The sequence below is a fragment of the Ammospiza nelsoni genome, unplaced genomic scaffold (assembly GCF_027579445.1).
Source record: "Ammospiza nelsoni isolate bAmmNel1 unplaced genomic scaffold, bAmmNel1.pri scaffold_55, whole genome shotgun sequence".
NCBI lineage: Eukaryota > Metazoa > Chordata > Aves > Passeriformes > Passerellidae > Ammospiza > Ammospiza nelsoni.
In genome coordinates this window covers 522,155-593,375 of record NW_026683193.1, presented here as the reverse complement: position 1 = coordinate 593,375, position 71,221 = coordinate 522,155, and the positions used below count along the sequence as shown (strand labels likewise).

Below are 71,221 nucleotides of genomic sequence, written 5' to 3'. Positions count from 1 at the left end.
TACAAAGGATGTGCTGCACAGCTCTTTTTTTTTTGTTTTCTGTGGAACAACAGAGCTTTCCCTCCTGACCATCATGTGCTCCGACCGCTACGTGTTCATCTGCAAACCCCTGCACTATGGGACCCTCCTGGGCAGCAGAGCTTGTGCCCACATGGCAGCAGCTGCCTGGGCCAGTACCTTTCTCAATGCTCTCATTCACACAGCCGATACATTTTCCTGCCTCTTGCCATGGCAATGCCCTGGGCCAGTTCTTCTGTGAAATCCCACAGATCCGCAAGCTCTCCTGCTCCAAATCCTACCTGAGGGAATTGGGGCCCATTGCAGTTAGTGCCTGTTTGATATTTGGCTGTTTTGTGTTTATTGTTTTCTCCTACGTGCAGATTTTCAGGGTCGTGCTGAGAATCCCCTCGGAGAATGGACGGCACAAAGCCTTTTCCACCTACTTCTCTCACCTGGCTGAAGTCTCCCTGTTCCTCCGCACTGCAGTGTTTGCTCACCTGAAGCCTCCCTACATGTCCTCCCCATGCCTGGATCTGGCCCTGTCAGTTCTGTATACAGTGGTGCCTCCAGCCCTGAACCCCCTCATCTATAGCCTGAGGAGCCAGGAGCTCAAGACTGCAGTGTGGAGGCTGATGACTAGATGCTTTCAGAAAAATTAAACTTCTGGATAATTTCTGCCAATCACTAGCAATTAAAATAATTTTTTATGCTTCTTGTTGGTTTAGTTGTTATTTTTTCCTTTTAATTTTTTTTTTTTAATCTTGTCCACAGAGAAATGTCGTTGTTTGTGCCATTCGTCATTTTGTTTCTCTCCAACTAACCTGTGGCCACACACTTTATCAATGAGGGGCTGCACTCTTGGGGGCTTTAAAAGAACTAAAGGATCTCCCAGCAAAGTTTTAGGCAGAGATGCCCTTTTGTTCCTTCTCTGGAGCTGCAGCAGCAATGTCTGTGTGCAGAGCTGGGGGCAGATCAGTGCTGGCCCAGCAGCTGTGCCCAGCAGCAGCAGCACTTGGTGTTGCCAGTGCTGCTGCCGTGGCCCTGCCCCACTGCCCTGGTGGCCCTAGTGTTGCTGTAGGGCCTGAGTGCTCTCGGGGCCGGGCACAGCCCTGGGCTGCAACATCCTACAAGTGTTGCAGCAGGGACAGGCCATGGGCACTGCTGGGGCAGCGCTAACGCCTCAGGCCAGGGCCTGGGGTCTCCAGGCTCCTTGCCCAGGCTCTCTAAAGAACACACCCAGGCCAATGCTCAGCACAGAAAAGCCCCTGTGAGCAGCCTCAGGCTGGCCGTGGGCAGGCTGGGGGCAAACAGCATGGCTGGGGCTCTACAAGGGCCCTGGGGGAGACAGGAAGGAGCAGCTGAGCAGGGGCTGATCCATCCCCATTTTGCTGGACAGCCCAGGGCAGCGTCCCAGAGCATCCTGATGGAGCTGCCAACAACATCCCCCCTCAGCAGCCCTGGCCTCTCCCCCAGCTCACACAGGTGCCCCATCCTTGCAGGCACAGACACGGCAGCACTGCCTCAGCAGCCCCTGTTTGCATTGCACACAGCAGGCGGGAGCACCCCCATGCTGTTGGTGTGGGGATATGAACCTGAGGGAGCACAAATGCCATCAGCCCCTGGGGCCAGCAAGGGCTTGGGGACAGCAGGGAAACCACTCAGCTTTGTCCTGGCCTCTGCTGTCAGCCAGAGAGTTTGTTCCCATCAGCTGGGAGTTTCCTGTCCCACTGCAGATGCTGTTGCTCAGAGCCAGAGCTGCCTGGCAGCGATCCCCAAACTTCCTTGAGCATTTCCTTGGCTTCACCTTTGATTTCTTCACTCTTCCAGCTACAAATTTCTTGCTGTTGCCCAGCCCTTTTCCCTCCCCTACAAACAGCCCATCCCTGTTTGCCCTTTCTTCTCTGGCCCCGCTCCCCCATTGCAGTTCCTGACTTGGCCCCATGGGAACATCCCTTGGGGAGCAGGATCATCCTACAAGTGTTGCAGGAATTGTCTGCAGGCTCCTGGGGGAAGAATCACTGCCCTGCTCCATCTGGCCACACCATTCCTGATCCATAGGAGTGCCAAGGGTTGGATAAAGGAAATGGTGAGGTGGGGGTGGGGACAAAGTGTGATTGATTGTCAGACATGAAGGATCTTGGTTTTCATATCTATTTAGACTGCATTAGAAGGTCCTGAGGGTCAATATCAATTGGACATTGCAGATACCAAACTATAAACAGGAAATGAAAACTTAACAGGACTGTGGAATAATACCTGCATTGTTTTCAATATAGTATATTCACTTGGAATATACTTCTGAAGTCAAATTAATCGCAGAAGAATTGAGAATCTAAATGATTCCCAGGAGCTTTTATTGTTGAGGTATTTGGAGCAAATGCTTATGAGCCTTTCTCACTGAATTCATGAAGTGAAAATCACATGAAAGAAGATCCTTCTGGAGTAGTACAATTCATCAGCAACCTCCAAGTGGCTGAGGATCCGTCCCCATCAGAGCAGCAATGAACAGAAATGGGCATAGCTCTGTGTCTGCCCCAGCTTTGGCATGGGCCCTGGGCCTGGAGCAGGAGCAGCTCTTGAGGGCCCCAAGGCTGGCGCTCTTGTGCTGCCCTGGGCAGATGGGATGGCAGCAGGGGCTGCAGAGCTCTCAGCATCTCAGCCCGAGGGGAGCAGGGCAGCCAGGGAGCCTCCTTTGGCCTTGGCCAATCACCTTCCCCCATGGCTGGGGCTGAGCTCTGTGGCAGCTGCAGCTGCTGCTGTGCCCTTGCCAGGGGCTGAGGCCATGGGGCCAGTGCCCAGAGCAGCCTGGCTGGAGCAGAGCTGTGGGGCCAGAGCTGGCTGGGCTGGGCTGGGGAGAGGCCCTTGGTGCTGCCCAGAGTTCAGGGCAGCTGGGAGATCTTGCAGGGAGCTGGGCTGCGCTCAGAGAGCCTGGCCCAGAAACCATCAGTGTCCATCTCAGCCTGGCTGAGCGTGCAGGGGCAGGACTCAGGCCAGGCCTTGTGGGGCAGGGCCAGCGCCTGTGCAAGGCATTGAAAACAGGCAAGTGGCCCAGAGAGGAGGCTGCTCTGTGCCTTTGGTGGCATGGACAGAGCAGGGAGGGGGCCCAGGACATTTGTCAGTGCCAGCCTCTGTCCCCATGTGTTGGCAGCCCTGGCTGCTGAGCCCAGCTTTGGCCTGGGCTGAGTTTGGCTGTGGCCCAGCTCCATCCTCCTGCGGGGCTCAGGGTCTGTTCCCAGACATAGCCAGCCCTGGCCGGCCTCTCTGCTGGCCCAGAGGCCGGCAGAGCCTGGTGCAGGGCTGTCTGTGCAGCCCCACAGGTGCCATGGGCTCTGCAGGAGCTGGCAGAGGCTGCCCAGCAGGGAGGCCATGGGGCACAGAGCCCCAAGGCTGCTGTGGGCACCACAGCACAGGGGCCGTTCCCAGTCGCAATGCTCCTGGCCTGGGCTGGGCCTGCACAGGGGCTGGGCCACCATGGCTGGGCCAGCACAGGGCCACAATGGGACCCCGCAGCCGCTGCTGGGGTTGACAGCAAGGCCAGGCACACACAGGGAATTGCTGAGCATGGCCTGTACTGGCCAGGCCTGACTGTGCCAAAGGCAGAGCTCAGCTGCCCTTGGGGGCTGCAGGAACCGTCCAGAGCCCAAAGAGCCCCCATGGCTGTGCTGGAGACCAAGGTTCCAGCAAGGAAATGCAGGGCTGCTGTGGGATGAGGAAGGCACTGAATTCTAGCACACACCTCAGCTCTCTGATGATCCCAGCACCATGCTGGACCCTGTTTCAGAGTGGAGCAGAGCAGATGTTGATGGGACAGGAGCCCTGCGAGGCTGTCAGGGACCTGCAGCTGGCAAGGTGCTCTGCTCTCCCTCGGGTGCTCTTGGAGAGATTCAATCCCAGCTGGGCAGCTCAGGACACAAGTGGCACTGCCTGTTCATGGACACACAATTGATATCTGTCTGGAAAGGGGCACAGGTGTTAATACTTGTTACTTTTGTAATATGTCAGTAAAATCTTTATTATCTGGGTAATTTGAGTACTTTTAAGAAATGCCAAAGTTTTCCCATCAGGAAGGGGAATTTCCTGGATGTACTGGATTCTTCTTCAGATGGCAGGAGAAGAAATACTGATCTTCGCCTCCAGCTTAGCCACCAACATTCATTCTAATATTTCATTACCCTCTTCATTTAGAGCAGCTGGATTTATGTCCTTCCCGTTGCTCCCAGATTTCCTACTGCAGCTGTTCTCTGGTCATTCCAATGCATCTCCTTTGACTGGTTTCATGCTGTGAGCTTCAGGGGGTTGCCCAATCTTTCAGAAGTTTAAATAGCTCCTTAGTCAGCATCTTAGTTGTAGTTTTATATTTCCCATCAACTTTTCTTATGTGTTTGTCTAAAATCCTTCCTGTACGGCAATCTCTTGTGGATGGTGGATATGTCAGATATTGCTGGGATGTCACAAGGAGCTCAGGGAAGCAGTTTGATGTTTATTAAATTTTATCATTTCACAGTTTTATGTGTGCCATGAAGAGAGACCTTTCTGTGCCTCAGAGTCTTACCAGTTCCTGGTCCCTCAAAGGAAACAAACCTGATGAGTTGTGGTTCCCACTGCAGTGGCTTCACTTGGACCTCCCTCTATAGCCAGAGCAGAGCTCCCTTGTGCCAGAAAGTCCCTGGCAATGCAGGGATGAAGGAAAAAGGATAGGCTGTGGGCATCAGGGGCAGGGCAGAGCCAGGGAGAAGAATGACTTTTGCATTTGATGGAGCTGTGCCTCCCCTTGGGTTTGTTGGCTGACAATAAATGAACATCCCTCTGTGTCTCAGGCAGGTCCTTCTCCAAGGAAAGTAGGTGGGAGTTGGAGCCAAGGAGCTGAAAGCTGCAGGTGCAGCCTGGGCTGGAGGGAGCTCAGATTTGCACAAGGTTGCTCTGAGTGCCAGGGCTTGGACGGGGAAATGGTGGGGTGGGGGTAAGGACAGAGTCTGATTGATTGTCAGCCATGAAGGGACTTGATTTGAGCATCTATTCCAACTGCATGAGGAGGTACTTGGATTCAATGTCAATTGGAGATTGCACTTATCAATAAATTAACAGGGAAAAATAAAGCTAAACATGACCTAAAAAATCTTTTCTCAGTCTTTTTAAATATATTGCATTCACTGCGGATATACTACTAATATCTGTCTAATTAACCAAAAAAGATTTGAAAATTAAAATCAAATTATTCCCAAAGGCTGGGCTTGTTAAGATGTCCTTAATGTTAATGAGCCCTGGGATACTGAATTCCTGCACTGAAGAGCTGAAGGCTGAACAAGCCTCTGGAGCAGGAAAATTCAGCAGCAGCCGCCAAGTTGCTGAGGATGTCTGCAGTCCCCACGGAGGCCATGCCTGCCCAGAGATCGTGGGGGAATGGGCAGACAAGGAGAGTGTCCCTGGGGCTGGGGAGCACAATTCAAAGGCAGCAGGGGCTCCAGCTGGGAAATGGAGTGTGGAATGTGCTGGGAAAGCCCTGCCTGGGCTGTGCCAAGCAGGACAGACAAGCCCTGACCCCCATCCACTAAAAAACTCTCTTGAGGAGACATTTAAAAGGAATTACAGTTGTTTGTGTTCTCTGAGTTGAATGTACTGGAGAAATACCAACAAGAGATTCTCAGGAGCTCAAAAGAACAAAACAGCCTTTACTGGGAACTTCAGAAAATCAGAGAAGCTTGACAAATGGTTTAATACAACATTCAATCAGTCAAAAATTCATTTTTCATTAACTCGGCCCATTCAACTTCACAAACTCTTAGCTCGTTTAATTTTAATTTACTCAAAATTTGGAAGAGGAGGGAATAAGAAGAAGACACAGAAAGAGGGAAAGACAAAAAGACACAGAGAAGTACACACAGAGCTACCAGCTCCTGGATTCCAGTGGTGTTCAGATGGAAATCCCAAGAGGAGGTAGGGTCAAGATGTGTGCTTGCCTTGTGGTCAGCCTTCAATACCCCTGGGTCTTGCTGGGCCCTTCCCCCAGGGGGGACTTGGGCTCATTTTGTCCCTCAGGAGCTGGGCTGGGGGCTGCAGAGGTGGCTGTGGAGCATTGCCTGTGCTGTGCCAGGGACTGGCAGACACTGCTGGGCTGGGATAGAGGCTCTGTGGAAATTGGGGTTCCAGGGCAGGGCAGTGCTGGGCTTACAGGGCAGGGCAAGGCTGGACCTGCCCCTTCCTCCCCCCCATATGAAACGTTTTGAGACATTCAGCAATCTCCTCCAGTCTGTCACAATAGGGAATGTTGGAGGTGAAATTCCAGTTCTGGCCTTGGACACCTGGCCAAGAATTACATTTCTTTTCCATAGGAAAGAAAACCCAGTTCTCAGTTCATTTCTGCTTTGATTACCTGGATTTTGTTTGACTTTGCTGCTGATTTGTTTCCTTGATGTGCCTGAAGTGTCCAGTCAGGAGCAGAGTGACTCTTGCCAAGGAACTTTGTGCTACTGTCCCTTAATATTAAATCTGGTTTTTGCTGATCCCTTGCTGGGGATTTTTTCAATGCTCTCAAGCCCTCATTCATAACAGGGTGAAGGAGCCCTGGTCGAGGCTCTGGCCCTGGGGGACATGGGGACTCTGCCGCGGGGTCCCTGTCCCCCTGTCCCAGTCCCAGCCCCCTGTCCCCATGTCAGGCTTTGTGGTCGATCTCGTGTAACATCCTCTGGGGGAGGCTGTGGGGCCGAGGGTGAGGGGACCCGGGGGGACAGGGGACCCCGCGGTGCACAAGCAGGGTTGGACTGCTCTGGGGGACCTGTGAGGGGGGCTGGGGCAGAGTGACTTCCCTACTGATCTCACACAGCCCCCATGATGTCACACAGCCTTCTTGTGGTGTCACACAGGCCCCTGTGATGTCACAGAGCCCTGTGATGTCATACAGCTGCTCTGTGATGTCACAGAAGATGCTGAGATATCACAAAGTCACCGTGTGATGTCACTGTCTGTTCTGTGATGTCACAGCTTGCTCTATGATGTTACACAGCCACCCAGTCATGTCACAACTCACTCTCTGATGTCACAGAGCCACCCTTTATGTTGGCAGGATCTGCTCTATGGCCTCACACCCTACTCTATTATGTCACAGTCAACTGTGTGATGTCAAAACCCTCTCAGTGATGTCACAAAACCCTCTGTTATGTCATACTGCCACTCTGTAATGTCACAGAACACACTTTGACCTCACATCCCGCTCTATGATGTCATACAGCGATGCCATGATGTCACAGCCTGCTCTGTGATGTCACAGAATCCCCTCTATGATGGTGTAGCTGCTCAATGACCTCTCACAGCAAACTCTGTGATGTCATAGCCCAATCTGTGACCCCACACAGCCCACTCTGTGCTGTCACACAGCCCCTTGCTGACATCACAGCTGCTCTGTACCTCTATGGCACAGCCACAGAGGTGCTGCTGTGACACAGCCCTCTCTGGGACATCCCACAGCCCCTGCCAGTGCTGAGCCCCTGTGAGCTCTGTCTGTGCCCTGCTCGTGTCCCTGAGGGGCCCTGGCAGTGCCCCAGCCCTGGGCTGTGCACAGGAGCTGCTCCTGACCAGAGCTGTCTCTCTGCAGCGCTGCCCTTGCCAGGAGATGCCTCTGGGCCAGGAGCCCGGCCCAATTCAGCAGCACAGACAGGACACAGGGACTTTAATGACCCTCTGGGGCTTTGGTGCTCTTTGCATCAGACTCAGTGCCTCACAATGTGCTCAAAAAACTTCTCAGGGACTCAAAAAGAGAGTGAAACACTGAAGTTTCTCATACTTTAAATAGACCCATCTGAGGGACAGAACTGACAAAGTGCCCCCAGGTTCCAGGCAGAGCAGAACACTGGAGGCAGTGATGACAGATGGGGACAAGCAAGGGAAAGGTGTCTCTGATGTTGAGCAAACCTGTGTCTCTGTCTCTGCAGGCTGTCGTCATCCCCTGGCTGCCCCACCTGGCTGGACCCTTCCTTTGCTGACAGCTCTGCTTCCTGCCTGCCCACACAAAGCCTTGGGCTGCTCCAGGCTCCTTCTTGGGAATGTGCTGCACCAGAGCCCTGCCCTGGAAGGGAAATTTCTTTCTCCTGGTGTCCAATCTGGGCCTCCCCACATTCCCTTGGCATTAATTCTTTCTTTCTCCATCTGTCCTCCACTATGTCAGAAAGATCCACCATCTCTGAAACCATGCTTCAGTCCCTCCCAGGGCTCTCCTCTGCTGTCCTCAGTCTCCACCGCACTGAGCACAGAGCTCCTTTGTCCCTATATAGTGGTCAAATGCTTGAGACCAAGCGCACCTGGACAAGAGGGACAGTTCTTTTCTACAGGAAGGAAACCACAGAGCCCCAGGGTTTGAAGGCAGATGAGAAGCAGTCACCAGAGGCCAAGGCAAGCCAGACCTGTCTGCCCTTTCAGCTTTTGCCTGAAAGCAGCCTTTGGATATATGGGGAGTTTTTGGTGTGGAATTTCATTTCAGCCATGGGATCCTGGACTGGAATGACAGTTCTCTATAGGAAGGAAAGGGCAGAGGCCCAGTGTTTCAAAGGCTGATGAGAGGCAGCCTCAAGGAGGCCAAGGCCAGCCAGACCTTTGTCAGGGATTGTTGCGATTTTAGCTGACTAGAGACTGGAAAAGTACTGGACTCAGCCTAATTTGAGCTATTGCACCTGCAAGAAAGCATGTCCTTGGGCCTAGCTGGGTATGATAACAAATAGAGAAAGAGACATGAGAAAAGAGAGATGTAACCCCTAAGGAATGGGGAAGAGCTGATGTTGTGGTGTGGCCAATGGACGGTGTAAATTACAGAATATTAATGAGCTTATTACTTCCTGTATAAGTGTCTGATGCTCTCTTCAATAAACATAACTTGCTGATGACTCATATTGAGCCCTGAGTTTTCCCTGCGCCAGACAAATGGCTGGAAAACCGCAACAAGGGATGAATCCTTGGATTGATGGAATTTGGGAGGCCAAACCCCACTTTTGTCTACAGGCCTCTGGACAAGAAGGACAGTTCTTTTCCATAGGAAGGAAAGTATGGAGCCTTGATCTTGGTGTCACCTTCGCCTCTGTGCTACTTCCTCAGTGTCACCAACCCTGGTGTCACCTTGACTGGTGCCACCCTCACCTCTGTGTCACTGTCATTGGTGTCACTATCACCTCAGTGCCACCTTGACCTCAGTGTCACCTACCCTGGTGTCACCCTCACCTTGCTGCCACCCCCTCCTAGGTGCCACCTCCTCCTTGGTGCCACCCTCACCTTGGTGTCACCTTGATCTTGGTGCCACCTTCATCTCTGTGCCACCTCCTCAGTGTCACCAACCCTGATGTTACCTTGACTACCCTGACTGGTGTCACCCTCACCTTGGTGCCACCTTGTCCTCCATGCCACCTTGTCCTCAGCATCACCAACCCTGGTGTCACCTTGACTGGTGTCACCTTCAGCTTTGTGTCACCTTCACCTCACCTCACCTCAGTGTCACCTTGATCTTGGTGTCACCAATGTTGGTGTCACCTTCACGTTGGTGTCACTGAGACAGAGTAGAGATCCATTCTGAATTAGGTGAAGTGTCTAGCAGCGGTGAAAAGTCTGTGAGGCCAAAGCTGAAGGAAAAACTCACATGCCGAGACAGCAAGGAGACAGAGAAAGAAAAACAGAAAAGACCACGAGGTCAATTTGCTCCCCCAACCTAGGAATTCCTTTGATAAAGAAGAACTGGCGATAAATGTCACGCGGAATGAATATGTATGAACCTATTGTGAAACTGTATGCATATGCATTTGGAAGGGGGGATAAAAGGAGACCTGAGATCTTCAGGGGTACGCATGCCTTTTGAGGAGAATTTTCTCCGTATGCGTCTGGCGCCGTAAATAAACATACTGGGCTTTACAACTTTTATAAAGTTGTGAGGTTTCTTCTTTTCTCCGCAAAACATTATGGCGAGCCAGGTAGGAGTTCTCTGTCCCCGCAGGGGCAGGGGGGATAAACGGACCTCCAAGGCGCGCCCTAGGATTTTTTTCCTGGTGGGGCTCCACTTGTCTCAACTTGCCACCTGCAAGGACAGACAACAACCCGCTGGCCTGCGGAGGAAGATACGGTATGTATTGAGGGGCCCCCGGGGAAGGGAAAGGAGAGAAAGGGAGTAAACCACCCAGAGACGTCTGGGTTCAGCTGATGGAGCAGCTGTATTAGAGACGGGGTTCATCGTTCTGATAGAGCGGAACCGCTAGAGGCTCTGGGGGTGAGCCGGGTGAACCCGTGTATGTGTGTGTTGGGGGTTCATCGTTCTGATAGAGCGGAACCGCTAGTGGCTCTGGGGGTGAGCCGGGTGAACCCGTGTATGTGTGTATTGGGGGTTCATCATTCTGATAGAGCAGAACTGCTGAACCCGTGTGTGTTTTGTTTGTGTGTGTGTGTGATGTCCGGACTCTGTATTGCTGTATGGTTAATGTGTGCATTGTGTGGTCAGTGCACTGTGTTTGTAATCATGCAAGTGATAAGTGTATGGTGTATAAAAGAGAGTAAATCTACAGTGCCCTACAGTGCGGGGGGGTCAGTACTACCCATGTTTGAAGCAGCCAAGTGAGGCCTGAGGCACCGGCTGCAGCAGGCTGCGGGGGCAGGGAGAGAAGTGCCCCGCAGAGAAGCGAGTGGAGGAATGTCAGTGATGGTATTTATCGTGTTTAAATGTAGTGATTTGTGTAGATTTGGTACATTTTAACCGTGAGTATGAGATCAGAGAGTTCCTTTGCCTTGGATGTTTGGACTTGATCTCTAGACTGTGTGCTGTTATTTTGATTGTGTCCAGGAAAAATTGATGTGAGTAAATGTCGAATTATGGTATGCTTTGTTGTGTTGAGAAAAGTGAGCACTTTGAGAAATATGCCCTTTCCCAGTGATTTTGTGTGGTGATTTTCTTCCGCTGCATTGTGGTAATTTGATTCTCAGATTGTATAGTGGTGTTTGTGGAGATTTTAAGATTTTGTTGCAACAAGAGTAGCATTTTACACAGGAGAACCTATAGTACGGTGATTTATGCTTAACTACGATAAAGCGAGTTAAAGGAATTCCAAGAATTCTCCCCCTCACAGCAATTCAAGCCTTGGCTCTAGTGAATTTGAGATAAAGGGGGGGGGTGCGTGTGTCTGTGGGCATATCAGAGTTTCGGCTGTGACTAGCCCAGCCTTTTTGCAAAGCAGTAAAACAAGTGTAAGTAGACACAGTGCTTATTAGATTGTCCAAGAAGAGAACTAGAAAAGACTGATATTTTGTAAAACAGAGTTTATATAGAAGAGATGAATGAGATGAATTAGTTAATGAGACTTATGAGATTTATGAGACTTCAATTGGTACTGCAGTAAGTCTGGACTGGAAACAATCTGCTGTAGGGATTTTAAGTTCTCTGTAACAAACCGAAGAGCCTGCCTTTGTGGGCAATTTTGGGGAGCCTTTGGTGCATCAAGAGGCTAGCATGCTGTGTGAGGTGACAGTGGCTGTCCCCTGGGCACAGGGACAGCTCTGGCTGCCCCAGGGAACACGGAAATGGCCTGTGGGCAAAAGCTGGATGTGCAGGTATTATGCAGTGCGGTGTTTATGAGAAACACTGGTATTGCTATTTTGCTGTTCTAATAAGTGTCAGGGCACATGCCCCGAGTGTAAATTAGAGGTTTCTGGTCAAGCGGATTCAGAACCTAAGGTCTCAGAGGTTGTGTGTGGGAATCACATCTGATACCTGCCACCTGGAGCTGTGTGTATAGGAGGAAAACTGAGAAACTACTGTGAAGGTGTCTGTAAAAAGGTTTGAGTGGAAGTGAGATAGGGCAAGGAGAAATAAATAATGAGAACTGACCAGAGCAAACAGGTTCCTAAATTAGCCCCTTTTGGGAGGGGCTCACTGGGAGGAGGTTGCCAGTAAGAGCAGCTCAGAAAATAAAAAGATTTCTAATACTTCATTGTTGTTAGTACTGTTTTACAATAAGAAGATAAATGGGAAGAGTTTTTGTGTGCTGAAATGTCTTTTTGTTTTAAGAAATCACCCAGAATGGCAAAGAGACTGTGAGATCAGACCGCCCTCTGGTCTTGGCCCTTGAAAAGGAAAACAAGGCAAAGAGAAAGCAAATCAAACATGTTGTTCAGCATGCAGCATAAGATAGCAACGTATGAAATCAGGCAAAGATTATCATGCTGAAATGCAAGCAATCACAGTTCGCAAAATGAGTACATATGATTTGCTAAAGGCTCCTCCCAAGGTAAGGGAGGAAGGGTAAAGATGACCTCCCCAAAAGGGAAGAATTTTTGTCGACACAAGGGTCATATATTCAGTTTTGAATAAAGCTTTAGTACCTGTGGAGAATGTTTATGTTGTAGTGTGGGGAATGAACAACTGGCCAGTCTGAGAAGGCATACTTGTGCAAACCTTTAAAGTAACATATGTACTATGTGTACCTAAAAGCTTTTGTACAATTCGCTCAATTTGGTAAACATTCTCAAATGAGAAAGGTTACTTTGGAGGCAAATAATATAAAGATGTTAGGCTTAACATTAACAGACACTGAAATTAAGAAAGACATTAGTAAGGAGATATTAGAATAAGTAAATAAGTGTTTTCAAGGGTATGGGCCTCTGCTGTACCAGGGAGAGTGAAAGATGCTCCTCCATGAGCATCAAGCTTAAGGAAAGAACACAACTTGTGAGAACTGAGTAGTACCCTCAAAAGGAAGATAAGGAAGGAATCAGCCCAATCACTGATAGTACTGGATTAAGGGCTGTCAATAAGATAACACAGAATTTATACCCTGTGGTAGCAAATCCATAGACTTTACTAACTTGTTTAACACCTGAGCTAACCTGGTTCTCTGTTTTAGGCCTAAGAGATGCCTCCTTTTGCCTCCCTATCCACGAAGCCAGCCAGAAAATTTTTGCATTCAAACACAAGCTCACATAGTCCATGTGCCTGAAGGCTTCAAGATTCCCCACTCCGATTGGAGAACAGCTTGCAAAGACCCAGAGTCCCAGGAAGCTCCACAAGAGGAAAGGAGGCTGTTGCAGTACGTGGACGATCTTCTAGTAGCCACTCGGACGAGGGAAGCAAGAGAAGCCTGGATGGTAAGCCTTTTGAATTTCCTAGGACTCCAAGGACGCAGAGTCTCAAAGAAAAAGGCACAGGTAGTGAAACAGAAGGTAATCTACCTGGGGTAAGAAGTGAGTGCTGAGCAGCAGACTTTAAGGCAGGGAAGCCCTATGCCAAACCCTGAAACCCCAGACAATGAAGGAATTCCGAACCTCCTCAGGCATGGCAGGGTGGTGCCAGCTGTGGGTTTATAATTATGGACTGTTTGCCAGACCCCTCTAGGCTCTTATTGCCAATGGAAACAGAGATCTCCAGTGGACAAGAGACACCACACGGGCCTTTCACCAGCTAGAGAGTGCCCTCATATCGGCTCCAGCTTTGAAACTTCCAGATGTACGTAAAGCATTCTTTCTATTTTTCCACGCAAGGAATTGCCCTGGGAATACTGGCTCAAGACTTGGGTCCATACCAGAGGGTAGTTGCTTGCTTCTCTAAGCAACTAGATGCAACAGCCAAAGGATGGCCAGGTTGCCTCAGAGGTGTAGCAGCAGTTGTGCTGAATATTCAAGAGGCACGCAAGTTTACCCTGGGACAAAAATGACTGTGCTAGTGTCCCACATGGTGTCCGCAGTACTGGAAGTAAAGGGTGGCCACTGGCTGTCACCACAGAGGTGTCTGAAATACCAGGCCATCATGGTAGAGCAAGATGATGTAGAGATAGGGGTGACTAATATTGTCAACCCAGCTTCTTTTCTCAGTGGAATCAAGGAGAAGCAGTACACCATAGTTGCCTAGAGACCATTGAAGCTACCTACTCCAGCCACCCAGACTTAAAGGACACTCCTCCAGATGATGCAGAGACCTGGTTCACTGACAGGAGCAGCTACATTGCCAGTGGAAAGCGACATTGCAAAGTTCACAGTGACTACCTGCAGAGAGATAATAGAGTCTGGACCCTTACCAACAGGTACCTCTGCACAGAATGCTGAGATAAATGCATTGACCCATGCCTTAGAAACAGCAAAAGGCATTCAGAGTTGTGCATGCACATGGAGCCATCTGGAAGGAGAAGGGACTGCTGACCTCACAGGGAAAGAAGAGACAATCCAGGTGCTAGAAGCAGTTCAGCTACCTAAAAAGACATATTAAGAGCATATTAAGGCACACCAGAGAGTGAGCTTAAAATTAGAGGAAAGAAATGAGCTAGCAGATAGAGAAGCAAAGAAAGCAGCAAAAGGTGAAGTACAGATTTTCCTTGAAAGTAAGCCATAATACAATAATACTAATCAAAAGAGATGTACAACTGCAAGGGGTGGGCTATTATTGAAAGAGAGCTAGTAATCTCTTACCATTTTCATAGTTACTAGTGAAAGAAGGGCACTAGAAAACACACTAAGGCCTAACTACTTAAAAGCCTTTTACAGAGTGTGGCTCCTTTCTCGAAATGACCAAGGCTGCGAGTGATACAGAGTGCATTGAAATGAGGTGTTGTCTTTGAAGTAGTAATTTCCACAGGCTTTCTAGAACACACATCTGATTGAAAGAATCGTTGTATCGTTGTCAGGAATTTATATGCCACTATCACTCAGGTGAGCTGATAATGTGATCCTTGCCTCCAGACTAACCTCAAAATACCCCCCCAGGCCAAAACTCGGTCAGACTGAGAGAGGCTATGGGCCTGTACAGCAGTAGCAAATCAACTTTTCAGAATTCCCAAGGAAAGGGGGGTATAAGTATCTACTAGTATTAATAGATACATTTTCAGAGTGGCCAGAAACATTCCCCACCAGAACTGTCAAAGCTCAAGAGGTGACCAGATTATTTTTACAAGAAATAATACCACACTTCAGAGTTCCAGCCACAATATCCTCAGATAAAGAATCACATTTCATTTCCAAAATAGTGCAACAGATTAGTAGCCATCTGGAGCAGAAAGTTAAATAGCCTGGGGATGATGTATATGTTAAGTGTCTTACAGAGAAGACTTCAGAATCACAGTGGGAGAGACCACTGCAAGTACTTCTCACCACCTTCACTGCAATCAAAATCAAGGAGCAGAATGCCTGGATCCATCACTCTCGGGTGAAGAAGGCCCAGAAGAGTGACACCAGGAGACAATGAACTGAGACTAAAACTTACTCGGGCAAAATGAGTATATTGCAGTCGGGAGTAGTTCATACTTTAGTTTACAAGATTGTTTTGTATGGAATTATAACTGAAGTTTTAGGACTAGAGAGTACCTCTACCCAAAGCAATGCTGAATGGCCTTGGTCCCTGGCATTTAATCAGTATACTAGATGCATGAGAAAACCTTCTGAGATAAAAGATTTAAACATATCTACTGTAGTAATCCATGAGAATCAGGTATGTGAGGAGCAAGAATAGCAGGAACTGTGAACACTTCAAAGAATCTGAGGAGAAGAAATCAAAGTAAAGTGCTGGGTCATCAATAGGATGACTTATGAGAGACCAGATGTAATTAGTGTCTGAACCTCCCCTGGTGTATATGAACACCACGAAGTCTGTGATAACCTAAGTGAATCAGACTGTTAGTGTAATTTCACCTTGATACAGCCTGTAGAAGTGACCTGCCTTTGAGCTCAAATTGCTATCAAACTTTCATTTGAATTGAAAGTAGACACTGCACTTTTTACCACAGCAGGGCCTTATACACCCCATACTAGTTCAGACTCTACCCAAACTCCAAACTTGAACCTAACGTAGTAAAGAATATGACTGAACAACAGCTATTATTCAATCCAGAATGGTCTTTCAAATGTGTGGAGTTGATAATGCAAATTAACATCTCAAAAATCCAACCAGCCTGCTCTTCCTTCCTAAAATCTTCCTTTGAGAGCTAGACAACATAGTTACAAAAACAGGCATATCTCAAGAGCAGAACAAGAAAGGAAGGAGCCAGCTCTCCTGGTGCCTAAAACCAAGAACACCAAGAAATCAGTTTCCTTAAGTCATTTTCCAAACTAGTTGGCTGAACACTCAGGCAATGGCTGGTAAAGGGTACTGAACTGCAGATGGTGAATTAACCCAAGCAAGGAAGGTGATTTTCTTTATTTATAGCTATCCCTTTTCCTACTGAGATTTGGATCAGTGATTGTCCCAGTCTGAGGCGGTTAGATTCTGCTTAAAAGAGGTAGAGAGAGAGACCCCCCCTCAGAGCTCAGCAGCAGGCTGTAAGATTTTGAGCATCACTTTTGTGCTGAGTGTTTCAAGTAGCAGAAACCTGATCCCAGTTTCTTCTGAAGCACTGCAATGAATTTAGGCTCTTCTCTCAGATTTCCCCTTCATTATTTACTTGAGGCTTAGACCTGAAGCTAGGAGCAAGGTGGGTGAGGTTTTGTAAACCAAGAGAGACATTCCTGCTTGCCACATATCTGAGAAATCAGGTGCTTTAGAGGAGGAAAGAGAAGTTAGATTCCCTGAGGTCTCTACATTTCAGAACAAACATCTGCCTCAAGTATGACCTAAACCTCTGTCAGATACACTTGTGAAGTGTGTCTGAATTTACAATGTGAGCCCAGCACATCCCTCTGGCAGGGAGGGATGGTCATGGACAGAAAGCAGTTCCTGTTCCCCATAACAAACATCTAACTGGCATATTAAGGACAAGATTAGGAGTTTTAAATGGAATTGATTCAGAAATACTGATCAATAAACTGGCCACTGCAGCAGGTAGCCTAACAAAACTGAAGCAGCCTTTATAGTAATCTCTATTGGCATTAGGAACTAGCCAGTGACAGATTTCAAAAGTACTGCCAAAGTAAGGAAGTATGAAAAGGCCGGGGACCAAGACCACAAGCTGATAGTAGAAGCACTTAGTATAATTCAAGATAATGTGTCTTTAGCTTTCAGTTGTATACAAGCACAGGTATGGATACAAGCAACAGCAGCTCTGATTATATGGGAAAGGAGTGAAAGTAATTTTCCAGCTGAAATTCAAGAAATTGTGTGAGATAATGCAATTGATATTGAAAGGAAGTTTCAATCCTGGTAGACTATGGTGAATTTCACCTATGATCCTGTTTCTAATATGGCCACTGCCTTTGTGCTTACCATACGTAATGCCCAAGATGTGTGTTTGGACACTGAACAGAGTATTTGCCACTTTGAAATTCATCCAGTCACTGACCAGAAAACTGTGCTCGTATATACTACAAAAAAGTGTATGCTTGAGAACTGCTTGTGCTGCTGTACAAATTGATAGCAATGATGTTATTCTGTCTAGTAGAAACCATTCTAATCTCTGTATTTGTAATTTTTTAAAGATTATTGGGTGTGATTTTTCGTATTTAGTACAAGTAACATCCCACCAGCTGATTAAAGCCAATTACACAATGTATCACAGACTACCACCTACCCCTATTAGGATGAACCTTACATTGGCAAAACAATTAATTAAGCACCAAGACCTACTGGAAGTCTTGAAAGAAATCCAAGAAAGTGGAAAGAAAACCTTAATTACTGTCCAACATGATACAAAGGAAATAACCAGAGTTCTACAAAGAATAAAACAAAATATGGATCATCACTGGTGAGATGTGATCTTTGGGTGGTCACCAACTGCGAATGGAATCTTTAATAAGTTGTGCCACCCCATTGTAGTTTTACTAATATTAGTTGAGATAAGCTTAAGATTATCTATTATATTGTTAATTTGGAACTGGAGAATACTACAACGAATAGCTGTACTAACCTCTTTATCAAACGTACATAGTGAAGCATTAAAAGACACTTATTGTCATGAAGGTTTTCATTAAGTAAAAGAATTTACTTATTTCCTAGGAAAGGGGGGAATGAGACAGAGTACAGATCCATTCTGAATTAGGTGAAGTGTCTAGCAGCGGTGAAAAGTCTGTGAGGCCAAAGCTGAAGGAAAAACTCACATGCCGAGACAGCAAGGAGACAGAGAAAGAAAAACAGAAAAGACCACGAGGTCAATTTGCTCCCCCAACCTAGGAATTCCTTTGATAAAGAAGAACTGGCGATAAATGTCACGCGGAATGAATATGTATGAACCTATTGTGAAACTGTATGCATATGCATTTGGAAGGGGGGATAAAAGGAGACCTGAGATCTTCAGGGGTACGCATGCCTTTTGAGGAGAATTTTCTCCGTATGCGTCCGGCGCCGTAAATAAACATACTGGGCTTTACAACTTTTATAAAGTTGTGAGGTTTCTTCTTTTCTCCGCAAAACATCACCTTGATCTTGGTGTCACATCCTCAGTGTCACCAACCCTGGTGTCACCCTCACCTCGGTGTCACCTTCATTGCTGTCACCCTCACCTTGATGTCACCTTGGTGTCACCAACCCTGGTGTCCCCTTCACCTTAGTGCCACCTTCTCCTCCATGCCATTTTGTCCTCAGTGTCACCAACCCTGGTGTCACCCTCACCTCGGTGTCACTTCCTCAGTGTCACCAACCTTGGTGTGACCTCCTCCTTGGTGCCTTCATTGATGCCACCTTCCCCTCATTGTCACCAACTTTGGTGCCACCCTCACCTCAATGTCACCTCCTTGGTACCACCTCCATGTTGCGACCCCCTCCTTGGTGGCACCCTCCCCTGAGTGTCACCTTCATTGGTGTCACCCCCTCCTCAGTGCCACCTTCCCTTATGTCATCCTCACCGATGTCACCTCCTCCTTGGTGCCACCCTCATATCAGTGTCACCTTCCCATCAGTGTCACCAACCCTCACCCTGGTGCCACCCTCACCTTGGTGTCACCTTCTTCTTAGTGTCACTGACCTCGGTGCCACCCTCACCTCAGTGTCACCTTCACCTTGATGTCACCTTGGTGTCACCACAACCCTGGTGCCACCAACCTGGGTGCCACTCCTACCTTGGTGTCACTCTCACCTCAGCGTCACTAACCCTGGTGTCACCTTCACTGATGCCACCTTCACCTTGGTGTCACCTCCTCAGTGTCACCTTCTCATTGTCACCCCCTTGCTGTCACCCTCTCGGTGCCTCCCCAATGTCCCCTCCCTTCCCACCCTGTGTCCCTCCCCCCCTTCCCAGCCTGGAATGTCCCCAAGTGTCTCAAGAGCCACCCCCGCGTCCCCATGATGTCATCACAGTGTCACAACTCCCGCTTCCACTTTTCCCCCCAAACTGGGGACATGGGGGAGGGGACAGGGGACAGGGACAGGGGAGGGGACAGAAATGGGGAGGGAGGACGGGGAGATACGGGGGGGACAGAGACAGGGACAGGGACAGGGAGGTGACAGCGAGGGGAAAGGGAGGGACAGTGACGGTGGTGGACAGGGATGGGGGGGGGACAGGGAGGTGACAGGGAGGAGGCCGGGATGGGGGTGACAGGGACAGGAAGGAGATGGTGCCACTTTGGGCACAGGGGGACAGAGAGAGGGAGGGGACAGGGACAGACATGGGGAGGGGACAGGGATGGGGAGGGGACGGTGCCGCTTTGGGGACAGGGATGGGGACAGGGAGGGACAGGGACAGGGACAGGGGGGACAGGAGGGGACAGGGACAGGAAGGGACAGTGATAGGGACAGGGGGAACAGGAGGGGACAGTGATAGGGACAGGGGGGAAAGAAGGAGACAGTGACAGGGACAGGAAGGGGACAGTGATAGGGACAGGGGGGACAGGAGGGGACAGGGATAGGAGGGGACAGTGATAGGGACAGGGGGACAGGAGGGGACAGGGATAGGAAGGGACAGTGATAGGGACAGGGGGGACAGGAGGGGATAGGGACAGAAGGGGGACAGTGATAGGGACAGCGAGGGGACAGGGATGGGACAGGGATGGGGAGGGGACAGGGAGGGGATGGGGACAGGGACAGGGACAAAGACAGGGACAGGGTGGGACAAGGAGGGACAGGGACAGGGATCGGGATGGGGACAAGGACAGGGGGCCGATGGGGGCGACAGGGGGGGGACAGAGAGGGGACGGGGGTTTGACAGGGACAGTGACAGGAGGGGGACAGTGATAGGGACAGGGGCGACAGGAGGGGACAGGGACAGAGACAGAAGGGGGACAGTGATAGGGACAGGGGGGACAGGAGGGGACAGGGACAGGGACAGAAGGGAGACAGTGATAGGGACAAGGAGGGACAGGAGGGGACAGGGACAGAAGGGGGACAGTGATAGGGACAGGGAGGGACAGGCGGGGACAGTGACAGAGACAGAAGGGGGACAGTGATAGGGACAGGGAGGGGACAGTGACAGTGCCAGGAAGAGGGGGGGTGCAGGGAGGGGACAGGGACAGGACGAGGATGGTGCCACTTTGAGGATGGGGGGGGGACAGGGAGGGGAGACAGGGAGGAGACAGTGCCAGAGAGGGGACAGTGACAGTGCCAGCGCCAGTGGCAGTGCCAGGGAAGGGACAGGGCCATGGCACAGCTGAGCTTCATCCTGCTGCTCGGTGAGCCTCCTCTTCCCCTCCTCCTTCTCTCTCCCTTTTCCCTCAATTTTCCCTTTCCCCCCCATTTCCTGCCCTTCATCCCATTTCTTCCTCTTCCTTCTCTTCCTCCCCACCCCATTTTCCCCAAATTCCCCTTTCCCCCATTTCTGGGTTACCTCTTCCTCTTCCTCCTCTTCCTCCTGTCTCCCATTTTCCCCAATTTTTCCCATTTTCCCCCAACTTCCATCCCCATTTTCCCAACTCTTCCTCCTCCTCTTCCTCCTCCATCCCTTTTTTCCCCTCAATTTTCCCTTTTTCCCACCATTTTCCTGCCCTTCATCCCAGCTCCTCTTCCTCTTCCTCCCCAGTCAATTTCCCCAAATTTCCTTTCACCCCCCCCTCCTTTCTGGGCTCCTCCTCCTCCCCTCTCCCATTTTCCCCCTTTTTCCCCAATTTCCATTGTCATTTTCCCAACTCTTCCTCCTCCTCTTCCTCCATCTCAATTTTTCCAATTTTTCCCTTTTTTCCTATTTCCTGCCCTTCATCCCAAATCCTCTTCCTCTCTACTCCCTTTTCCCCCAATTTTTCCTTTTTTTCTCTCATTTCTGTGCCCATTTTCCCACCTGCTCTGCCTCCTCTTCCTCCTCCTCTCTCCCTATTTTCCCAATTTTCCCAATTTTAAAAAATTTCTTTTTATCTTTAAATTAGGTTTTATTTTAAAATTTCCTTTTATTTTTAAAATTTCCTTTCAAAATTTCTCTTTTATTTCTGTTTATTCTAATTTTTCTTTAGTTTTCATTTTAGTTCCTTTTCAAATTTTCTTTTATTTTCCATAATTACTAATTAATAAATATTTATTTCCTTTTATTTTTTGTTTATTCTTATTTTCTTTAAAAATACACTTTTAATTTCCTTTTTACTTTTATATTCTTTTAAATTTTCAATTCCTTTCCCCCTATTTATTAATTAGGAAATATTTTTTATTTCCTTTTTATTCCAAATTTTTCCTTTTTCTTTCACTTTTTAATTTTTATTTTCAATTTCCTTCTATTTTCTATTTCCTTTTTAAAATGAAATTTTTATTTTAAAATTTTTTCAATTTCCCCTTTTAAAATTTTCCTTTAATTAATAATTTAAAAATAATTTTTAATGTTCTTTTCTACCCAATTTTTCCTTTCCTTTTTATTTTAATTTTTCCTTTTAAATTTAATTTTTAAAATACTCTTTTAATTTCTTTTCATTTCTTTTAAATTTAAATAATCTAAATTATTTTCTTAATTTCATTTCCCTTAATTGATAATTACAAATAATTTTTAATTTTCATTTTTAGTTTCCTTTTATTTTCTATTTTCTTTTAAAAAGAAATTTTAGTATTTTAAAATTTATTTTTTGCTTTATTTTAATTTTCATTTATTTCATTTTCCCCTAATTATCAATTAATAAATATTTGTAATTTCCTTTTGATCCCAATTTCCATTTTCCTTTTATTTGAATTTTTATTTTTAATTTACTTTTAAAAATTATCTTTTATTTTAAATTATTTTTATTTTTAATTTCCATTCATTCACCCAAAAAAATAAACAAATAATTTTTAATTTCTCTTTCTTTATTAAATTTTTTCTTTAGTTTTAGTCTTTTATTTTTAATTTACTTTTAAAAATAATAATTAATATCCTTCTTATTTTGAAATTATTTTACATTTCATTTCCCTAATTTCTACCTTATTAATAGTTAATAAATAATTTTTATTTCCTTTCTATCCCATTTTTTCTCTATTAATTTTTAAACTTTTTTCTTTAATTTTTCTCCCTTCTGAAAATTTGGTTTAATTTCCTTTTTATTTCACAATCATTTTTAATTTCCTTTAATTTTTCCTTTTAATTCGTTTTCCCCTAAGCATTAATTAATAAATAATTTAATTTTTTACCAAATTTTTACTTTTCTTAATAGTATTTTAATTCCCTTTTTATTTTAAATTATTTTAAATTTTTATTTCTTTCATTATTAATTAACAAGTAATTTTTCATTTCCTTTCCATTCCAAATTTTTTCATTTTTCCCTCAACATTTTTTCTCAATTTTCCTAATTTTTAAAAATTTCCCATTTTTCCTTTTTTCCAGCCTCTCTCCCGATCCTTTTCCCGCCGGTGAAGCCCTCAGGTAACAAAAAATTCCCCAAAAAATCAGAATTTTGGACAAAATTGGGACCTTCATCTGCATCTTCTCCATTCCTACCTCCAAAATTTGAATTTTTGGGTCATTTTTGGGCTTTTTTTGACCCAATCTGTGCCCAACCGAGCAGGGTCATGGTGGCACTTCCTCCACCCCAAAAAAATCAGATATTTAGGGAAAAAAAAGCAGAATTTCAGGGAAAATTTGGAGAATCCTCTCCACCTTCTCCATCTTCTACATTCCCACCTCCAAAAAATTCAATTTTTGGGCCATTTTGGGGGGTTTTGACCCAACCTGAGCTAAATACAGGAAGGGTCATGGAGTAACCTCCTCCATCCAAAAAAAATCAGAATTTTAGGAGAAAAAAATCAGAATTTTGGGGAAAATTGAGTAGATTCTCTCAATCCTCACTATCCTCTCCACCTTCTCAAGTCCCGCCTTGAAAACTCTGAATTTTTAAGCCATTTTTGATCTTTTTGGACGCAATCTGAGCCCAACCCAACCAGAATCATGATGACACCTCCCATGGCCAAAAAATTGGGATTTGGGGAAAATTTCAATGGTTCTTCTGCATCTTCTCCATCCCCACCTCCAAAAAACATTGAAATTTTGGGTCATTTTTGTGGTTTTATTTACTCAATCTGAGCCAAACCCAACAACGGTCATAGTGACACGTCGTCCAACCAACAAAAAAAATCAGAATTTGGTAAAAACCAGGATTTTGGGGAAAACTGGGAGGTTCTTCTCCATTCCCACCTCCAAAACGTTGAATATTTTGGTCGTTTTTAGGCCTTTTGGAACTAATCAAAATCCAACCCAACCAAGGACACCGTGGCAACTCCTCCACCCGAAAAAAACCCCACAATTTCAGAGAAAAAAAAAAATCACAATTTGGGGGAAAAATGTAAAGGTTCTTCTCCATATTCTCCTTCAAAAAATGGAAATTATAGGCCTATTTTGGGCTTTTTTGGACAAATCCAAGCCCAACCCAAGCAGGGTCATGGTGGTACCTCCCACAACCAACAAAAATCAAGATTTTGGGAAAAACCATGATGGATAAACCATGTGGTTCTTCTCCATCTCCTCAATCTTCACCATTTTCACCTCAAAAACTCTGAATTTTTGGGTCATTTTTAGGCCATTTGGACCTAATCCAAGTCCAACCCAACCAAGGACATGGTGACACCTCATCCACAAAACAAAATCAGATATTTAGGAAAAAAAACAGAATTTTGGGGAAAAATTTGGAGGTTCTTCTCCATCTTCCCCATTTTCACCTCCAGAAAATGGAATTTTTGGGACATTTTTGGGCTTTTTCAATTCAATCTGAGCCCAACCCAAGTGGGTCATGGAGGAGCCTCCTCCACCCAAAACAAAATCAGAATTTTGGGAAAAGTCAGGATTTTGGGGAAAAATTGGGAGGTTCTTCTCCATTTTCTCCATTCCCACTTCCAAAAAATAAAATTTTTTCTCATTTCCCCCTTTTTTCTCCCCAGACCTCTCCCCTCCCGCCCCCAACATCTCGGTGACTCCGGCCAAGGCGCGTTTCCTGGTGGGCGATGCCGTGTCCATCTCCTGCGCCGCGCCAGTGCTGCCCGGCACCGACCGCATCCAGGCCTTCCGTTTCACCGGTACCTCAGGCTGGGCCAGCGATGTCCGTACGTCCCGCCGGACGTCTGTCCACACCTTCACAGTCACTGGGCCCCGTGACGGCGGCTTCCACACCTGCTCCTACAGCGTCGTCCGGCGCGGTGGCCACGTCCTCCACTCGCCACCCAGCCGAGCTGTGTTCGTCGACGTCCGAGGTTTTATGGTGGAAACTCCTGGAGTGGGGGGTTTTGGGAGGCGTTTGGGGTCAAAATTTAGTCCCGCTGAGGTTCAAGGTTAGGTTTTCCACCGAATGTTAACTTTTCTACTCAATTGGGGGATTTAATCCCAAAATTCATACCCATAGAGGTCCAACCCTGACTTTTCCACTCAACCTTGACTTTTCCACCCAATTGGGCGTTTTTATCCCAAAATTCATTCTCGTTAGAAGCCGAACCTTGACTTCTGTATCCAATTGGGGATTTTGGGATCAAAATTTGCTCCTGCTGAGGTTCAAGGTTGGGTTTTCCACCCAATGTTGAATTTTCTACTACTTTTCTACTCAATTGGGGGTTTTAATCCCAAAATCTATCCCCATTGAGATCCAACCTTGACTTTTGCGTCCAATTGGGCATTTTTATCCCAAAATCCGTCCCCATTGAGGTCCAACCTTGACTTTTCCACCCAATGTTGCGTTTTCTACCCAACTGCATCATTTTGTCCCAAGTTCATCTCACTGAGGCTCAATGTTGACTTTTCCACCCAATTGGGCATTTTTACCCCAAAATTCATTCCCATTGACCAAAATGTTGGGTTTTGGTCCAACAGGGGCATTTTGATCCCATAATCTGTCCATGTTGAGGTCCAACCTTGACTTTTCCACTCAACATTGACTTTTCCACCCAATTTGGAATTTTTATAGCAAGATTTGTCTTCATTGAGGTCCAACCGTGAGTTTTCCACCCGACATTGACTTTTCCAGCCAATTTGGGCCATTTTTACCTCCAAATCCATCCCATTGACCAAAACATTGCCTTTAGATGCAACGGTGAAATTTTATCCCAAAATTCATCCCCAGTGAGGTCAAACCTTGACTTTTCCACCAAATTTGACCATTTTCACCCCAAAATCCACCCCCCTTCACCAAAAATCCCCTTTTGACCCAACAACACCATTTTTACCCCAAAATCCCTCCCCTTTTGACCTCCAACCTTGACCTCTGACGCTTCCCCTCCCACCAGACCGCCCGACCCAACCCAACCTGACGGTGACACCCTCGGGCCTCACGGTGCAAGGGCAGCCCCTCCTCTTCCTCTGCATGGCCCCGCCCAGCAAAGCCCCTCGGCGCCACTTCCGCTTCCTCCGGGATGAGCTCGAGGTCTCCGAGGGCATTGTGGAAGGTTCTGGAAGCGCCCGGCTGAGGGTGGAGAGGAGCGGCCAGAACCAGACCGGGAACTTCAGCTGCAGCTATGAGGAGATGACCGAGGGGCACTGGATTGCCTCCTACCCCAGCGAGGCCGTGGCAGTGGTGGTGGAAGGTGATTTTGAGGGGAAATCAGCAGGGTTTGGGTATGGGGAGGGGTGTGGGGAAAGGTGAGGAGAGGGAAGGTTGGTTGAGTTTGGTTAGGTCAAGGTTGGGTTTGGTTTGGTTGGGTTGGATTTGGTTTGGTTGGGTCAAGGTTGAATTGGGTTGGGTTGGGTTGGGTTGGGTCAAGGTTGGGTTGGGTTTGGTTTGGGTTGGTTTGGTTGGACCTTTGTTGTGTGTGGTTTAGTCATTGTTGGTTCGTGGTTGGGTTTGGCTGGGTTTGGTTTGGTGTGGTTGAGTTTGGTCACATCATGATCCCAAATCTCCGCCTGAATATCCAAAACTGACAATTTCCTTTTTTTCCCCCCATTTTATCCAAAATATTGAAATTATCAGGAGCCACTTTTAGGCTTTTTGACCCAATCCCAACCCCAGAATCTCCCCCTGTTTGGTGGCACCTCCAGGACCATCCAGGGGGTCCCCAAATTCCTAAAGTCATCAAAAATCAGAATTCTGGGAAAATTTGGGAGGTTCTTCTTCATCTTCTCCATTCCCACCTCCAAAACATCAAAATTTTGGACCATTTTTAGCCTTTTTTCACCCAGTCTAAGCCCAACCCAACCAGGGCCATGGTGGGACCTCTTCCATCAAAGAAAAGTCCGAGTTTTGGGTAAAATCAGGACTTGGGGAAAAATTGGGTGGTTCTTCTCCATCTTCTCCATCGTCTCCACGTTCTCCATTCCCACCTCCAAAATATTGAATTTTGGGCCAGTTTTGGGCTTTTTGACCCAATCCAAGCCCTATCCAAACAGGGTCATGGTGGAACTTCCTATAACCAATAAAAATCAGGATTTTGGGAAAAACTGGGTGGTTCTTCTCCATCTTCTCCATTCCCACCCAAAAAACTGAATTTTAGGCTTTTTTTCCTCCCAAAAATCGAATTTTGAGCCATTTTCACCCTTTTCCCATCTGAATTTTAAAATCACCAATAACACTGATTTTCCCCCAATTTTTTCCCAGACCCGTGTCCGCCCCCCGTGCTTTGGGTGGAGCCTCCGTCTGGCGTGGTCACCGCGGGTCAGCGGCTGCGCCTGACCTGTTCCGCGAGCCAGCGTCACTTCCGGCGCCGCTTCCGCTTCTTCCGCGATGGCGTCGAGCTGACGCCGGGTGACCTCATTGATGACGCCATCAGTGACGTCACTGGTGATGGGTCCCAGCTGGTGTTCCCGCGGATTTCGCCAGAATTTTCCGGGAATTTCAGCTGCCTGCTGGAGGAGGAGGTGGGCGGGGCCTGGGTGGAGGCTCCGCCCAGTGAAGGCGTGGCCGTGGTGGTCATGGGTAGGTGAGGGGGTTTTGGGGGGAAAATGGGGGATTTGGGGAAAAAGTGGAGGGGGAGGAGACATATTGGGATTTATTGGTTTTGGAGTATTTGATGACCGTGGGGTTGGTTTTGGGGTGAGTTTTGGGTTTTTTTGGGGTATTTGCTGAACCATGTTTCTTTAGGGCTGATTTTTAGCATTTTTGGTTTTTTTCATGTCCACGGGAGCTTTTTGGGTTGTTTTGGGGGTATTTTCTGGCCCTGGGGTTTATTTCGGGGTGAGTTTTGAGGTCTTGGGTTATTTGCCGACACATGGGGGTTTTTTGGGATGGTTTGGGGTTTTTTGGGGGGTATTTGTTAACCCTGGGGATATTTTGGGGATGGTTTTGTGTTTTTTGGGGTATTTGCTGCCCCTGGGGTTTATTTTGGGCATGGTTTGGGGGGTTTTTTGCGTATTTGATCACCCAGTGGGGTTTTGGGGTGACTTTTGGGTTTTTGGGGGGTTTATGATAGCCATGGGTGTTTTCTGCGGTGGTTTTGGGGTATTTGCTGACCCTGGGGTTTCTTTTGGGGTGGTTTTAGGGTTTTTGGCTTTTTAATTTTTTTGACTTTTTGACCCAGTCTGAGCCCAACTCAAGCAGGGTCATGGTGGCACCTCCTCCATCCAAAACAATTTCAAAAATTTAGGAAAAAAAATCAGGATTTTGTGAAAAACTAGGTATTTCTTCCCCCTTTTCTCCATCTTCCCCATCTTCCCCATTCTCACCTCCAAAACTTGAATTTTTGGGTCACTTTTGGGCTTTATTGGACAAATCCAAGCCCAACCCAAGCAGGGTCATGGTGGTACCTCCCACAACCAACAAAAATCAAGATTTTGGGAAAAACCTGCTGGTGGTTCTCCATCTCCAAAATCTTCTCCATTTTCACCTCAAAAACTCCGAATTTTTGGGTCATTTTTAGGCCCTTTGGACCTAATCCAAGTCCAACCCAACCAAGGACATGGTGACACCTCATCCACAAAACAAAATCAGATATTTAGGAAAAAAACCAGAATTTTGGGGAAAAATTTGGAGGTTCTCTATCTTCTCCATCTTCCCCATTTTCACCTCCAGAAAATGGAATTTTTGGGACATTTTTGGGCTTTTTCAATTCAATCTGAGCCCAACCCAAGTGGGTCATGGAGGAGCCTCCTCCACCCAAAACAAAATCAGAATTTTGGGAAAAGTCAGGATTTTGGGGAAAAATTGGGAGGTTCTTCTCCATCTTCTCCATTCCCACTTCCTAAACATTGACTTTTTTCTCATTTCCCCCTTTTTTCTCCCCAGACCTCTCCCCTCCCGCCCCCAACATCTCGGTGACTCCAGCCAAGGCGCATTTCCTGGTGGGCGATGCCGTGTCCATCTCCTGCACTGCGCCGGCGCCGCCCGGCACCGACCGCATCCAGGCCTTCCGTTTCAACGGCACCTCAGGCTGGGCCAGCGATGTCCGTACGTCCCGCCGGACGTCTGTCCACACCTTCAGAGTCACCAAGCCCCACGACGGCGGCTTCCATACCTGCTCCTACAGCGTTGTCCGGCGCGGTGGCCGCGTCCTCCACTCGCCACCCAGCCGGACTGTGGTCATCGATGTCCGAGGTTTTGTGGTGGAAACTCCTGGAGTGGGGGGTTTTGGGGTCAAAATTTAGTCCCGCTGAGGTTCAGGGTTGGGTTTTCCACCCAATGTTGACTTTTCTACTCAATTGGGGGTTTTAATCCTAAAATCTATCCCCATTGAGATCCAACCTTGACTTTGTGTCCAATTGGGCATTTTTATCCCAAAATCCATCCCCATTGAGGTCCAACCTTGACTTTTCCACCCAATGTTGCGTTTTCTACCCAACTGCATCATTTTGTCCCAAGTTCATCTCACTGAGGCTCAATGTTGACTTTTCCACCCAATTGGGCATTTTTACCCCAAAATTCATTCCCATTGACCAAAATGTTGGGTTTTGGTCCAACAGGGGCATTTTGATCCCATAATCTGTCCATGTTGAGGTCCAACCTTGACTTTTCCACTCAACATTGACTTTTCCACCCAATTTGGAATTTTTATAGCAAGATTTGTCTTCATTGAGGTCCAACCGTGAGTTTTCCACCCGACATTGACTTTTCCAGCCAATTTGGGCCATTTTTAACTCCAAATCCATCCCATTGACCAAAACATTGCCTTTAGATGCAACGGTGAAATTTTATCCCAAAATTCATCCCCAGTGAGGTCAAACCTTGACTTTTCCACCAAATTTGACCATTTTCACCCCAAAATCCACCCCCCTTCACCAAAAATCCCCTTTTGACCCAACAACACCATTTTTACCCCAAAATCCCTCCCCTTTTGACCTCCAACCTTGACCTCTGACGCTTCCCCTCCCACCAGACCGCCCGACCCAACCCAACCTGACGGTGACACCCTCGGGCCTCACGGTGCAAGGGCAGCCCCTCCTCTTCCTCTGCATGGCCCCGCCCAGCAAAGCCCCTCGGCGCCACTTCCGCTTCCTCCGGGATGAGCTCGAGGTCTCCGAGGGCATTGTGGAAGGTTCTGGAAGCGCCCGGCTGAGGGTGGAGAGGAGCGGCCAGAACCAGACCGGGAACTTCAGCTGCAGCTATGAGGAGATGACCGAGGGGCACTGGATTGCCTCCTACCCCAGCGAGGCCGTGGCAGTGGTGGTGGAAGGTGATTTTGAGGGGAAATCAGCAGGGTTTGGGTATGGGGAGGGGTGTGGGGAAAGGTGAGGAGAGGGAAGGTTGGTTGAGTTTGGTTAGGTCAAGGTTGGGTTTGGTTTGGTTGGGTTGGATTTGGTTTGGTTGGGTCAAGGTTGAATTGGGTTGGGTTGGGTTGGGTTGGGTTGGGTCAAGGTTGGGTTGGGTTTGGTTTGGGTTGGTTTGGTTGGACCTTTGTTGTGTGTGGTTTAGTCATTGTTGGTTCGTGGTTGGGTTTGGCTGGGTTTGGTTTGGTGTGGTTGAGTTTGGTCACATCATGATCCCAAATCTCCGCCTGAATATCCAAAACTGACAATTTCCTTTTTTTCCCCCCATTTTATCCAAAATATTGAAATTATCAGGAGCCACTTTTAGGCTTTTTGACCCAATCCCAACCCCAGAATCTCCCCCTGTTTGGTGGCACCTCCAGGACCATCCAGGGGGTCCCCAAATTCCTAAAGTCATCAAAAATCAGAATTCTGGGAAAATTTGGGAGGTTCTTCTTCATCTTCTCCATTCCCACCTCCAAAACATCAAAATTTTGGACCATTTTTAGCCTTTTTTCACCCAGTCTAAGCCCAACCCAACCAGGGCCATGGTGGGACCTCTTCCATCAAAGAAAAGTCCGAGTTTTGGGTAAAATCAGGACTTGGGGAAAAATTGGGTGGTTCTTCTCCATCTTCTCCATCGTCTCCACGTTCTCCATTCCCACCTCCAAAATATTGAATTTTGGGCCAGTTTTGGGCTTTTTGACCCAATCCAAGCCCTATCCAAACAGGGTCATGGTGGAACTTCCTATAACCAATAAAAATCAGGATTTTGGGAAAAACTGGGTGGTTCTTCTCCATCTTCTCCATTCCCACCCAAAAAACTGAATTTTAGGCTTTTTTTCCTCCCAAAAATCGAATTTTGAGCCATTTTCACCCTTTTCCCATCTGAATTTTAAAATCACCAATAACACTGATTTTCCCCCAATTTTTTCCCAGACCCGTGTCCGCCCCCCGTGCTTTGGGTGGAGCCTCCGTCTGGCGTGGTCACCGCGGGTCAGCGGCTGCGCCTGACCTGTTCCGCGAGCCAGCGTCACTTCCGGCGCCGCTTCCGCTTCTTCCGCGATGGCGTCGAGCTGACGCCGGGTGACCTCATTGATGACGCCATCAGTGACGTCACTGGTGATGGGTCCCAGCTGGTGTTCCCGCGGATTTCGCCAGAATTTTCCGGGAATTTCAGCTGCCTGCTGGAGGAGGAGGTGGGCGGGGCCTGGGTGGAGGCTCCGCCCAGTGAAGGCGTGGCCGTGGTGGTCATGGGTAGGTGAGGGGGTTTTGGGGGGAAAATGGGGGATTTGGGGAAAAAGTGGAGGGGGAGGAGACATATTGGGATTTATTGGTTTTGGAGTATTTGATGACCGTGGGGTTGGTTTTGGGGTGAGTTTTGGGTTTTTTTGGGGTATTTGCTGAACCATGTTTCTTTAGGGCTGATTTTTAGCATTTTTGGTTTTTTTCATGTCCACGGGAGCTTTTTGGGTTGTTTTGGGGGTATTTTCTGGCCCTGGGGTTTATTTCGGGGTGAGTTTTGAGGTCTTGGGTTATTTGCCGACACATGGGGGTTTTTTGGGATGGTTTGGGGTTTTTTGGGGGGTATTTGTTAACCCTGGGGATATTTTGGGGATGGTTTTGTGTTTTTTGGGGTATTTGCTGCCCCTGGGGTTTATTTTGGGCATGGTTTGGGGGGTTTTTTGCGTATTTGATCACCCAGTGGGGTTTTGGGGTGACTTTTGGGTTTTTGGGGGGTTTATGATAGCCATGGGTGTTTTCTGCGGTGGTTTTGGGGTATTTGCTGACCCTGGGGTTTCTTTTGGGGTGGTTTTAGGGTTTTTGGCTTTTTAATTTTTTTGACTTTTTGACCCAGTCTGAGCCCAACTCAAGCAGGGTCATGGTGGCACCTCCTCCATCCAAAACAATTTCAAAAATTTAGGAAAAAAAATCAGGATTTTGTGAAAAACTAGGTATTTCTTCCCCCTTTTCTCCATCTTCCCCATCTTCCCCATTCTCACCTCCAAAACTTGAATTTTTGGGTCACTTTTGGGCTTTATTGGACAAATCCAAGCCCAACCCAAGCAGGGTCATGGTGGTACCTCCCACAACCAACAAAAATCAAGATTTTGGGAAAAACCTGCTGGTGGTTCTCCATCTCCAAAATCTTCTCCATTTTCACCTCAAAAACTCCGAATTTTTGGGTCATTTTTAGGCCCTTTGGACCTAATCCAAGTCCAACCCAACCAAGGACATGGTGACACCTCATCCACAAAACAAAATCAGATATTTAGGAAAAAAACCAGAATTTTGGGGAAAAATTTGGAGGTTCTCTATCTTCTCCATCTTCCCCATTTTCACCTCCAGAAAATGGAATTTTTGGGACATTTTTGGGCTTTTTCAATTCAATCTGAGCCCAACCCAAGTGGGTCATGGAGGAGCCTCCTCCACCCAAAACAAAATCAGAATTTTGGGAAAAGTCAGGATTTTGGGGAAAAATTGGGAGGTTCTTCTCCATCTTCTCCATTCCCACTTCCTAAACATTGACTTTTTTCTCATTTCCCCCTTTTTTCTCCCCAGACCTCTCCCCTCCCGCCCCCAACATCTCGGTGACTCCGGCCAAGGCGCATTTCCTGGTGGGCGATGCCGTGTCCATCTCCTGCACTGCGCCGGCGCCGCCCGGCACCGACCGCATCCAGGCCTTCCGTTTCAACGGCACCTCAGGCTGGGCCAGCGATGTCCGTACGTCCCGCCGGACGTCTGTCCACACCTTCAGAGTCACCAAGCCCCACGACGGCGGCTTCCATACCTGCTCCTACAGCGTTGTCCGGCGCGGTGGCCGCGTCCTCCACTCGCCACCCAGCCGGACTGTGGTCATCGATGTCCGAGGTTTTGTGGTGGAAACTCCTGGAGTGGGGGGTTTTGGGGTCAAAATTTAGTCCCGCTGAGGTTCAGGGTTGGGTTTTCCACCCAATGTTGACTTTTCTACTCAATTGGGGGTTTTAATCCCAAAATCTATCCCCATTGAGATCCAACCTTGACTTTGTGTCCAATTGGGCATTTTTATCCCAAAATCCATCCCCATTGAGGTCCAACCTTGACTTTTCCACCCAATGTTGCGTTTTCTACCCAACTGCATCATTTTGTCCCAAGTTCATCTCACTGAGGCTCAATGTTGACTTTTCCACCCAATTGGGCATTTTTACCCCAAAATTCATTCCCATTGACCAAAATGTTGGGTTTTGGTCCAACAGGGGCATTTTGATCCCATAATCTGTCCATGTTGAGGTCCAACCTTGACTTTTCCACTCAACATTGACTTTTCCACCCAATTTGGAATTTTTATAGCAAGATTTGTCTTCATTGAGGTCCAACCGTGAGTTTTCCACCCGACATTGACTTTTCCAGCCAATTTGGGCCATTTTTACCTCCAAATCCATCCCATTGACCAAAACATTGCCTTTAGATGCAACGGTGAAATTTTATCCCAAAATTCATCCCCAGTGAGGTCAAACCTTGACTTTTCCACCAAATTTGACCATTTTCACCCCAAAATCCACCCCCCTTCACCAAAAATCCCCTTTTGACCCAACAACACCATTTTTACCCCCAAATCCCTCCCCTTTTGACCTCCAACCTTGACCTCTGACGCTTCCCCTCCCACCAGACCGCCCGACCCAACCCAACCTGACGGTGACACCCTCGGGCCTCACGGTGCAAGGGCAGCCCCTCCTCTTCCTCTGCATGGCCCCGCCCAGCAAAGCCCCTCGGCGCCACTTCCGCTTCCTCCGGGATGAGCTCGAGGTCTCCGAGGGCATTGTGGAAGGTTCTGGAAGCGCCCGGCTGAGGGTGGAGAGGAGCGGCCAGAACCAGACCGGGAACTTCAGCTGCAGCTATGAGGAGATGACCGAGGGGCACTGGATTGCCTCCTACCCCAGCGAGGCCGTGGCAGTGGTGGTGGAAGGTGATTTTGAGGGGAAATCAGCAGGGTTTGGGTATGGGGAGGGGTGTGGGGAAAGGTGAGGAGAGGGAAGGTTGGTTGAGTTTGGTTAGGTCAAGGTTGGGTTTGGTTTGGTTGGGTTGGATTTGGTTTGGTTGGGTCAAGGTTGAATTGGGTTGGGTTGGGTTGGGTTGGGTCAAGGTTGGGTTGGGTTTGGTTTGGGTTGGTTTGGTTGGACCTTTGTTGTGTGTGGTTTAGTCATTGTTGGTTCGTGGTTGGGTTTGGCTGGGTTTGGTTTGGTGTGGTTGAGTTTGGTCACATCATGATCCCAAATCTCCGCCTGAATATCCAAAACTGACAATTTCCTTTTTTTCCCCCCATTTTATCCAAAATATTGAAATTATCAGGAGCCACTTTTAGGCTTTTTGACCCAATCCCAACCCCAGAATCTCCCCCTGTTTGGTGGCACCTCCAGGACCATCCAGGGGGTCCCCAAATTCCTAAAGTCATCAAAAATCAGAATTCTGGGAAAATTTGGGAGGTTCTTCTTCATCTTCTCCATTCCCACCTCCAAAACATCAAAATTTTGGACCATTTTTAGCCTTTTTTCACCCAGTCTAAGCCCAACCCAACCAGGGCCATGGTGGGACCTCTTCCATCAAAGAAAAGTCCGAGTTTTGGGTAAAATCAGGACTTGGGGAAAAATTGGGTGGTTCTTCTCCATCTTCTCCATCGTCTCCACGTTCTCCATTCCCACCTCCAAAATATTGAATTTTGGGCCAGTTTTGGGCTTTTTGACCCAATCCAAGCCCTATCCAAACAGGGTCATGGTGGAACTTCCTATAACCAATAAAAATCAGGATTTTGGGAAAAACTGGGTGGTTCTTCTCCATCTTCTCCATTCCCACCCAAAAAACTGAATTTTAGGCTTTTTTTCCTCCCAAAAATCGAATTTTGAGCCATTTTCACCCTTTTCCCATCTGAATTTTAAAATCACCAATAACACTGATTTTCCCCCAATTTTTTCCCAGACCCGTGTCCGCCCCCCGTGCTTTGGGTGGAGCCTCCGTCTGGCGTGGTCACCGCGGGTCAGCGGCTGCGCCTGACCTGTTCCGCGAGCCAGCGTCACTTCCGGCGCCGCTTCCGCTTCTTCCGCGATGGCGTCGAGCTGACGCCGGGTGACCTCATTGATGACGCCATCAGTGACGTCACTGGTGATGGGTCCCAGCTGGTGTTCCCGCGGATTTCGCCAGAATTTTCCGGGAATTTCAGCTGCCTGCTGGAGGAGGAGGTGGGCGGGGCCTGGGTGGAGGCTCCGCCCAGTGAAGGCGTGGCCGTGGTGGTCATGGGTAGGTGAGGGGGTTTTGGGGGGAAAATGGGGGATTTGGGGAAAAAGTGGAGGGGGAGGAGACATATTGGGATTTATTGGTTTTGGAGTATTTGATGACCGTGGGGTTGGTTTTGGGGTGAGTTTTGGGTTTTTTTGGGGTATTTGCTGAACCATGTTTCTTTAGGGCTGATTTTTAGCATTTTTGGTTTTTTTCATGTCCACGGGAGCTTTTTGGGTTGTTTTGGGGGTATTTTCTGGCCCTGGGGTTTATTTCGGGGTGAGTTTTGAGGTCTTGGGTTATTTGCCGACACATGGGGGTTTTTTGGGATGGTTTGGGGTTTTTTGGGGGGTATTTGTTAACCCTGGGGATATTTTGGGGATGGTTTTGTGTTTTTTGGGGTATTTGCTGCCCCTGGGGTTTATTTTGGGCATGGTTTGGGGGGTTTTTTGCGTATTTGATCACCCAGTGGGGTTTTGGGGTGACTTTTGGGTTTTTGGGGGGTTTATGATAGCCATGGGTGTTTTCTGCGGTGGTTTTGGGGTATTTGCTGACCCTGGGGTTTCTTTTGGGGTGGTTTTAGGGTTTTTGGCTTTTTAATTTTTTGACTTTTTGACCCAGTCTGAGCCCAACTCAAGCAGGGTCATGGTGGCACCTCCTCCATCCAAAACAATTTCAAAAATTTAGGAAAAAAAATCAGGATTTTGTGAAAAACTAGGTATTTCTTCCCCCTTTTCTCCATCTTCCCCATCTTCCCCATTCTCACCTCCAAAACTTGAATTTTTGGGTCACTTTTGGGCTTTATTGGACAAATCCAAGCCCAACCCAAGCAGGGTCATGGTGGTACCTCCCACAACCAACAAAAATCAAGATTTTGGGAAAAACCTGCTGGTGGTTCTCCATCTCCAAAATCTTCTCCATTTTCACCTCAAAAACTCCGAATTTTTGGGTCATTTTTAGGCCCTTTGGACCTAATCCAAGTCCAACCCAACCAAGGACATGGTGACACCTCATCCACAAAACAAAATCAGATATTTAGGAAAAAAACCAGAATTTTGGGGAAAAATTTGGAGGTTCTCTATCTTCTCCATCTTCCCCATTTTCACCTCCAGAAAATGGAATTTTTGGGACATTTTTGGGCTTTTTCAATTCAATCTGAGCCCAACCCAAGTGGGTCATGGAGGAGCCTCCTCCACCCAAAACAAAATCAGAATTTTGGGAAAAGTCAGGATTTTGGGGAAAAATTGGGAGGTTCTTCTCCATCTTCTCCATTCCCACTTCCTAAACATTGACTTTTTTCTCATTTCCCCCTTTTTTCTCCCCAGACCTCTCCCCTCCCGCCCCCAACATCTCGGTGACTCCGGCCAAGGCGCATTTCCTGGTGGGCGATGCCGTGTCCATCTCCTGCACTGCGCCGGCGCCGCCCGGCACCGACCGCATCCAGGCCTTCCGTTTCAACGGCACCTCAGGCTGGGCCAGCGATGTCCGTACGTCCCGCCGGACGTCTGTCCACACCTTCAGAGTCACCAAGCCCCACGACGGCGGCTTCCATACCTGCTCCTACAGCGTTGTCCGGCGCGGTGGCCGCGTCCTCCACTCGCCACCCAGCCGGACTGTGGTCATCGATGTCCGAGGTTTTGTGGTGGAAACTCCTGGAGTGGGGGGTTTTGGGGTCAAAATTTAGTCCCGCTGAGGTTCAGGGTTGGGTTTTCCACCCAATGTTGACTTTTCTACTCAATTGGGGGTTTTAATCCCAAAATCTATCCCCATTGAGATCCAACCTTGACTTTGTGTCCAATTGGGCATTTTTATCCCAAAATCCATCCCCATTGAGGTCCAACCTTGACTTTTCCACCCAATGTTGCGTTTTCTACCCAACTGCATCATTTTGTCCCAAGTTCATCTCACTGAGGCTCAATGTTGACTTTTCCACCCAATTGGGCATTTTTACCCCAAAATTCATTCCCATTGACCAAAATGTTGGGTTTTGGTCCAACAGGGGCATTTTGATCCCATAATCTGTCCATGTTGAGGTCCAACCTTGACTTTTCCACTCAACATTGACTTTTCCACCCAATTTGGAATTTTTATAGCAAGATTTGTCTTCATTGAGGTCCAACCGTGAGTTTTCCACCCGACATTGACTTTTCCAGCCAATTTGGGCCATTTTTACCTCCAAATCCATCCCATTGACCAAAACATTGCCTTTAGATGCAACGGTGAAATTTTATCCCAAAATTCATCCCCAGTGAGGTCAAACCTTGACTTTTCCACCAAATTTGACCATTTTCACCCCAAAATCCACCCCCCTTCACCAAAAATCCCCTTTTGACCCAACAACACCATTTTTACCCCCAAATCCCTCCCCTTTTGACCTCCAACCTTGACCTCTGACGCTTCCCCTCCCACCAGACCGCCCGACCCAACCCAACCTGACGGTGACACCCTCGGGCCTCACGGTGCAAGGGCAGCCCCTCCTCTTCCTCTGCATGGCCCCGCCCAGCAAAGCCCCTCGGCGCCACTTCCGCTTCCTCCGGGATGAGCTCGAGGTCTCCGAGGGCATTGTGGAAGGTTCTGGAAGCGCCCGGCTGAGGGTGGAGAGGAGCGGCCAGAACCAGACCGGGAACTTCAGCTGCAGCTATGAGGAGATGACCGAGGGGCACTGGATTGCCTCCTACCCCAGCGAGGCCGTGGCAGTGGTGGTGGAAGGTGATTTTGAGGGGAAATCAGCAGGGTTTGGGTATGGGGAGGGGTGTGGGGAAAGGTGAGGAGAGGGAAGGTTGGTTGAGTTTGGTTAGGTCAAGGTTGGGTTTGGTTTGGTTGGGTTGGATTTGGTTTGGTTGGGTCAAGGTTGAATTGGGTTGGGTTGGGTTGGGTTGGGTCAAGGTTGGGTTGGGTTTGGTTTGGGTTGGTTTGGTTGGACCTTTGTTGTGTGTGGTTTAGTCATTGTTGGTTCGTGGTTGGGTTTGGCTGGGTTTGGTTTGGTGTGGTTGAGTTTGGTCACATCATGATCCCAAATCTCCGCCTGAATATCCAAAACTGACAATTTCCTTTTTTTCCCCCCATTTTATCCAAAATATTGAAATTATCAGGAGCCACTTTTAGGCTTTTTGACCCAATCCCAACCCCAGAATCTCCCCCTGTTTGGTGGCACCTCCAGGACCATCCAGGGGGTCCCCAAATTCCTAAAGTCATCAAAAATCAGAATTCTGGGAAAATTTGGGAGGTTCTTCTTCATCTTCTCCATTCCCACCTCCAAAACATCAAAATTTTGGACCATTTTTAGCCTTTTTTCACCCAGTCTAAGCCCAACCCAACCAGGGCCATGGTGGGACCTCTTCCATCAAAGAAAAGTCCGAGTTTTGGGTAAAATCAGGACTTGGGGAAAAATTGGGTGGTTCTTCTCCATCTTCTCCATCGTCTCCACGTTCTCCATTCCCACCTCCAAAATATTGAATTTTGGGCCAGTTTTGGGCTTTTTGACCCAATCCAAGCCCTATCCAAACAGGGTCATGGTGGAACTTCCTATAACCAATAAAAATCAGGATTTTGGGAAAAACTGGGTGGTTCTTCTCCATCTTCTCCATTCCCACCCAAAAAACTGAATTTTAGGCTTTTTTTCCTCCCAAAAATCGAATTTTGAGCCATTTTCACCCTTTTCCCATCTGAATTTTAAAATCACCAATAACACTGATTTTCCCCCAATTTTTTCCCAGACCCGTGTCCGCCCCCCGTGCTTTGGGTGGAGCCTCCGTCTGGCGTGGTCACCGCGGGTCAGCGGCTGCGCCTGACCTGTTCCGCGAGCCAGCGTCACTTCCGGCGCCGCTTCCGCTTCTTCCGCGATGGCGTCGAGCTGACGCCGGGTGACCTCATTGATGACGCCATCAGTGACGTCACTGGTGATGGGTCCCAGCTGGTGTTCCCGCGGATTTCGCCAGAATTTTCCGGGAATTTCAGCTGCCTGCTGGAGGAGGAGGTGGGCGGGGCCTGGGTGGAGGCTCCGCCCAGTGAAGGCGTGGCCGTGGTGGTCATGGGTAGGTGAGGGGGTTTTGGGGGGAAAATGGGGGATTTGGGGAAAAAGTGGAGGGGGAGGAGACATATTGGGATTTATTGGTTTTGGAGTATTTGATGACCGTGGGGTTGGTTTTGGGGTGAGTTTTGGGTTTTTTTGGGGTATTTGCTGAACCATGTTTCTTTAGGGCTGATTTTTAGCATTTTTGGTTTTTTTCATGTCCACGGGAGCTTTTTGGGTTGTTTTGGGGGTATTTTCTGGCCCTGGGGTTTATTTCGGGGTGAGTTTTGAGGTCTTGGGTTATTTGCCGACACATGGGGGTTTTTTGGGATGGTTTGGGGTTTTTTGGGGGGTATTTGTTAACCCTGGGGATATTTTGGGGATGGTTTTGTGTTTTTTGGGGTATTTGCTGCCCCTGGGGTTTATTTTGGGCATGGTTTGGGGGGTTTTTTTGCGTATTTGATCACCCAGTGGGGTTTTGGGGTGACTTTTGGGTTTTTGGGGGGTTTATGATAGCCATGGGTGTTTTCTGCGGTGGTTTTGGGGTATTTGCTGACCCTGGGGTTTCTTTTGGGGTGGTTTTAGGGTTTTTGGCTTTTTAATTTTTTTGACTTTTTGACCCAGTCTGAGCCCAACTCAAGCAGGGTCATGGTGGCACCTCCTCCATCCAAAACAATTTCAAAAATTTAGGAAAAAAAATCAGGATTTTGTGAAAAACTAGGTATTTCTTCCCCCTTTTCTCCATCTTCCCCATCTTCCCCATTCTCACCTCCAAAACTTGAATTTTTGGGTCACTTTTGGGCTTTATTGGACAAATCCAAGCCCAACCCAAGCAGGGTCATGGTGGTACCTCCCACAACCAACAAAAATCAAGATTTTGGGAAAAACCTGCTGGTGGTTCTCCATCTCCAAAATCTTCTCCATTTTCACCTCAAAAACTCCGAATTTTTGGGTCATTTTTAGGCCCTTTGGACCTAATCCAAGTCCAACCCAACCAAGGACATGGTGACACCTCATCCACAAAACAAAATCAGATATTTAGGAAAAAAACCAGAATTTTGGGGAAAAATTTGGAGGTTCTCTATCTTCTCCATCTTCCCCATTTTCACCTCCAGAAAATGGAATTTTTGGGACATTTTTGGGCTTTTTCAATTCAATCTGAGCCCAACCCAAGTGGGTCATGGAGGAGCCTCCTCCACCCAAAACAAAATCAGAATTTTGGAAAAGTCAGGATTTTGGGGAAAAATTGGGAGGTTCTTCTCCATCTTCTCCATTCCCACTTCCTAAACATTGACTTTTTTCTCATTTCCCCCTTTTTTCTCCCCAGACCTCTCCCCTCCCGCCCCCAACATCTCGGTGACTCCGGCCAAGGCGCATTTCCTGGTGGGCGATGCCGTGTCCATCTCCTGCACTGCGCCGGCGCCGCCCGGCACCGACCGCATCCAGGCCTTCCGTTTCAACGGCACCTCAGGCTGGGCAGCGATGTCCGTACGTCCCGCCGGACGTCTGTCCACACCTTCAGAGTCACCAAGCCCCACGACGGCGGCTTCCATACCTGCTCCTACAGCGTTGTCCGGCGCGGTGGCCGCGTCCTCCACTCGCCACCCAGCCGGACTGTGGTCATCGATGTCCGAGGTTTTGTGGTGGAAACTCCTGGAGTGGGGGGTTTTGGGGTCAAAATTTAGTCCCGCTGAGGTTCAGGGTTGGGTTTTCCACCCAATGTTGACTTTTCTACTCAATTGGGGGTTTTAATCCCAAAATCTATCCCCATTGAGATCCAACCTTGACTTTGTGTCCAATTGGGCATTTTTATCCCAAAATCCATCCCCATTGAGGTCCAACCTTGACTTTTCCACCCAATGTTGCGTTTTCTACCCAACTGCATCATTTTGTCCCAAGTTCATCTCACTGAGGCTCAATGTTGACTTTTCCACCCAATTGGGCATTTTTACCCCAAAATTCATTCCCATTGACCAAAATGTTGGGTTTTGGTCCAACAGGGGCATTTTGATCCCATAATCTGTCCATGTTGAGGTCCAACCTTGACTTTTCCACTCAACATTGACTTTTCCACCCAATTTGGAATTTTTATAGCAAGATTTGTCTTCATTGAGGTCCAACCGTGAGTTTTCCACCCGACATTGACTTTTCCAGCCAATTTGGGCCATTTTTACCTCCAAATCCATCCCATTGACCAAAACATTGCCTTTAGATGCAACGGTGAAATTTTATCCCAAAATTCATCCCCAGTGAGGTCAAACCTTGACTTTTCCACCAAATTTGACCATTTTCACCCCAAAATCCACCCCCCTTCACCAAAAATCCCCTTTTGACCCAACAACACCATTTTTACCCCAAAATCCCTCCCCTTTTGACCTCCAACCTTGACCTCTGACGCTTCCCCTCCCACCAGACCGCCCGACCCAACCCAACCTGACGGTGACACCCTCGGGCCTCACGGTGCAAGGGCAGCCCCTCCTCTTCCTCTGCATGGCCCCGCCCAGCAAAGCCCCTCGGCGCCACTTCCGCTTCCTCCGGGATGAGCTCGAGGTCTCCGAGGGCATTGTGGAAGGTTCTGGAAGCGCCCGGCTGAGGGTGGAGAGGAGCGGCCAGAACCAGACCGGGAACTTCAGCTGCAGCTATGAGGAGATGACCGAGGGGCACTGGATTGCCTCCTACCCCAGCGAGGCCGTGGCAGTGGTGGTGGAAGGTGATTTTGAGGGGAAATCAGCAGGGTTTGGGTATGGGGAGGGGTGTGGGGAAAGGTGAGGAGAGGGAAGGTTGGTTGAGTTTGGTTAGGTCAAGGTTGGGTTTGGTTTGGTTGGGTTGGATTTGGTTTGGTTGGGTCAAGGTTGAATTGGGTTGGGTTGGGTTGGGTTGGGTTGGGTTGGGTCAAGGTTGGGTTGGGTTTGGTTTGGGTTGGTTTGGTTGGACCTTTGTTGTGTGTGGTTTAGTCATTGTTGGTTCGTGGTTGGGTTTGGCTGGGTTTGGTTTGGTGTGGTTGAGTTTGGTCACATCATGATCCCAAATCTCCGCCTGAATATCCAAAACTGACAATTTCCTTTTTTTCCCCCCATTTTATCCAAAATATTGAAATTATCAGGAGCCACTTTTAGGCTTTTTGACCCAATCCCAACCCCAGAATCTCCCCCTGTTTGGTGGCACCTCCAGGACCATCCAGGGGGTCCCCAAATTCCTAAAGTCATCAAAAATCAGAATTCTGGGAAAATTTGGGAGGTTCTTCTTCATCTTCTCCATTCCCACCTCCAAAACATCAAAATTTTGGACCATTTTTAGCCTTTTTTCACCCAGTCTAAGCCCAACCCAACCAGGGCCATGGTGGGACCTCTTCCATCAAAGAAAAGTCCGAGTTTTGGGTAAAATCAGGACTTGGGGAAAAATTGGGTGGTTCTTCTCCATCTTCTCCATCGTCTCCACGTTCTCCATTCCCACCTCCAAAATATTGAATTTTGGGCCAGTTTTGGGCTTTTTGACCCAATCCAAGCCCTATCCAAACAGGGTCATGGTGGAACTTCCTATAACCAATAAAAATCAGGATTTTGGGAAAAACTGGGTGGTTCTTCTCCATCTTCTCCATTCCCACCCAAAAAACTGAATTTTAGGCTTTTTTTCCTCCCAAAAATCGAATTTTGAGCCATTTTCACCCTTTTCCCATCTGAATTTTAAAATCACCAATAACACTGATTTTCCCCCAATTTTTTCCCAGACCCGTGTCCGCCCCCCGTGCTTTGGGTGGAGCCTCCGTCTGGCGTGGTCACCGCGGGTCAGCGGCTGCGCCTGACCTGTTCCGCGAGCCAGCGTCACTTCCGGCGCCGCTTCCGCTTCTTCCGCGATGGCGTCGAGCTGACGCCGGGTGACCTCATTGATGACGCCATCAGTGACGTCACTGGTGATGGGTCCCAGCTGGTGTTCCCGCGGATTTCGCCAGAATTTTCCGGGAATTTCAGCTGCCTGCTGGAGGAGGAGGTGGGCGGGGCCTGGGTGGAGGCTCCGCCCAGTGAAGGCGTGGCCGTGGTGGTCATGGGTAGGTGAGGGGGTTTTGGGGGGAAAATGGGGGATTTGGGGAAAAAGTGGAGGGGGAGGAGACATATTGGGATTTATTGGTTTTGGAGTATTTGATGACCGTGGGGTTGGTTTTGGGGTGAGTTTTGGGTTTTTTTGGGGTATTTGCTGAACCATGTTTCTTTAGGGCTGATTTTTAGCATTTTTGGTTTTTTTCATGTCCACGGGAGTTTTTTGGGTTGTTTTGGGGGTATTTTCTGGCCCTGGGGTTTATTTCGGGGTGAGTTTTGAGGTCTTGGGTTATTTGCCGACACATGGGGGTTTTTTGGGATGGTTTGGGGTTTTTTGGGGGGTATTTGTTAACCCTGGGGATATTTTGGGGATGGTTTTGTGTTTTTTGGGGTATTTGCTGCCCCTGGGGTTTATTTTGGGCATGGTTTGGGGGTTTTTTTGCGTATTTGATCACCCAGTGGGGTTTTGGGGTGACTTTTGGGTTTTTGGGGGGTTTATGATAGCCATGGGTGTTTTCTGCGGTGGTTTTGGGGTATTTGCTGACCCTGGGGTTTCTTTTGGGGTGGTTTTAGGGTTTTTGGCTTTTTAATTTTTTTGACTTTTTGACCCAGTCTGAGCCCAACTCAAGCAGGGTCATGGTGGCACCTCCTCCATCCAAAACAATTTCAAAAATTTAGGAAAAAAAATCAGGATTTTGTGAAAAACTAGGTATTTCTTCCCCCTTTTCTCCATCTTCCCCATCTTCCCCATTCTCACCTCCAAAACTTGAATTTTTGGGTCACTTTTGGGCTTTATTGGACAAATCCAAGCCCAACCCAAGCAGGGTCATGGTGGTACCTCCCACAACCAACAAAAATCAAGATTTTGGGAAAAACCTGCTGGTGGTTCTCCATCTCCAAAATCTTCTCCATTTTCACCTCAAAAACTCCGAATTTTTGGGTCATTTTTAGGCCCTTTGGACCTAATCCAAGTCCAACCCAACCAAGGACATGGTGACACCTCATCCACAAAACAAAATCAGATATTTAGGAAAAAAACCAGAATTTTGGGGAAAAATTTGGAGGTTCTCTATCTTCTCCATCTTCCCCATTTTCACCTCCAGAAAATGGAATTTTTGGGACATTTTTGGGCTTTTTCAATTCAATCTGAGCCCAACCCAAGTGGGTCATGGAGGAGCCTCCTCCACCCAAAACAAAATCAGAATTTTGGGAAAAGTCAGGATTTTGGGGAAAAATTGGGAGGTTCTTCTCCATCTTCTCCATTCCCACTTCCTAAACATTGACTTTTTTCTCATTTCCCCCTTTTTTCTCCCCAGACCTCTCCCCTCCCGCCCCCAACATCTCGGTGACTCCGGCCAAGGCGCATTTCCTGGTGGGCGATGCCGTGTCCATCTCCTGCACTGCGCCGGCGCCGCCCGGCACCGACCGCATCCAGGCCTTCCGTTTCAACGGCACCTCAGGCTGGGCCAGCGATGTCCGTACGTCCCGCCGGACGTCTGTCCACACCTTCAGAGTCACCAAGCCCCACGACGGCGGCTTCCATACCTGCTCCTACAGCGTTGTCCGGCGCGGTGGCCGCGTCCTCCACTCGCCACCCAGCCGGACTGTGGTCATCGATGTCCGAGGTTTTGTGGTGGAAACTCCTGGAGTGGGGGGTTTTGGGGTCAAAATTTAGTCCCGCTGAGGTTCAGGGTTGGGTTTTCCACCCAATGTTGACTTTTCTACTCAATTGGGGGTTTTAATCCCAAAATCTATCCCCATTGAGATCCAACCTTGACTTTGTGTCCAATTGGGCATTTTTATCCCAAAATCCATCCCCATTGAGGTCCAACCTTGACTTTTCCACCCAATGTTGCGTTTTCTACCCAACTGCATCATTTTGTCCCAAGTTCATCTCACTGAGGCTCAATGTTGACTTTTCCACCCAATTGGGCATTTTTACCCCAAAATTCATTCCCATTGACCAAAATGTTGGGTTTTGGTCCAACAGGGGCATTTTGATCCCATAATCTGTCCATGTTGAGGTCCAACCTTGACTTTTCCACTCAACATTGACTTTTCCACCCAATTTGGAATTTTTATAGCAAGATTTGTCTTCATTGAGGTCCAACCGTGAGTTTTCCACCCGACATTGACTTTTCCAGCCAATTTGGGCCATTTTTACCTCCAAATCCATCCCATTGACCAAAACATTGCCTTTAGATGCAACGGTGAAATTTTATCCCAAAATTCATCCCCAGTGAGGTCAAACCTTGACTTTTCCACCAAATTTGACCATTTTCACCCCAAAATCCACCCCCCTTCACCAAAAATCCCCTTTTGACCCAACAACACCATTTTTACCCCCAAATCCCTCCCCTTTTGACCTCCAACCTTGACCTCTGACGCTTCCCCTCCCACCAGACCGCCCGACCCAACCCAACCTGACGGTGACACCCTCGGGCCTCACGGTGCAAGGGCAGCCCCTCCTCTTCCTCTGCATGGCCCCGCCCAGCAAAGCCCCTCGGCGCCACTTCCGCTTCCTCCGGGATGAGCTCGAGGTCTCCGAGGGCATTGTGGAAGGTTCTGGAAGCGCCCGGCTGAGGGTGGAGAGGAGCGGCCAGAACCAGACCGGGAACTTCAGCTGCAGCTATGAGGAGATGACCGAGGGGCACTGGATTGCCTCCTACCCCAGCGAGGCCGTGGCAGTGGTGGTGGAAGGTGATTTTGAGGGGAAATCAGCAGGGTTTGGGTATGGGGAGGGGTGTGGGGAAAGGTGAGGAGAGGGAAGGTTGGTTGAGTTTGGTTAGGTCAAGGTTGGGTTTGGTTTGGTTGGGTTGGATTTGGTTTGGTTGGGTCAAGGTTGAATTGGGTTGGGTTGGGTTGGGTTGGGTCAAGGTTGGGTTGGGTTTGGTTTGGGTTGGTTTGGTTGGACCTTTGTTGTGTGTGGTTTAGTCATTGTTGGTTCGTGGTTGGGTTTGGCTGGGTTTGGTTTGGTGTGGTTGAGTTTGGTCACATCATGATCCCAAATCTCCGCCTGAATATCCAAAACTGACAATTTCCTTTTTTTCCCCCCATTTTATCCAAAATATTGAAATTATCAGGAGCCACTTTTAGGCTTTTTGACCCAATCCCAACCCCAGAATCTCCCCCTGTTTGGTGGCACCTCCAGGACCATCCAGGGGGTCCCCAAATTCCTAAAGTCATCAAAAATCAGAATTCTGGGAAAATTTGGGAGGTTCTTCTTCATCTTCTCCATTCCCACCTCCAAAACATCAAAATTTTGGACCATTTTTAGCCTTTTTTCACCCAGTCTAAGCCCAACCCAACCAGGGCCATGGTGGGACCTCTTCCATCAAAGAAAAGTCCGAGTTTTGGGTAAAATCAGGACTTGGGGAAAAATTGGGTGGTTCTTCTCCATCTTCTCCATCGTCTCCACGTTCTCCATTCCCACCTCCAAAATATTGAATTTTGGGCCAGTTTTGGGCTTTTTGACCCAATCCAAGCCCTATCCAAACAGGGTCATGGTGGAACTTCCTATAACCAATAAAAATCAGGATTTTGGGAAAAACTGGGTGGTTCTTCTCCATCTTCTCCATTCCCACCCAAAAAACTGAATTTTAGGCTTTTTTTCCTCCCAAAAATCGAATTTTGAGCCATTTTCACCCTTTTCCCATCTGAATTTTAAAATCACCAATAACACTGATTTTCCCCCAATTTTTTCCCAGACCCGTGTCCGCCCCCCGTGCTTTGGGTGGAGCCTCCGTCTGGCGTGGTCACCGCGGGTCAGCGGCTGCGCCTGACCTGTTCCGCGAGCCAGCGTCACTTCCGGCGCCGCTTCCGCTTCTTCCGCGATGGCGTCGAGCTGACGCCGGGTGACCTCATTGATGACGCCATCAGTGACGTCACTGGTGATGGGTCCCAGCTGGTGTTCCCGCGGATTTCGCCAGAATTTTCCGGGAATTTCAGCTGCCTGCTGGAGGAGGAGGTGGGCGGGGCCTGGGTGGAGGCTCCGCCCAGTGAAGGCGTGGCCGTGGTGGTCATGGGTAGGTGAGGGGGTTTTGGGGGGAAAATGGGGGATTTGGGGAAAAAGTGGAGGGGGAGGAGACATATTGGGATTTATTGGTTTTGGAGTATTTGATGACCGTGGGGTTGGTTTTGGGGTGAGTTTTGGGTTTTTTTGGGGTATTTGCTGAACCATGTTTCTTTAGGGCTGATTTTTAGCATTTTTGGTTTTTTTCATGTCCACGGGAGCTTTTTGGGTTGTTTTGGGGGTATTTTCTGGCCCTGGGGTTTATTTCGGGGTGAGTTTTGAGGTCTTGGGTTATTTGCCGACACATGGGGGTTTTTTGGGATGGTTTGGGGTTTTTTGGGGGGTATTTGTTAACCCTGGGGATATTTTGGGGATGGTTTTGTGTTTTTTGGGGTATTTGCTGCCCCTGGGGTTTATTTTGGGCATGGTTTGGGGGGTTTTTTTGCGTATTTGATCACCCAGTGGGGTTTTGGGGTGACTTTTGGGTTTTTGGGGGGTTTATGATAGCCATGGGTGTTTTCTGCGGTGGTTTTGGGGTATTTGCTGACCCTGGGGTTTCTTTTGGGGTGGTTTTAGGGTTTTTGGCTTTTTAATTTTTTTGACTTTTTGACCCAGTCTGAGCCCAACTCAAGCAGGGTCATGGTGGCACCTCCTCCATCCAAAACAATTTCAAAAATTTAGGAAAAAAAATCAGGATTTTGTGAAAAACTAGGTATTTCTTCCCCCTTTTCTCCATCTTCCCCATCTTCCCCATTCTCACCTCCAAAACTTGAATTTTTGGGTCACTTTTGGGCTTTATTGGACAAATCCAAGCCCAACCCAAGCAGGGTCATGGTGGTACCTCCCACAACCAACAAAAATCAAGATTTTGGGAAAAACCTGCTGGTGGTTCTCCATCTCCAAAATCTTCTCCATTTTCACCTCAAAAACTCCGAATTTTTGGGTCATTTTTAGGCCCTTTGGACCTAATCCAAGTCCAACCCAACCAAGGACATGGTGACACCTCATCCACAAAACAAAATCAGATATTTAGGAAAAAAACCAGAATTTTGGGGAAAAATTTGGAGGTTCTCTATCTTCTCCATCTTCCCCATTTTCACCTCCAGAAAATGGAATTTTTGGGACATTTTTGGGCTTTTTCAATTCAATCTGAGCCCAACCCAAGTGGGTCATGGAGGAGCCTCCTCCACCCAAAACAAAATCAGAATTTTGGGAAAAGTCAGGATTTTGGGGAAAAATTGGGAGGTTCTTCTCCATCTTCTCCATTCCCACTTCCTAAACATTGACTTTTTTCTCATTTCCCCCTTTTTTCTCCCCAGACCTCTCCCCTCCCGCCCCCAACATCTCGGTGACTCCGGCCAAGGCGCATTTCCTGGTGGGCGATGCCGTGTCCATCTCCTGCACTGCGCCGGCGCCGCCCGGCACCGACCGCATCCAGGCCTTCCGTTTCAACGGCACCTCAGGCTGGGCCAGCGATGTCCGTACGTCCCGCCGGACGTCTGTCCACACCTTCAGAGTCACCAAGCCCCACGACGGCGGCTTCCATACCTGCTCCTACAGCGTTGTCCGGCGCGGTGGCCGCGTCCTCCACTCGCCACCCAGCCGGACTGTGGTCATCGATGTCCGAGGTTTTGTGGTGGAAACTCCTGGAGTGGGGGGTTTTGGGGTCAAAATTTAGTCCCGCTGAGGTTCAGGGTTGGGTTTTCCACCCAATGTTGACTTTTCTACTCAATTGGGGGTTTTAATCCCAAAATCTATCCCCATTGAGATCCAACCTTGACTTTGGGTCCAATTGGGCATTTTTATCCCAAAATCCATCCCCATTGAGGTCCAACCTTGACTTTTCCACCCAATGTTGCGTTTTCTACCAACTGCATCATTTTGTCCCAAGTTCATCTCACTGAGGCTCAATGTTGACTTTTCCACCCAATTGGGCATTTTTACCCCAAAATTCATTCCCATTGACCAAAATGTTGGGTTTTGGTCCAACAGGGGCATTTTGATCCCATAATCTGTCCATGTTGAGGTCCAACCTTGACTTTTCCACTCAACATTGACTTTTCCACCCAATTTGGAATTTTTATAGCAAGATTTGTCTTCATTGAGGTCCAACCGTGAGTTTTCCACCCGACATTGACTTTTCCAGCCAATTTGGGCCATTTTTACCTCCAAATCCATCCCATTGACCAAAACATTGCCTTTAGATGCAACGGTGAAATTTTATCCCAAAATTCATCCCCAGTGAGGTCAAACCTTGACTTTTCCACCAAATTTGACCATTTTCACCCCAAAATCCACCCCCCTTCACCAAAAATCCCCTTTTGACCCAACAACACCATTTTTACCCCCAAATCCCTCCCCTTTTGACCTCCAACCTTGACCTCTGACGCTTCCCCTCCCACCAGACCGCCCGACCCAACCCAACCTGACGGTGACACCCTCGGGCCTCACGGTGCAAGGGCAGCCCCTCCTCTTCCTCTGCATGGCCCCGCCCAGCAAAGCCCCTCGGCGCCACTTCCGCTTCCTCCGGGATGAGCTCGAGGTCTCCGAGGGCATTGTGGAAGGTTCTGGAAGCGCCCGGCTGAGGGTGGAGAGGAGCGGCCAGAACCAGACCGGGAACTTCAGCTGCAGCTATGAGGAGATGACCGAGGGGCACTGGATTGCCTCCTACCCCAGCGAGGCCGTGGCAGTGGTGGTGGAAGGTGATTTTGAGGGGAAATCAGCAGGGTTTGGGTATGGGGAGGGGTGTGGGGAAAGGTGAGGAGAGGGAAGGTTGGTTGAGTTTGGTTAGGTCAAGGTTGGGTTTGGTTTGGTTGGGTTGGATTTGGTTTGGTTGGGTCAAGGTTGAATTGGGTTGGGTTGGGTTGGGTTGGGTTGGGTCAAGGTTGGGTTGGGTTTGGTTTGGGTTGGTTTGGTTGGACCTTTGTTGTGTGTGGTTTAGTCATTGTTGGTTCGTGGTTGGGTTTGGCTGGGTTTGGTTTGGTGTGGTTGAGTTTGGTCACATCATGATCCCAAATCTCCGCCTGAATATCCAAAACTGACAATTTCCTTTTTTTCCCCCCATTTTATCCAAAATATTGAAATTATCAGGAGCCACTTTTAGGCTTTTTGACCCAATCCCAACCCCAGAATCTCCCCCTGTTTGGTGGCACCTCCAGGACCATCCAGGGGGTCCCCAAATTCCTAAAGTCATCAAAAATCAGAATTCTGGGAAAATTTGGGAGGTTCTTCTTCATCTTCTCCATTCCCACCTCCAAAACATCAAAATTTTGGACCATTTTTAGCCTTTTTTCACCCAGTCTAAGCCCAACCCAACCAGGGCCATGGTGGGACCTCTTCCATCAAAGAAAAATCCGAGTTTTGGGTAAAATCAGGACTTGGGGAAAAATTGGGTGGTTCTTCTCCATCTTCTCCATCGTCTCCACGTTCTCCATTCCCACCTCCAAAATATTGAATTTTGGGCCAGTTTTGGGCTTTTTGACCCAATCCAAGCCCTATCCAAACAGGGTCATGGTGGAACTTCCTATAACCAATAAAAATCAGGATTTTGGGAAAAACTGGGTGGTTCTTCTCCATCTTCTCCATTCCCACCCAAAAAATTGAATTTTAGGCTTTTTTTCCTCCCAAAAATCGAATTTTGAGCCATTTTCACCCTTTTCCCATCTGAATTTTAAAATCACCAATAACACTGATTTTCCCCCAATTTTTTCCCAGACCCGTGTCCGCCCCCCGTGCTTTGGGTGGAGCCTCCGTCTGGCGTGGTCACCGCGGGTCAGCGGCTGCGCCTGACCTGTTCCGCGAGCCAACGTCACTTCCGGCGCCGCTTCCGCTTCTTCCGCGATGGCGTCGAGCTGACGCCGGGTGACCTCATTGATGACGTCATCAGTGACGTCACTGGTGATGGGTCCCAGCTGGTGTTCCCGCGGATTTCGCCAGAATTTTCCGGGAATTTCAGCTGCCTGCTGGAGGAGGAGGTGGGCGGGGCCTGGGTGGAGGCTCCGCCCAGTGAAGGCATGGCCGTGGTGGTCATGGGTAGGTGAGGGGGTTTTGGGGGGAAAATGGGGGATTTGGGGAAAAAGTGGAGGGGGAGGAGACATATTGGGATTTATTTGCGTTGGAACCCCCTCACAGAAATTGTCAGTCCTGGCTGATTGGCCAAGCTGACTACAATGATCACACCCAGCCAGTTGTCCACACCCACCTAAGTGACCACACGCCTGTGACCACTCATCAGTGACCATGCCCACCCATTGACCACACCCCAGTTTACCACGCCCATCAAAATCGCCTCACCCCAACTGGCCACACCAATGACCACTCCCAAAACGGCCATGACCACATGAATGACCACACCCCCAAAGGGCCTCACCCACTCATTTGCCTCACTGAAATTGACCACACCTATCACAATAACCACACCCACCTCCATGACCACATCCCCAAAATGGCCGCACATACCCATTGGCCCCACCTACCTTTTGACCACATCCAATGACCATGCCCATCCAATTGGCCACACCCACTTAAAAAATGATGCTTAAAAAGGCCACACCCATTTTTTTGACCACTCCCCCATAGGCCAAACCCACTCCAATGATCACAAGCAATGGCCACACCCATCAAAATGGGTCTCACCACCCCAATGACCACTCCGAAAAATATCTAAACCTACCCCAATGAAGACACCCTAATGACCACACCCCCTAATGACCACACCTACCCTAAGACCACACCGCAGTAGACCACACCCACCCCTATGACCCCATGCTTAAATGGCTTCACTCCCCCCATCTACCACACCGCAAAATGGCCACACCCATCCCAACGGCCACTCTCAATATGACCACAGCCATTAACGTGTCCACATCCTCTCCCATGACCAGACACAAAAATGGCTGCACCCCCTGTGTTAACCACACCCAAGGATGGCCACACCCACCCCAATGCCTACCCCCCTAAATGGCCAGGCCCAGTCATTGTCCTCACTAAAATTTACAATGCCTATCAAAATTGCCACACTCGCACCAATGACCACATCCCCAAAATTGCCACGCGTATCACAATGGCCACACCCGCACCAATGACCACAACCTTAAATGGCGACAGCCACCTCGATGACCTTACCCCAAAATGGTCCCACCCAGTGCAATGTCCACACCCTGCCAATTAGCCACACACACTTATTTACTGCTCCCAATTGACCACACCTAGCAAATTGGCCACACCCACTCCTATGATCACATCCAAGAAGCCACACCCACAGGGTTGACCACACCCCCAAAAGGCCACACCCACTCCGATGACCACAAGCAATGACCACACCCATCAAAATGGCTTCCAACACCCCAATGGCCACTCCCAAAAATTGCCACATGCACCCCAATGACCACGCCCATCCCACTGACCACACCCACCCTCCCTACTTACCACACCCATCCTCAATTTACCACATGCACAAAGTGATCATGCCCACCCCAATGACCACACCCACCAACTGATCACACCCAGTTGAGCATGGGGTCCTTTTTTTGGGCGATTTTTTGGGTTTTTAGGGTATTTGCTGACCCCTGGGGTTTTTTGGGGTGGTTTTTGGAGTATTTCATGACTCTGGGTGTGTTTTTTGGGGTGAGCTTTGGGGTTTTTGGGGTATTTGATGACCGCGGGGGGTTTTTTTGCGGTGAATTTTGGGGTTTTTTGGGGTATTTGCTGACCCAAGGGTTTTTTTGGGGTGATTTTTAGGATTTTTGGGTTATTTGATGTCCACAGCAGGTTTTTTGGGTATTTGCTGACCCTGGGGATATTTTGGGGCGGTTTTTGGGTTTTTTTGGGGCATTTGCTGACCCTACGGCTCTTTTTGGGGGTGGTTTTTGGATTTGGGGGTATTTGTTGACTCAGGGTTTTTTGGGGTGATTTTTGAGATTTTTGTTATTCACTGACCTTGGGGTGGTTTATGTTGGGGTAATTTTTGTAATTTTGGGGTATTTCATAACCCTGAGATTTTTGGGGAATGGTTTGGGGGTTTTCAGAGTATTTGCTGACCCAGGGTTTATTTTGGGTCAGTGTTGGGGGGTTTGGGGTATTTGCTGACCCAGCTTTTTTTTTTTTTTTGAGGGGGTTTCTCATCCCCAGCCGAGTTCGAGTTCCCCCCACTGGTCATCGGCGGCGTGGTGGGCGTAGCCTTGACGCTTCTGGTGATCCTATTGGCTGCTTGGCTAGGCTGGAGGAGGAGGAGTCAGTGGGGGGGAGGGGAGGATTTAGACCCCAAAATGTCCCCAGATCGCCTATTTTAATCCCAAAATTTCCCTTGTCAGGCCAAAAAGGGAACATTTCACCCCAAATTTCTCTATTTTAGTCCCAAATTTGGCCATTTTGACCCCAAATTCCTCACTTGTATCCCAAAATTACCCCAAATTTCCCCATTTTAGTCCAAAAAAGACCTTTTTGTCCCCAAAGAGGTAATTTTGACTCAAATTCCCACATTTTACTACAAAAGTGAGTATTTTGCTCCAAAAATCCTCATTTTGACCCCAAAATTGTTCCCAAATTGCCCAGTTGGACCAAAATTTCTTCAGTTTTGGGCAAAAATTGACCCTTCTGCCCTCAAATTGCCCATTTTGATCCCAAATCATCCCCAAATCTTTCATCTAAACCCAAATTCCTCCATTTTACCTCAGAATGACCCATTTTGACCTTCAAATTCCTCCTTTTGACACCAAAATTGTCCCTTTTTAACCAAAAATTGACTTTTTAACCCCAAAATCAGCCATTTCGAGCCCAACTTGGCAATTTTGGCTGCATCTGACCCAAAATTTTCCCATTTTTATTAAAAAATTCACATTTTCCCTCAAAATTGCCCATTTTGACGCCCAAATTTCCCTGAAATCTCTATTTTTAACCCAAATATTTCAACTTTACCCCAAAATCTGCCATTTTCAGCCCAAGTTGGCCATGTTGGCCTCATTTAGACTTAAATTTCCCTATTTGCCTCCAAAATTTAATATTTTCCCCTAAAATTTCCCCATTTTGACCCCAAATTCCCCATTTTGACCCTGATTCCCCACTTAAGTCCAAAAATTAACATTTTTCTCCTCCAAATTGCCCATTTTGACCAAATTTTCCTGTTTTGACCTGCAATTTCCCATTTTAGTTTAAAATCTAATATATTTCTCCCCAAAATTGCCCATTTTCCCCTTCCAATTTTCCTCTTTGCTCCAAAAATTTTGCTCCAATTTGACTCCATATTTCCCCTTCTCTCCCAAAACTTCGAATTTCTCCCCAAATTCCCCAAAATCAACAAATTTCTCACCAAAACCCCTTTTGAACAAAACTGCCCCTTTGAACCCCAAAATCAGACTCACCCCAGATTTCTCATTTTTGACTCAAATTCCCAGGTTTCCCCCCAAACTTGGCACTTCTGCCCTAAAATTGCTCATTTTAATCCCAAAATCCCCATTTCCCCCCCAAATTCCTACATTTTCCTGCCAATACCCGTTTTCCCCCATAATTCCCACATTTCACCCCAAATTTTCACATATTACCCTAAAATCCCCACATTTTGACCTCAAAATTCCCCATTTCCCCCCAAATCCCCATTTTCCCCAAAATTCCCACATTTCACCAAAAATTTCCCCATATTCCCCGAAAATTCCAATTTTAACCCCAAAATTCCACATTTTACCCCTCAAATGCCCCATTTTCACCCCAAATTTTTAATTTTAAACCCAAAACTTTGATTTTTGCTACAAAAATTCTCATTTTACCCCAAAACTTCAGATTATACCCCCAAAATCACCATTTCTGTTCCAAATTCCTCATTTTTCCATAAATTATCCAATTTTGTCTCCAAACCACCTCAAAAATTCCTGATTTATCTCATTAAATCTCCTTTTTCATCCCAAAAAAATCCTCAATTCTCTCCAAATCCACTTTACTGCCCCAAAATGTTGGTTTTCCCCAAAATGCCCTTTTTCCTCCCAAAATGGCTTCTTTTTTCCAAAATGTTGGATTTTCACCCCTATCCAGGGGGTTACTGCTGCTGGCGGCTGGGCCCTGGTGATGACACCAGGACCCTCTGCATGGGATACCTCGAGGCTGGCGCCTGAGCTGGGCCACGCCTACCAGTATGGCTGCCGGTGTGCTCAGATCATGCCCCCAAGATGGCTGACAACATGGAGACCACACCCCCAAAATGCTTCTGAGACCGAGCCCCTAAGATAGCCGACAACTTGCAAGCGCCTGCCCCAAAAGATTCTGAGACCATGCCCCCAAGATGGCCGACAACTAGTGGGTCACGGGCCTAAAATGGCTTCCAGACCAAACCCTCAAGATGGCCAACAGCTCACAGGCCACACCTCCAAAATGGCTACAGATGTTGAGGCCCCACCCCCAAACTGGCGACAGTGGGTGGGGCCAGGCCGAGGCAGGCAATGGGGATTGGTGGATCTGATGATGCTGTGTCCTGATCAGTCAGTTTGGATTTGGGAGCTGTTTATGCAAATGAGATGCAAATTAGGGCTGCAGGCAGGATCCCTGTGGCGTTGTTTGGGGGGAGGACATTATTATGTTCTTATGCCAATGAGATGCTAATCAGGGCCACACAACAGTTACTTGAGAGGTCCTGGAGGTATTTTGGGCTGTATTTATGCAAATGAGATTCATATCAGGGGCACAGGCAGGGTTGGGGGGGAGATGTGTTTGTGTGTGTTTGGGGGAGGAAATCAAGGTGTTCTTATGCAAATGAGATGCTAATGAGGGGATTGGTCGGGGTGAGGCTTGGACCAGGACTGAGGGGATGACATCGACCAATGATATCAATGGGATCCAATGGGATCCAATGGTATCCAATGGGATCCACTGGGACTGGGATATGCTGGATCCAGGCTCAGTGGCTGCAGGGATGATCCCAAACCAGGATCTCTGGGATCTTCCGGGATCAGGATCTTGTTTTGATCTGAGATCTCCTGCGGTCGGGAAGTGCTAGGCTGGGTTCCACTGGGGCTGGGGGCCACCGGGGTTGGAACCTACTGGGATCTGGGATCTGCTGGGATCTGCTGGGATCTGCTGGGACTGAGATCCACTGGATCTAGGATCTGCTGAGGTTGGGACAGGTGGGACTGGGATGTGCTCAGGCTGGGATCTTCTGGGTCCCACCGGATCTGAGATCTGCTGGCCCTGGGATCCAGGGTGCTGGGATCTGCTGGAAGATGAATCTTCAGATCCAGGTGCTGGGATCTGCTGGAAGATGAATCTTCACAGCCACCACATCAACCCCTCACCAAAACCCCAAATTGTCATAGAGACCCCATCAACCCCTCACAAAACCCTCAAATTTTTGACAGCCAATCCCAAAACCCCCTAATTTTCACAGTGACATCATTGACCCCTCACAAAGTTTTGACAACCAATTACAAAAACCCCAGATTTTTACAGCCAAACACAACCCCCCCAAATTTTCCCAGCCACCCCATCAACCCCTCACAAAACCCCCAAATTGTTGCAGACAATCACAAAAACCCTAAAATTTTCACAGTGACACAACTGACCTCTTACAAAAACCCCAAACTTTTGATAACCCATCATGAAAACCCCAAATTTTCACAACCATTAAAAAAATCCCAAAATTTTCATAGTGACACCGTTGACCCCTCACAAAAACCCCAAAGTTTTAGCAACCAATCAATAAAACCCCAACATTTTCCCAGCCACCCCATCAACCCCACACAAAAACTCCAAAGTTTTGACAACCAATCACAAAAATCCCAAATTTTTGGCAGCCAATCACAAAACCACAAGTTTTTGCCAGTCAATCGTACAAAATTTTTGCTGGCACCCCATTGACCCTTCTGAAAAACTCCAAATCTTTGCAGTCGCTCCATCAACCCGTCACAAAAACCCCAAATTTTCATAGTCAATCACAAAACCCCCAAATTTAAGCAGTGGCACCACTGACCCCACACAAAACCCGCAAATGCTTGCAGCCACCCCATCAACCCCTCACCAAACTCCCAAATATTCTCAGCCAATTACAAAACACCAAGATTTTCACAATCACAAAAACTCTAAATTTTCCCAGTCACCCCATTGACCCTTCAGAAAAAGCCCAACTTTTCACAGAGACCCCATCAACTCCTCACAAAATGCAGCGATGACTGGCCGGAGACCCTGTGACCTGGCTAGCTGAGAAGGTGGCCAACAGTCCCACTGCAGCAGGGGGTGTCAGCCCCGGTGGCAAGGCCCCAGGACTGGCAGCTTCAGGCACCCCTCGGCGGTAATAGCCTTGGGCTGTGCCTGCAGGACGAGGTCTCGGGGTAGAGCTGCTGAATAGGGCGGAGCAGAAAAGAGCCGGACACTCTCTGGGGTCAAACGAGTTTAATGTCCCGGGGGGCGACCAGCAGGGAGTGACCGCGCGAGAAAAAAAAGTTGGGCATGGGATTATAAAGGGAGGTGGTAACTGGAGGTGGGATTTACAAAAAACCAATCAGGGGAAGTCAGGGGACGTGCTTAACATAATAGACTGTAAGGGAGAACTAATCGATACATTATAAAGGAGGGGCCCCGGGACCTCAGCCAATCACTACTCCCACTGAGAGGAACATTCTGGAAGACTGGGAGTGGTGGGGAGTGATTGACTGGGCCCAGGGAGGAGGGAAAATTATACATATTAGGAGATACAGGGTGGGGAAATTACATGACATGGGGGCAACCATAGCAACTAAATAATAGACAGAAACTAGGGCGGGGAAAACTGGGAGGACAGAACCATCGTAACAAAAGGGGGGGAAGAAACAGAACATACCAACACACCACAACAACAAAAACTCCAAATTTTGCAGGCAATCACAAAAACCCCACATTTTTCCAGACATCCCATCAACCCCTCACAAAACCCCCAAATCTTTGCTGCCATCCCAAAGACCCACACAAAACACCCAAATTTTCACAGCCAATCACAAAATCCCAAAATTTTCACAGCAACACTACTGATCTGTCACGAAACCTCCAAATTTTTGCCAATCATAAAAAGTCAAAAATTTCCCAGCCACCCCATTGGCCCTTCAGAAAAACCCTGAATATTCACAGAGACCACATCAACCCCTCGCAAAAACTCCAAATTTTCACAACCACTCATAAAAACCTCATAATTTTTGCAGTGACACCATTGACCCCTCACAAAACCCCAAATTTTCACAACCAATCACAAAAACCCCAAATTTTCAAAGTCATCCCATCAACCCCTCTCAAAACGCCCAAATTTTTGCCAGTCAATCATAAAAAATCAAAAATTTCACAGCCACCACACTGACCTTTCAGAAAAACCCCAACTTTTTGGAGAGACCCCATCAACCCCTCATCAAAACTCCAAATTTTCAGTCAGTCACAAACCCCCAAAATTTTCTCACCCACTGCCAGCAACCCCTCACCAAACTCCTAAATTTTCTCAGCCAATTACAAAATTCCAGCATTTTCACAATCACAAAAACTCTACATTTTCCCTGCCACCCCATTGACCCTTCAGAAAAACCCCAAATTTTCACAGAGACCCCATCAACCCCTTGCAAAGCACCCAAATTTCCACAGCCAATCACAAAATCCCAAAATTTTCACAGCAACACCACTGACCCCTCACAAAATCCACAAATTTTTGCCAGTCAATCATAAAAAATCAAAAATTTCCCAGCCACCCCATTGACCCTTCAGAAAAACCCCAGATTTTCACAGGGCCCCATCAATCCCTCACAAAACCTCCACATTTTCACAACAAATCACAAAAGCCCAAAATTTTTGCAGTGGCACCATTGACCAAACTCCCACATTTTGTCAGTCAATCACAAAACCCCCAAATTTTCACACCCACCCAATCAATTCCTCACGAAAACCCCAAATTTTCAGAGCCAATCACAAAATCCCAAAATTTTCCCAGACACCCCATCCATCCCTCACAAAACTCCCAAATTTTCCCAGCCAATCATAAAACCCCAAAATTTTCCCAGCCAATCACAAAACCTCTGAATTTTTGCAACCACCCTATCGACCTCTCACAAAACCCCCAAATTTTTAAAGACACCCCATCAACCCCTTCCAAAAACTCCAAATTTTCACAGCCAATCACAAAACCCCAATTTTTTCTCCACAGGCACATCGATGTGGTTTAAAAGCAAAACCAGTGAGAGACTCCAAGTCAGAAATTTATTAGTAAAAGGGAAAATAAAACCAAAATATATTTAATCCAAAATAAAAACCACTGACAGAGCCAGAATACAACCTGACACCCCATTGCTTGGGCTGTTGGAATTGTTTCATTCCACTTGGAATTTTGGCTGCAGAACTCCTGGAGTGGCAGTGAGGTTCTGCTGGAGCAGGGATCCTGTGGAAAGGGTACTATTTTGACAGGGAAGTCTCACAGATTTGTATGCTTGGCAGAAAGGTTTTAAAATGTGGAATCTGAAGAAGGAATAGAAATGAAAGCAAGTTTTGATATAAAAGAAAAGAATTTCTGAGCCAGTTTTACTGGATAACTAAGAAAACAAAGTGTATGTTAGAAGGGGTTTTTATGACTTAGAGCAAAGATAAACCCACCTCAAACAAGAAGATGTTTTTACCAAGCAGAAAGACAGCACAGGAAAACAAATCAGCAGATGTGGCAAGTAGAAAAAAGGTCTCAGAATTTTCCACTGCAAGAAAACTGAAAAACAACTTCTAGCTTAAATTTTAATGTACTAACTTTTAGTGATTGGAGAATAGTAACATGAATATGGTAATTATAGTAGTTATGATAAGCTACAGGTAAAAGTTAAAGTATAGATTGGTTCTTCTGTATTAAGATGCTCAGCAAAGAAAAGTATATAATGCATTGTAACCAAAAGAAAAGTATATATAATGCATTAGTAACTTAAACTAAAGGGTCTCCAGGCTTGTCTGAAGCTGGAGCTGACAGCTGCAGGCACAGGCTCTGTGTTCCATGACCCTGGACTGCTGTAACATCTTGGATTTAATAAACCGAATTTTGGAGAGCCGCCTGGAGTCCTGCATCCCTCATTTTGGCACTTACAGTGGCACCCAACGTGATGCACCATCACTAAGAGCCTGAATGAGGGATTTGGGTCACCAGGCTTGTCTGAAGCTGGAGCTGAGAGATGTAGGCACAGGCTCTGTTGTCCATGACCCTGGACTGCTGTAAAATCTTGGATGGAATAAACTGCATTTTGAAGAGCCGACTGGAGTCCCACATCCCTCATTTTGGCTCTCACAGACTGGTGTTTCCCAGAACTGTCAGTGCCTAGATCCAGAAATTTCCTGGTGCTGGTGCAGCCCAAGTGCAGCAATTTGCAGGCAAAAAACCCCAAAATCTGGCAATTTTCCATTGGCGGCTCTGTCGTGGCCTGACCTGGAGTTTCCCAGCACTGCCATTGCCCAGATGCAGAAATTTCCCAGTGCTGGAAAAGCCCAAATGCAGCAATTTACTGGCACAGAAATCCAAAACCTGGCAAATACCTGGGGCCAGCACCACCCAGATCGGGTGTTTTCCAGCAGTGCCAGTGTCCAGACCTGGCAATTTCCTGGTGCTGGCACAGCCCAATTCCAGCAATTTGCTGGCAAAGAAAGCCAAAACCAGGCAAATACCTCGTACCTAAAATAACCTGATCTTGTGTTTGCCGACACCACAAGTGCCCAGATCTGGAATTTTTCAGACTCCTCCACAGCATAATTCCAGCAATCTGCTGCCACAGAAAATTAACATCTGGTAATTTCTCAGTGCCAGCACAACCCAAATGCAGCAGTTTTCTGGCAAAGAAAGCCAGAACCTGGCAGCTTCCCGGTGCTGCCACCAGCACAACCCAGATCTGGTGTTTGCTGTGCAAGTGCCCAGATCCAGAAATTTCCCAGGGCTGACACAGCCCAAGTCCCGCAATTTGCTGGCACAGAAAGCCAAAATCCGGCAATTTCCTGATGCCAATACAGGTGTCCAGACCTGGTGTTTGCTGCCACTGCCAGTGCTCAGATCTGGATATTTCCCTGTTCTGGCAGAGCCAAGTCCAGCAATCTTCTGGCAAAGAAAGCCAAAATCTGGCAATTCCCTGCTACCGTCATTGGCAATGCCAAGATCCGGTGTTTGCTGGCACCACCAGTGCCCAGATGTGGGAATTTCCCAGTGCCAGCACAGCTCAAGTCTAGTAATTTTCTGGCAAAGAAAGCCAAGACCTTGCAAATACCTGGTGCTGGCCCCACCCAGATCTGGTGTTTGCTGGCACTGCCAGTGCTCAGATCTAGCAGTTTCCAAGTGGCAACACAGCCTAAGTCCAGCAGTTTACTGGCAGAGAAAGACAAAACCCGGCAATTTTCTGGTGATAGCACCGATACCACCCAGATCTGCGGTTAGCTGGCACCACCAGTGCCCAGATCTGGCAATTTCCCTGTGCCAGCACAACACAAATGCAGCAATTGTCTGGCAAAGAAAGCCAAAACCCAGCACCATCCAGATCTGATGTGTTGGGGTTGGTTTAAAAGAAGAGGGAGACCTTGGCTTAAGACCATGGGAAAACCCTCTTTAGTTGGGGTCAGAAGGAGCTCCTGCCCATAATCCTCTTGTTCATTTATGCAGATTGTTACTAGAAAGTTCTGAGTTCTCTTTGCTTCCATTGGTTACTTTATACTGAAAAAAATGTAATATTCTTAATCCTTCCTTGCTCTTGGATCCTTCCCTCAGATCCCACCTTAACCCCTCCCCATAAATAAATGTATAAATATCCCTGCTAGACCCTGGCTTTTTTCTGCTTTGCACTCTGTACTGTGCACGCTGTCCTGTTTGTTGTGTTTGCCTTCAATAAAGCTCTGTTTCCACACAACCAGATGAAAGCAGTCTCTGTCTGTAAAGTGGCCAGAGACGGCTCTCAGGGAAACCACTGGTCAATGATCCAGACAAGGACCAGAAGGTTTTACTGGTGTTTCCTGGCACTGCCAGTGCCCAGATCTGGAAATTTCCCTATTCTGGCACAGTCCAAGTGCAGCAATTTACTGGCACAGAAACCCAAAACCTGGCAACTTTCTGCTACTGGGTCTGGCACCGCCCACATCTTGTGTTTGCTGCACCAGTACCCAATTTGGAAATTTCCTGACGGCAGCAGAGCCCAAATCCGGCAGATTTTTGTTGCTAGCAAGGACACCACCCAGATCTGGTGTTTGCTGGCAGTGCTAGCGCACAGATCTGAAAACTTCCTGGTGCTGGCACAGCCCAAGTCCAGGGATTTGCTGGCACAGAAAGCCAAAATTTGGAAATCTGTAGGTTCTAGGTCCAGCACCATCCAGATCTGGTATTTGCTGGGACCGCCAGTGCCCAGATTTGGAAATTTCCCGATGCCTTCACAGCCCAGGTCTAGCAATTTGGTTTTAGCTAGCTTAGGCAGATAAGTTCCTCGGACCGTGACTTTCCTTTTCTTGGAACTGTTTAAACCTGCTCTGGATTGAAAACCCAGACAAACACCGGCAGCTCACCTGTGGCCCACCGAGCTCTGGGACGCTGCACTCCAGCACCAGAGGGACTTAGAAGAGACCGAGTGAGCCAACTACAACCCACAAAAAGGACTTTCTGAATTTGCCATCTCTTCAGCACTGTCAGAGGTTTTATTTAATATTACTAATTTCTAATGCTTGTGAATACTTTATTTGTTAAATAAACTGGGGTTTTTTTCACTTTTCTCAAGGGAAGTCTTTTCCTGAACTAGTAGGGGGAGGGGCTGCTTGAACTTGCTTTCTAGACGGACCCATTTAGGAGGTTTCCTCCCAAAATTTACCCTAAGCCAGCACAAACAGTCATCATGAAAATTTCACCAGTGGCACAATTTCCTGGTTGCAAATCTTGTGATAGAAGCTTGACCTTGTTCTCCATGAGAGATTATTGGGAAGAGTAGACAGGAGAAGATTCCTGGAAAACTGAAACAGCTTTCCAGAAGTGAAATGAAAATGAAAGAAACAATCCAAGATCTTTTCTGTAATGGGTTAAAACCTTAAGTTTGTTCATCAAAAGCTGACAAAATTATTCCACTAAGACTGTTGCACCACATCCATTTGTTTGCCTAGTAAATCTCCAGACCTAATAAGGAAGGCGAAACCAAAGACAATGGGTTTCACAACATTTGTTTATCTGCTTAGTGAACTGTTGACATGGGTGGTGGGCCTGCTATGATTGATAGAACAGTATTAGCTTATCCGCTCAGTAAACTTAAAATTCCAGGAACTCAATAGATTAAGCTTAAAGTTCCAGGAACCAGACAAACTATACCAAATAAGGAAAACTACCGGCTTTCATCTTCAGACCACCGGGAGGCGGACTACGACCACCTAGCAACAGGAGGAGCATACGCAGAGTACTACCCTGAAGCCACGTCAACCAAAAATAGGACTGTATATAAACCCCACAGAAACACCAGAAGGGCGTGGGCCGTTGGTGGAGTGGTGACTCCCCGGCCACACCCAGCTCTCCCGGGTGGGTGCAAGCCTTTTGTTGGTTTCACCCAGCGCTGACTTTGCCTATAATCGCTTGTTCTATCAATTAATAAATTACATTTCATTTGGACTCACTAGTCGGTGATTGATTCCCCACCACAACCTATAACATTTTCCTCAATTTATTTTTATGCTTCCCTGTTCCATGTTACACTACTTCTCCATCCCATTAATTCCAGATGCACCTCCCCTCTAAGATCGGTGACTTAGTGATTTTTAGACACTTAAATACCATGAGCCACACACAGTTTTCATTCCCATGTTTTTACTGGTCGGCAACACTGGAGATATAACTGCAGTGCTTGGGTCAGGTAGGAATCCTACCCCAAGGGAAGGTTCCCTGACAGTGTTTGCCCCTCAGCAAGGACAATGTACAGCAGCAGGGGAGGGGATTGCTGTGCCAGTGTGCAGGAGTCAGGGCTCTGCATCTGGGCTCAAGGCTGCAAAGTTCCTGTGTTTGGGCAGACGAAGGGGCTGTCCCCAGGATGTGGGGGGCTCAAACGTGGGGCTCGTGGGGTGAGCGGGGAACGGACACAGGTAGGAACGGCCCCGGTGCCTCAGTTGCAGCAGCGGCAGCGGCGGCAGCAGCGGCAGCAGCAGCGGCGGGAGCAGCAAAACAGATAGTCTAAAACACGCTTTCTCCTTCTCTTTTTTGTTCTCTTTTTCTTTTTCTTTCTCTTTGTACCTTTATTTCTCTTTCTCTCCCTTTCCCGCTGTCGGGCACCCTTCTCTCGGGGTCCCTTGCCCGGCGTCCCTCTCCTCTCCCCACCTCCCTCTCCCCTGCCGGGCCATGCCATGCACACGGCCCACCCCCGGCCCCATGTGGGGCTGCCCCGTGCCCGGCCCTGGCCGTCCTGCCGCGGTCTCGCCTCCGCCCGGCTCTGGCCGTACTGGCGGTGGCGCTGCTGGGCGGGCATCAGTGCCTGGTGCGAGGGCAGCATCGCCGCCCTTCGGCTGCGCCTGGCCTGAGCCCAGCCCCGGCCCCGACGCAGGGTCCAGTCCTGACCCCGGCCCCAGCCCTGGCCCCGGCTCCTCCCGGGGCCCGCGGAGGACACACATGCCGCAGCTGCTCCCTACGCCTCCGCTGCGGCTTCCCCGGCCCGAGCTCCACCACTCAGCAGCACGGCTGCCGGCCCCGAGCCCCCCGTGTCGCGTTCCTGGGAGCAAACGCCTGGGCATGGCCAGCCCGGGGCGGGTGAGGGGCGCTCGGGGGCCGTTGCTGGCCCCGGGCCGAGCGCTGACAGCCGCGTCCCGCCCGCAGGGAAGGCGCAGAAGGCCCTGCAGCAGCGGCACCGGCTGCGTTCGCTGCTGGGGCGCCAGAGAGCCTCGAGAGTGCCCAAGCTGGACACTGTGGAGGAGGAGGAGGAAGAAGGCCTTGGAACTACTCTAGCACAGGAGAATGAAGAGGCGGTGCCGTTCCATCCACCGCAGGAGGGTGAGTGGCAGAGCTGGCTGCAGGGCTGGAGCCTGCAGCCAACTTGGCCCCATCCCATCCCATCCCATCCCGTCCCGTCCCATCCCATCCCAGCCCTCCCCTGGGGAAATGCCCATGGACAGGACGAAAGAGGGGCAGGGCAGACATCCCGCAGTGGCCGTGCTCCATCCCCTAGAGCATCCCGGGAGCACAGGGCTGGGCTGTGTTCTCCGGCCTCTCCCGCAGCCCCTCAGCTCTGGCTGTGCTCCATCTTTGCCAGATGCAGCCCTGGAGCGCACACAAGAGCAGGAATCCAGCTGTGGCCGCTTCCACAGAACAGCGCAGGTACCTGCAGCCACCCCCACCGTGGCTGGGCCTGCTGTCCCTGCTCAGCCCAGCACTGTGTGTGCAGCACTCCATGCAACATCCCCGGCATCTTGCCCTTCTCCTACAGCTCGTTTGCAACTTCATCCAGAGCATTCGGCTGGAAGAGACCCGCACCATGGGCACTGGGCTCAGAGCTCACTCCGAGCTCCTCAAGCATGAGACCAGTGCCACCCTGCTGGATTTGCTCCTGGAGAAGGGTGTTGCCAGGCCAGAACAAGTAAGCAGCCTGGGGCCAGGCTTCAATTCCCTCATGAGTCCCGTGCCTTCCCCAGCCACGCCTGCTGGTCCCTCAGAGCCTTTGAGGCCATGGCAGTGCACTGGCAAGGGAAGCACTTCTCTGGGGAGCCTGGGGACATTGCTCTCTCTGGCAGCGTTCCAAGTCTCCCCGTGCCTTCTCCAGGTGCCCGCCATGGTGAGGTACATTCACCGCTGGCTCATGGCCAATGATTCTGCCAAGCACAGGCTGGACAAGGCCCTGCTGAATCTCACCAAAGCACACCCGGCTGACGCAGTCATGACACTCCTGCCTGTGGCCCTGTCCTGTGACAGGTATGGGGCCCACCTGCCCAGAGGCCTCAGGCCTCCCAAGCCCATCACCCTGTACCACCTGGCCCAGGTGTCTGAGCAACAGGGAGTTCCAGGGCCCTCTGGCTGCTGCTTTTCCCAGCCCTGGCACGTCAGCCCCTGAGCCTGCTGCCATGCTGCCTTGCTGCCCCTCAGGACCTGTCCCCACAGCGCTGGGCTGCCTGGCTGCTGCTGGCAAGGGCCAGTGGACAGAGGAAGAGCCGGCAGTCAGCCCGGGCCCCTAGGGATGTCCAGGCCACGAGGCTGTGTCTGAGACCCGCCATGAGACAGAGCTCTAACCCCGCAGAGCTGCCATCTCCATGTGGAAGACCATCATGTGCTCGTCCAGGACTGCCGAGCCAGTGCAGCTGATCCTCCTGGATGTGCTGGAGAGCTGGCCAGAGTACAGCACGTGCACCTCGGATGGGGACAAAACGGCTGTCTTTGCCCTGGCTGTGAGTTTCCGCAACTGGCCTTTGCTGGCCCCAAGGCCGCCTCTCCAGCAGCTCTCCATCCTCCTTCCCCCACTGCATCTGCCTGCCTCAGCGCTGGCCTGAAACTTGGCCCAGGTGCAGCTTCAGGCCCACCAGGCCCCGTGCTCCCCCTGCCTCTCTCCGGGCCTCTCCCTGCCACGCTTGGGCCCTGCCACACGGACACCTCAGCACTGAGCGCTGTCTCGGGGGGCTTTGTCCTTTGCAGGCAACCATGGTTATGTGGAAGATTCTTCAGGAGCCCTCTGTCCCATGTGTAGTGAGGCTGTATTTCCCTCACCTATTTTTGCATTTGCTCTTCCAAGTGTTCTTCAGCACAGAAGAGATGCCAGAGGAGGTCGATACCTGCTGGAAGCAATGCCAGGAAGAGCATGGCCTTGCCACCAGCCCCAACAGGTGCTCCATCCCACTCCTCCTGTCCCTGCCATGTGGCCTGCAAAGGAGCCAGTGCTGCCAGTGTGACCTGGGGTTTGCTGTGCACACAGGTTTGCAGTGCAGACTCTGAAGTCCCTGCTCTGCCTTGTCCAGTGTGCGCATGTGGTGGTGTCAATGGAAGGCAAGCGTGGCTGGGACACGCTGCTCTGCGTTGATACCCACCACTCTGCCGTGGCTCTGCTGGCCAGGTGAGACCCCACTTCTCCTCATTGCTCCCGGCATTTGTGCCCTGTGCCTAGGCTGTCCCACACAGTCCCCGTGGCTGTGGGCCAAAGGGGCGAGGGACGGCCAAGCAGACTGGAAAAGGCTGGGAAAGGAGGGTTCCCAGGAGCAGCCACATCTCAAAGGGCCCAGGTCCCCTGGCAGGGGCTGGTGGGCAAATACAGGAACCGTGTGAGTCAGTGCTGGGAGAGGCTTCCCCCCCCGGCTCAAGGTCTTAGTGACATTTTCCACCTTCCAGGGAGATGTGCCATGCATTCAGGCCCTTGTGTAAAAGGATCTTATGCTGCCTCCTTGAGATGCTCAGCACAGAGATGCCATACTGGGAATTTCCCTGCCCTGGTATTCCTTGCAGAAGTGAGCCTGAAGGCCAGCATGACCTGGCTGTGCTTCCTCCCACCTCTCTGCCCTCTCGTTGCCCCAGCCGCCTGGGACGGTGCCCATGCCCTGTGCTGCTGCCTGGGCCCAGCCCTGTGTGGCTCCAGGCTCCTGCCAGCCGGCTCCCCGTCACTGCCCTGTGCCTTCCAGGTCCTCCAGTGCCTGGACTTGAGGGAATGCAGGGACAGCATCATGGATCTGGTCTTGTCATGGCACCTGCAGAGGGACCGCGCAGACATTGGCAGCCAGCTGCTCAGGGCCCTCCTCCTGCTCAGGGACCATTGCCCGCTTGTGAGAAGGGGGCAGTGGCTGAAGCCCTGCAGGCAGCATGGGGCTGGGCAACGCAGTCGCTTGGCCTTGCCTGGGGTTCGGGCACTGGGGCAGCTGCTCCCATCTCTCCTGCCTCCCGCTTCAGCTGCCCCAGTGCTTCAGGACAGGCCTTTGGCCTCTGGGCCCTGCGGCAGCAGGGTGGCCTTTCACAAACTTGCCTTCCGCACAGGCAGAAAGAATATGAAGCCTGACCGAAAGGCTCGTGGAGCTCCTGTGGCTCAGGATGACCATCATGCTGCTGGGCTATCTGTTCCTGGATAATGGTGCCCACATACCCAGCCCCATTGCCCTGCATTTGGCTAACGTGTTCCTGCCACTCTTTGACTACGTAAGGCTCTGTGCCCCCAGCCACGGCCACTGGCTCCTGCCCGGACACTTGGTGCCCCGTGCAGATGCAGGCCTGCGCCAATGTGGGCCAGAATCAGCTGATGCTGAGCTCTTGCTGCCTTCCTGTTCTACAGGGTGATAGCCAGGTGCAGCAGCTCTCCATGATTGTCTTCCACACCTTGATGTCTACTGTAGAAGAAGAAGGAAAAAAGCCCCTGATGACACAAGTGTGGCAGAGCCTGCTCCCACTCTTCTTCCACTGTAATGATGAGAATCAGTGTGTGGCACAGGTGAGGACTCGTGGGCTGCTGCTGTCCCCCTGGCAGGGGCTCAGCTGCCTCCTGCCCTGCACTTGCTGGATGGCAGCCTCCTCCAGGCTGCGGCTCCTGTGCCCTGGGCTGTCGGCCATCTCCATGTCTCTGCTGCTCTCCAGACTTCTCGGCAAATGCTGCTTTGTGCGGTCAAGTTCCTGAAAAGGAAAGATCTTGAAAAAACTGTGAAGAATGAGAAACACTTAAAGTTCACTGAGCTCCTTGTAAGAAGGGCCTGCATGCCCCACCCTCACCCTGGAGAAGCGCCCTGAGGGCAGTGCTCAGTGTGTGAGGCGGGCAGCTGTGCTCCTGCGCGCTGCTGCAGCCAGAGGCCGCGCGGTCTCTTCTCCAAGCTCCCGTGGGCCCGAGCCGGGTGCCCATGAAAGCCCGGCCCGGCGGGGCTGCGGGGCAGGGGCGGCACCGCGGCTCCCCGGGCAGCAGCCGGCCCCCTCCCCCTCCCCTCGGGAGCCCGGCGCCAGCGGCTGCTGGCCGCGCCTCGGGGCTGTGCGGGCAGGGGAGGCCGGGACTGGCCGCAGGCAGCGCCCGGTCCAGGGACTGAGCCCGAGCCAACCTTTCCCTCCTGCCGCTCTCTCCAGCTGGCAGAGGACAGGAGCAGAGCAGTCGAGCACCTGCGCCGGGCCCTGCGCTACCTGGAGAGCCCACAGGAGCCCCTGCGAGAGGCGGCCATCAGGTTCATGGGTGAGTCACAAGCCCGGGCTGCCCTTCCCCTCCCCGGCCGCCACAGCTCGGCCCCAGCCCCGCCTGCTGCCCCAGCAGCGCCAGCCGGGCCCGGCGCTGTGGAGCTCCGCCTGGCCTGGGCATTGCTGCTGCCGCCCTCTGGCAGCCGTGCCCTTGGGAGGCAGCGAGCGGCAAGGGGTCGGGCTGAGCGCTGCCGGGCCAGCAGCCCATGTGGCCACAGCGCCGGCAGCGCCGCTGGCAGGGAGCTGTGCGGCTGTGGCCGTGACAGGCTCTGTGTTCACAGGCATGGCCGGGCGGCACCTGAGGGGGCAGCAGCAAGAGCTGCAGCTGATCTGCGCTGGTGAGTGAGGGCAGCGGGCTGACAGCGGGGGCTGCCCGGGGAAGAGCTGCAAGCCCTGCCCCGGCTGCGGAGGGCTCTGCTCCCGTGGGCAGAGCGCACAGAGATTTCAGGGCCACGTGGGCCATTCGTGGCCAGCAGCTTCGGGCTGATCCCCTTGCTCCCTGCTCCCTCCTGGCCATGGCAAGAGCCGGCTGGGATGGGCCTTGCAGGGAGCTCTCCTTGGCTCCCCGCAGATCTGGCTCTGACCGTGCCTCTGTTCCTCTCGCAGCCCTGGAACACCTGAGGGTGGACATGAGCAGTGTCATGTCACAGCTGGCACTTGAAACACTGCATGTCTTGCGGGCAATACAGCATGGGCAATATTCCACCATCCAGAGGCTGCAAGATCAGCTGTCCAGGGCATGGAGGACATGGCCTCGTCTGTCGGGGCTCGGCTGGCTGCACTGCCAGATGACTTACAAAGAGAGCTGATCCTGGAGGCTGTGTTTGCTGGGGCAACCTGAGCCAGGGGTAATTTTCCTTTTCTTCAAGATTTTTCTTTTCTTCTTTTCATTGTTTTATCTATATTGAAAATAAATAAATTATAGAGTATATATCATTATATATATTATTATAGATTATAGATTACTGTAAATAATTATAGAGTGTATTATGATACACAGACTGCCAGGAGCTTTTCTTTGCTGCCCAGGGTCTGCAGGGCAAGAGGCAGGAAAGGGTGAAAAGGATGCTTGTGCTCAGCAGCACAGCTGGCTGAGGGGTCCTGAGGCCCTGCAGGGGGAAAAGGGTGCTTGTGCTCAGCCAGCTGCCCAGGCGTACAGCGGGCAAGGGGAAATGGCCAGAAGCCCCTTGGCCTTTGGTGGTTCTGCTGAAGCCTTTGTGCTGCCCAGAGAGCGGCTGGGCAGGGGCCGGAGCTGCGGGGATCCCTGCCAGAGTGGTGCCTGGAGATGGTCACAAGCCCTGTGCCAGGCAGGAAGCGCCAGCCGTGTCCTCCTGCCCGTGTGCTGCTGGCTGCCTTGCTGAGGGCTCCCAGGTGCCTCTGGATGGGGCTGCTCTGGAGCTGCTGTGGGGCTGCGGCGCTGCTGCCGGGCGGCTTGGCCGGGCTGGGGCAGCCCCTGAGGGGCTGGGGCGCTGGCAAGCCCCGGGCAATGGGCTGTCAGAGGCCACAAGCAGCCGCCTTGTTCCTGCCACAGTTGACTTGCAAGACGCATCCTGGGCACTCTGCAACTAACAGCATCAGTGTTGTTGGAAACCCAAATGCAGAGAAATCTCAGACCTTTGGTCTTGTCAGCAAAGCTTAGAATTAAACACAGGATTTGATCTGATACCTTGGAAAGGGCTCCCAGACTTAGGTGCTAGAAACGAGAATGTGGATTTCTAGTCTATATCAGCGACACGGGGAGGAAAGTTGAAGTGGAGGAAAGTTTAGAGTTTTAGAGTCCAAGATCTAGAAAACATAACAGTAGTTACAATGCTAAACAAGAAGTTTAGGATGCAGTGCTGTAGGTTTGTGTGTCATAGCATGATTGGCTAAGGAAGCTTACACTGTAGCATGAGTCCATAAGACGAAAGATTGAAGGGTTGGCTCCAAACCACAAATATTCTTGTTTACAGTGTCTTCTTGGCCAAGAAATCCTTCAAAGCTCTTGTAACTACAAGTCTTGCGGCCCTGTGAGCCATGCGGTGGAGA

General features: G+C 49.3%; 1 protein-coding gene across 1 annotated transcript; it reads left to right on the top strand.

Moving 5' to 3' along the window:
* The first annotated feature begins 20,357 nt into the window (after window positions 1-20,357).
* On the top strand, window positions 20,358-55,039 carry LOC132087246 (uncharacterized). Its single transcript, XM_059493245.1, is given in 25 exon segments — window positions 20,358-20,466; window positions 22,566-22,604; window positions 24,113-24,421; window positions 25,445-25,741; window positions 26,749-27,066; window positions 28,372-28,680; window positions 29,459-29,755; window positions 30,768-31,085; window positions 32,391-32,699; window positions 33,478-33,774; window positions 34,782-35,099; window positions 36,404-36,712; window positions 37,491-37,787; window positions 38,795-39,112; window positions 40,418-40,564; window positions 40,567-40,725; window positions 41,504-41,800; window positions 42,818-43,135; window positions 44,441-44,749; window positions 45,528-45,824; window positions 46,832-47,149; window positions 48,456-48,764; window positions 49,542-49,838; window positions 50,851-51,168; window positions 53,266-55,039. Coding segments are annotated over 25 exon segments (6,696 nt in total). The 5' UTR covers window positions 20,358-20,435; the 3' UTR covers window positions 53,427-55,039.
* Window positions 55,040-71,221: the final 16,182 nt, after the last annotated feature.